The following is a 69,065-nucleotide window of genomic DNA, read 5'->3' on the forward strand; positions in this document are numbered from 1 at the left end:
TAGGAAAGGTAGGTTTTTTTTTTTTTAATGTAAATTCTCCTTGAGAATAATGTCTGAGTTTTATTCCTTTAAATCAGAGCTAGATAAGATTTTAACAACTCTGAGCTATTAGTTAAGTTCTCCCCAAACGAGCTTTATGGGCCGAATGGCCCCCTGTCGTTTGTAAATTTATGTAAGTAGGGTTTTAAATGTATGAATATACAATGTGATATGCAGTGTGGGTTATCGCACATTATACTACGGGACCGTTGAATGCTTGAATCTGATTGGCTGACGAACGTTCTGAGGTGTGCAATTATTTTCAGGGAAACGCACGGCGAACGTAGTTCCAGGCAGCTCTCTTGACCGTATTACAGTTCCATATCACTTCGCATAGTTAACTTTAATAACGGAAATTAGCATACAGTACCTATACAGCACACAGGACTAACAAAAACAACAACATGACAGACGATTTTCCGAAAGTAAATTTTAATATTTACGGTGAATATGAAACTTTCAACAACTGGGCTGCAGCAGTATTAGACAGTCCAGATGAAAAACAACATAAACGGAAGCGGACATCAAAGGCAGCCAGCAACAACAAAAGACATAAAACGATCAGCGAAGAACAGCTAGACATACTCGAGGGAGAAAAACACGAAGAAAACACCAAAAAAACAACAGCTAATGACGTTTTGGAACTAGCAAAAGAGTCGTTGGATGAGATGCGGAAGAAATAATCCTACTCACAATAGCGATTTAAGTAGAAAAACCGGACGAATCCCTTGAAATATATCATCTGATCGATGTCTTGAGGTGTGGCAACCGTAGTATAAGCGGAATAATTGACTCCGGACCGTTGAATTATTAGAAAAATAATGCACACCCGAGGTGTAACGGCCACTCCGCTTCGCGTCGTGGCCGCATTACCACCTCGGGTGTGCATTATTTTTCTAATAATTCAACGGCCCGTCGTCAATTATTCCTTACTTATTTAGGTATTGCACGGTAATAATGATCATGTGATATTGCACAGTATACAGATATTGCACAGTTATCAACACCATTTAGGTAATGGATATTGCCCCAGTTGATAGACGGAAGTCCAGGGATTGGGTGTTGGACTGTGTAGTCTACTGTCCAGTCAGTGCATGTGTACGTTTAGGATGGCTATGGCTTTTGGGGAAAAAACTGTTCTTGAGTCTGTTTGTCCTTGCTGTGATGCACCTGCAGCAGGTCAAACAGATCAGAGCCAGGGTGGGAGCTGTTCTTGATGATGTTTTTTGCTCTGCTGGGGCAGTGGGAGGTGTAAATATCCATCAGGGAGGGGAGAGGGCAGCCGATGATATTCTGTGCTGCCTTTATTACTCTCTGGAGCCTCTCCCTGTCTGCTGTGGTGCAGCTGCGATACCATACTGTGATACCATACTGTGATACAGTACGTCAGCAGGCTCTCGATGGACGAGCGGTAGAAGGTCAGTAGTAGGTTGAAGTCCAAGTTGTGCTTCCTGAGGACCCTCAGGAAGTGTTACCGCTGCTGAGCCTTCTTGGTAACTGCTGTGATGTCTGTCTAGGAGATGTCAGCGGCGATAAGGATGCCGAGAAACTGGAAGGTATGGACCCTCTCCACACACTCGCCGTTGATGTAGAGGGGGGCTAAGTCGGTGCTGTGCCTCCTGAAGTCGACTATGATCTCCTTGGTTTTCTTGGTGTTCCAAGCCAGATTGTTCTTTGAAAACCAGGTTGCCAACTTCAGGACCTCCTCTCTGTAAGCTGCCTCGTCTCCCTTTGAGATGAGTCCGACCAGTGTGGTGTCGTCAGCAAACTTGACTATGAGGTTGTTGCTGTGGGCCGGACTACAGTCGTGGGTATAGAGACAGTTTAGGAGGGGGCTCAGCGCACAGCCTTGTGGGGATCCGGTGTTCAGTGTGCGAATGGAGGAGAGGTAGGGGCCGAGTCTCACAGTCTGGAGCCGGTTGGTAAGAAAGCCTTTTATCCAGGCACATGTGAGAGGGGGGAGGCTGAGAGTGACCAGTTTGGTGATGAGAAAACTGCTATAATCCACAACGAGCATCCGGACATAGCTCTGCTGCCGCTCCAGATGGCTCAGCACAGAGTGGAGAGCTACGGCGATGGCATCTTCTGTGGACCTGTTAGCACGATATGCGAACTGGTAGGGATCGAAGTCTTGGGGGAGATGGTCCTTGATGTGCTGGAGAACCAGTCTCACAAAGCACTTCATAATTACCGGAGTGAGGGCCACAGGGCGATTAATCATTTAGGCCTGACTGCTTCTGGACGGGGCAGGGAGGTCAGTTCTCCTATCCAGTACCAAATGATGAAATGAAACATATCTCCACCCCCACCGCAGAGCCACCAGAAAAGTCACAGCAACTGGCTAGAATCTACCAGGTGCTGGACATGCTCCCTCCAGCCAGCTTCGACATGCTGGAGAGACTCCTTTTCCATTTAGTCAGGTGGGATGGCATCCCTTGCTCACTTCCCAGATATCCTTCACAATGAATTGTATTGTATTGAATTGAATTGCAAAGCTGGACTCCACCTCTGCCTTCCCTGACCTCTGACAATCTTCTCCTTCTCAGGGTGGCCAGTGAGGAAGGCCATAATAGAATGTCCACACATACCAATGGCGGTATGTCTGGAGGACTACCCCATGCATAGTATCACCGGCCTGGTCAGTGAATGGCTCCGGAACCTGCCTGAACCTCTAACGACGTTCAGCCAATACAGTGGCTTCCTGCATGCCATGGGTGAGGCCTGACTGCTTCTGGATGGGGCAGGGAGGTCAGTTCTCCTATCCAGTACCAAATGATGAAATGAAACATATCTCCACCCCCACCGCAGAGCCACCACCTTCCCTGACCTCTGACAATCTTCTCCTTCTCAGGGTGGCCAGTGAGGAAGGCCAAAACCGAATGTCCACACATTCGCTGGCCTTAGTCTTTGCCCCCTCCATCCTTCGCCTTCCAAACAACACAAACCCGCTCGATATTTTGAAGGACATGAGCAAAATCACGATGTGAGTACCTCGCTTACCCTTCAGGCACAGGCCACCAAGGCTTCTGGGCTTGTTCCCCCAAAAGGCTGTAGGCTGCGTCGAACCCCCACCACATAACTGTCTTTCTATGTGCACCGTCTACGCAGGTGTCTGGAGCTCATATTAAATGAGAAAAGGAGACGTTATGAGGAGCTGAAAGAGGGGGAGGAAAATGAAGCAATGGCCAGCTGGATTTCCCTGACGCCCTGCCGGTTATACCGGGCCCATGGACAATATGACCTGGACACTATCAGTTGCATTAAAGCAGGCTGACCAGAACATAGAAATAACATAGACATTGGTAATATTAAACATTACTGGAGCTCATTTTAAATGAGAAGAGGAGACGATATGAGGAGCTGAAAGAGGGGGAGCATGAAATTATGGCGAACTGGATTTCCCTGATGCCCTGCAGGTTATATCACGCACAGGGATGATATGACCTGGATACTGTCTAAGATGAAGTGACCCAGTCCAGCATGAAGCCTGAGACCTTTGTGAATAATGGAATGTATAATATACTAGTTTGTATAACCCAGTCCAGACCAGGACAACATGAAGCCTGAGACCTTTGTAAATAATGGAATGTATAATATACTAGTTTGTATAACCCAGTCCAGACCAGGACAACATGAAGCCTGAGACCTTTGTAAATAATGGAATGTATAATATAATAGTTTGTATGTATAATATAATAGTTTGTATGTATATGTAACCAACCTAGCTGAAAGGCTAGACCAGTGTACTCCAAAAAAAAAAATAAGGCGGCAGAGTTGTGTGTTGGGAGAGAAAAACAGGACATGTTTAAGCAACAGTGCTTCCGTGCAGGATTTTTTCAAGATCCTTCTCACACTCTCCAACTTCTCACTCACATTCTCTTCATCACCTCTTATGTTTACTTCCTCCTGCCCACAATGCATTTCTGGTTGTTCCTCTACCATTTCTTCTACCCCATGGTCTTGAATGAGGTTTTCCTCCCTATCCACAATATTCACCTCTCTTTCTACTTCATCCACTGTACCCTGAGTCCTGTTTTCCCATCCACCTGGCTGTAACAAGGTCTTTGAGGTTCGAGGCTAGTGTCAGCGCTGGTGTAGTGGTAATGACTCTCTCGATGCTCCTAGTCAGAGCTGAGACTTGTGCCGTCAGTTCATGGATGGCTTCATGACTGACTTTGATTTCAGGTTGAGTTTCAGGCCAACTCCCTGTGTCAACCCCTTCTCACGGCTTCACACTGACACTGGCAGTCTTAGCTTTTTGGCAGTCTTAGCTTAGACGTTTAAGTATAGCTATGGGGAGATTTTCTCTAATTACCAGCATCTCTTTGAATACTCCAGGCTTGATAACCTTAAGGACCGTTCTAATAACTTCTGCTTCAGTAAACCTCTCAGCCAACCCCTCATCAATTTGCCTGCGGACATTACCATAACTTAAATCAAGAATCGGAATCAGAAATCATTCCTCCATGTATCCTAAATTCCTGGCGCGGCAACAAAGCGGCTGCCTCTGTTAGGGTCAGTGCGCTGGATACAGAGTCTATTGGTGACTGTGCAAAACTGACAAGTGTTGACTTCCTCTGATGAGCTGCAGCTGCTTCCACAACTGTAACCTCTTGTATCACTGCAGACCCCATGTCATCCTGTATAACAGGATCAGCATCTTTACCTAGTGGTTGCAGATCATTGATGAGATCATGGATGAGATCATGGAAAGCAAGCAGACGGGACAGCCCTTAGTCCTCCAGACTACGCAGTTCCTCACTCCTAAGGAACCCCATAATGTAGTCGAAGAGTTCCACTGTTGCTGCGTCTCTTTCTGGCAATTCCTCCGCCACCTCATCTTTACAGGATGCTGCAAGGCGATAAAGGACCTCCGTGTCTGCAGCATGGATCAACGGGAGCAGTTGACTCTGGATGTCTTGTCACACTTCTTGAAGAGTAGTCATTGTTGTCCGCGAAATCTGTCAGGTGATCGATTCAATAAAAAAATCTGGATCCCACAATTCTTAGGTTAGCATTCGCAGGACCATGCTAATCCCGGACGAGGCCCCAAATTTGTAACCAACCTAGCTGCAAGGCTAGGCCAGTGTACTCCAAAAAGAAATAAGGGGACAGAGTTCTGTGTTGGGAGAGAAAAACAGGACATGTTTAAGCAACAGTGCTTCCGTGCAGGATTTTTTCTAAATCATTTCTCAAACTTAGAAACAGCTTAATACAAAAAAAAGAAAATGCAATATATCTGCACAACAGTATGTAAATATTGAAATACTGTAATAGATGTGGAAGCATTAATCACATTTCAATTATTATGAAAAGATTACAATAACCCTCTGGTACAATCACAATAATCACAATTCAAACGATAAAACATATATATATGTGTGTGTGTATGTATATACACTGACCTAAAGGATTATTAGGAACACCTGTTCAATTTCTCATTAATGCAATTAATTAATCAACCAATCACATGGCAGTTGAATCAATGCATTTAGGGGTGTGGTCCTGGTCAAGACAATCTCCTGAACTCCAAACTGAATGTGAGAATGGGAAAGAAAGGTGATTTAAGCAATTTTGAGCATGGCATGGTTGTTGGTGCCTGACGGGCCGGTCTGAGTATTTCACAATCTGCTCAGTTACTGGGATTTTCACACACAACCATTTCTAGGGTTTACAAAGAATGGTGTGCAAAGGGAAAAACATCCAGTATGCGGCAGTCCTGTGGGCGAAAATGCCTTGTTGATGCTAGAGGTCAGAGGAGAATGGGCCGACTGATTCAAGCTGATAGAAGAGCAACTTTGACTGAAATAACCACTCGTTACAACCGAGGTATGCAGCAAAGCATTTGTGAAGCCACAACACGCACAACCTTGAGGCGGATGGGCTACAACAGCAGAAGACCCCACCGGGTACCACTCATCTCCACTACAAATAGGAAAAAGAGGCTACAATTTGCACGAGCTCACCAAAATTGGACAGTTGAAGACTGGAAAAATGTTGCCTGGTCTGATGAGTCTCGATTTCTGTTGAGACATTCAAATGGTAGAGTCAGAATTTGGCGTAAACAGAATGAGAACATGGATCCATCATGCCTTGTTACCACTGTGCAGGCTGCTGGTGGTGGTGTAATGGTGTGGGGGATGTTTTCTTGGCACACTTTAGGCCCCTTAGTGCCAATTGGGCATCGTTTAAATGCCACGGCCTACCTGAGCATTATTTCTGACCATGTCCATCTCTTTATGACTACCATGTACCCATCCTCTGATGGCTACTTCCAGCAGGATAATGCACCATGTCACAAAGCTTGAATCATTTCAAATTGGTTTCTTGAACATGACAATGAGTTCACTGCACTAAAATGCCCCCCACAGTCACCAGATCTCAACCCAATAGAGCATCTTTGGGATGTGGTGGAACGGGAGCTTCATGCCCTGGATGTGCATCCCACAAATCTCCATCAACTGCAAGATGCTATCCTATCAATATGGGCCAACATTTCTAAAGAATGCTTTCAGCACCTTGTTGAATCAATGCCACGTAGAATTAAGGCAGTTCTGAAGGCGAAAGGGGGTCAAACACCGTATTAGAATGGTGTTCCTAATAATCCTTTAGGTGAGTTTATATACATACATACATACATACATACATACATACATATATATATATATATATATATATATATAGAGAGAGAGAGAGAGAGAGAGAGAGAGAGAGAGACCGAAATGGGGCTGCGTTTCTTTCTCGCACTGACCTATTCACAAAGGATAAAATAAACCTACACTACAGATGGTACAATCAACGAGGCGTACAAAAACACAAATATAAGTTTTCCTATTAAGGAATAAACCCATTTATTTAAAGGCTGCATTGTATCGTGGTCTTTTGTACTTAAAACAAACTCCCGCGCCCAGCTAACCATGCTATATAGAACTAAGCGGATGGCTTGTTACCGCTAACTAGCGTTTAGCATTTCCTGAAGGAAAAGATATATTTCTGGCTTTAAACAACAACTCGGTACAGATTAATAAAACAAAATAAATAGGAATGGTATTTACACCTGATATTGGGCATATATGAGTATTAAACCCAGATATTTCCTAACCTGTGTTGAGAGGGAAAAAAAAACAGCATACGTTTAAACAACAGTGCGGCCGTGCAGGATCTATTCAAGATGAATTTCCCGCCCAGGATTATATATACCCAACACTCGTGGTCCAGCGCCCCCCATCGGTAGGGAGTCTGAACTGAACACGGACGAGAAAAGCAAGGAGAAAGAAAAAATAAATAAATAAATAAATAAAATATAATAGTTTGTATGTATAATGTATAATATAATAGAGTTTGTATATAATAAATCACATAATAAACATTACTTAAACTTTTATTACTTTTTTAGCCCGGTCTGATTTAATGGAAAAAGCGCACATTCGAACGATGTTGTGTAAAATGAGTTAGCACATTAGATTTGTTTACAGAAAAATATCTAAATTCACTATAACAGGGTGAACAGACAGTCTTATTAACTACGCCCTCTCTCTGGTGTTGGCGTAATTTATCGGGAAGCCACAATTAGCTCTGCAGAGCCTCTTTGCGATCGCGAAATTGGGAGAATTCAGTTGCATTAAAGCAGGCTGACCAGAACATACTGTAGAAATAACATAGAAATTGGTAATAACAGGAAGAATGACAAGGGATCTTGACACTTTCCAATAAATCAAATTTATTCACTTCATATGTAAACACACCATTTATAATTATATACATCCATAATGCGCCATATCATGTACATGTATGGTATAATAAATAAATTAACCAATAAGAGAAAATAGATAATGACTAGTTTTTCCATTTCCAATTTTGTGCTCAAATCAAACATGGAAAAAAATCATATAACAAGCAATAACAACATTTCACTTCCTTCTGAAACCTCTTTGAAAAGTTCCCCTGCAGCCCAGCTGTCTGTAAATGACAAATTATTGAGATTAAATAATTAAAATTGAATATGGGTAACCTTATAACATGGTTGTTTATTTTGTAGAATTGGTTGTCAAAGTCACTCAGATCCGTACCCTTGCCTTTTTTTCCTGCTTCCAAAAAATCAATGGTCCACTTGCCTAATACACTGTATAATGGCATGCTTGCGATCCAAGCCAAGCCAACATTTTTATGGGCTGGACATCACTGGTGTCAATTGTATGCACTGCCAGCCAGGTTCTACCCAGATCTGCCTCACTGGTACTAAACACTGTGGCATGCTGATATAACGTCGCCCAAACAGCATGGACCTCAGAGACACTAAGCTGACAGAGTTCAGTACCGGTCCACTGTATCTGGTCCCCCTATGCTGGCTATGGGTAGCTACCCTCCCCACCTCGATATAAGCCACCAGCGAACCCACTTTCATCCCCCCGGTGAAGAATACGGTCCTCTTCTCTCACAATCACCCAAATCCCTCTATTCAGACGACACACCACTCGTGCAATCAGGACATCACACTGACCAACAATTTCCCCACGGGGATCAATAAAGTATCAATTATTATTATTATTACATAGGAGCTGGACAAAATAATGGAAACACCACATAAAATTGACTGACTTTGAAGAAATAGTAAAAATGCACACTTAGTCAGTTGAGTCATATTAGGTGTTTGCTGTGGTGTAAACACTGTAACTAGGGATTATGGTGTCAAGAGATCTAATGATGATCAAGGCATTTTGGAGCCCAGTATCTGGGGGCTGGGAGCTCCAGCATTATAGTGACCCTAAGGATCCCAGGAATGCCAGGACAGGAATCTTTGGACGGCTCTGGAGTGGCCAGTGGAGAGTCCCGGTGTGGATCCTGCAGTGGTGGGAAAACTAGTGATTGTGAGAAGAGTTTAGAGGTGGATATTAAGCTAACTACTAATAATTTAGTTCAAGCTCAGTTTATTTCTGAGGCACAACTGCAATTTCACACAACTGCAGTTGAAACAAAGTGCTATACTATCAAAATACACAAACACAAACACTTAAACATAAACACTTAAAGTGTCTTTTAGTGTTTGAGTTTGTGTATGTTGATGATAGTGAACTGCTATACTGAGATAAAACTCTAAGAATAAAAACAAATTTATTGATACTTTAAATATGGAAAGTGTTGGTGCCTGAGGAATATGCAGGGACAGCTCATTCCACAGCTTTGGAGCTGCAGCTATGAACACCTGATTTCCACTATGCTTTAGCCTGGATTTCCGAACCACAAGGAAATATCAAGCAGATCTTAATATCTTGAACTCTATCCTATAGCGCATTGGAAGCCAGTGTAGAGAGGCAGGTATAGGAGAAATACGATCACACTTACATCATCCTGTTAGTGGTCGAGCTGCTGCATTTTGGACCAGCAGTAGGTGTGCAATGGAAGCTTGGCTGACAGCTATGTACAGAGAGAAATGGGTGCGTGCTAAAATAGAACCTTGAGGAACTCCACACGAGAGAGGTGCTGACGAGGAGATTCCTTCCCATAGGGAACAGGATGGCCAGCAACACCTGCTGGCCAAATGGGGACGAAACATAAGGGACAGGGATGGATGAGGACCGACTATGACATGCTGTCAATCTGCCACTGGAGGCAGTGAGAAGAATTTCATAAAGCCTCATAGGTCAGTTTGGTATTGAATTGTAATATTGTGTTTTTGCTTGAAAGAATAACTCATTATTGGACAATATGCAAAGAGGATGAAAAATCTGCCATTTTCTCCCTCCGTCACTACAATCCTGTTTCACAAGAAGGACCTGGTCAGCTAGTGGGCCATACTTATCTACTTGTTTTTAAGAGTTTTAGGTCTTCAGAACCACTACTGATGAAATTTGCACTTGTCCGCCTGTATTTTGGCATAATGTAGCTATTTCAAAATGATGCTTTTCAGAGGACTGCTTTTGTAGTCGAGACAATAACGACATATCACATTGATCTAAAGTCATCTCACTTTATATAAGGTATATACATAAAAAATCCAAAAAGAATAAGAAAAAAAAATCTGTAAATCACTTTTACAAGCTCCTTCTAATCACAGACTTGAGCTGTATACTCAGAAAAACTGTTCCAGGTCACGTAGCTCCCCCTGTAGGTCTGTCACAAAAATGCAAACATTAAATTTACTTATTGACGCTTTTTTCCAAAGCAATGAACTCATAACAAATCAAGATCAGACAGCTCCTGGAACAGCTGGGGATTAAGGGCCTTGCTCAAGGGCCCAACAGTGAGATCACCTTGCCAACCATACGATTTGAACTTCATCTTTCAATCACAGGCACAGCATCCCAACCCACTGTGCTACACACTGTCCCCATCATTAGGTCATCATTCAAATCATTCATGCCTGAGAATGTCACCATGCTGGTTAAAGTGAACACCTCCCTTATTGGCATTGTTACATGTTGTAATAGCTTCATTTATCATGTATAAAGGCAGCCTCTGGATTATTGTGAGGCACATTTAGAAAAGCTTTTGATAATCAGCGGTGGCCTAATGGTTAGAAAACTGCATTTATAGTTCAATGTTTGCTGGTTCAAATCCCCGACCAGCAAGGCACCATTGAAGTACCCTGAGCAAGGTACCACCCCCAAGATTTACTCCCTGGCTGCTGAATTAGCTGCCCCCTGCTATGTCACATATGGGTTAAATGCAAAAGACATGTTTTGTTGTGGTGTCAGCCCAGTGACCAGAGTTTCCCCAGCCGAGGAGGCTATCGAAAGAACGGGGGTATGCTACCCAGACTTACCGCCTGATCCCGGCTTGGTCCAAGGGGGTCTTTCGGGGTACCCCATCCATTGGTTCCCGAAAGGAACCACCTGCGGTCTCCTCATGGCACTGGTACTGCCCTGTGCTTTTGTTCTGCAGGGTCCACGGTGTGGTCCGGTTCCTGTCCTGCCTGTTAATTTCGTTGACGAAAAATTTTCGTCATAGTTTTAATTAACGACCTTTTTTCTTTGATGAAAACGAGACGATAACTAAATAAAAAAAATATACTCAAAGACTGGAACTATGACGAAAGTTATTGACATTTCTGTAAACGAATAAAAACGAGACTAAAATATTTGCCAAAGACGAGATCCAATCAGAACTACTCTATTTTGTTTAAGCGGGACGACTTGAATAGACATCCAATCAGAACAAACTCCCGAGAGCGGTGATACGCTCAGATGCACATAACTGTAGGCGATTGATAGACGATCATCGTATGTACCTGGTTTGAAACAGGCTGTTTTCATAAAATTAACACGACAATATGTCAGTGCCAGGAAGAAAGCGAAGCGAAGAGAAGACATATGGACACATTTCCAGTTTAATATTAGAGAAAACAAGACGCTTTGTAAGCCATGTGGAGTCACCATCACTGGTAAAAACACAACGCACTTGAAGCGACACTTGCAAGTGAGTCATCCTGAAATCCACGCGAAGGTAAGCTTGCTAAAGTCACGTTAGCACTAAAATTTCTGCAGATTGTAAAAATAAAATCCATGTCATGACTATCTTTGGTCAGGTGCAACAATCAGCAACTCTGGTTAGTTTAACGAGCTGTAGCTTAGTGTGTTCACTGGGTAATTTCTATATATATATATATATATATATATATATATATATATATATATATATATATATATATATATATATATATATATATAAATAAAAATTTATTATTTAAGAATTGTACATGTTCAGACAGAGCATGATCCCTGATGGCATTTTCTTTGCACTTTTTCTTTGAAACTGAGTTTCAACAGTTGAAATACAGATTAAAAATTTATTTCTGGTTTTTCTTATTTCGTTATCTCTAATTTTTGTATTGCTTTAGTTCTGCACTGCTACTTTCATTTGCTATTTCATTTCATAATATGCAGCTGGTTCAAACAGAATGAGTAAAATCTATGCCAATGTGTATTGCACATTTAAACCTTAATACCATTCCATAACAAATTGATAACGTTTTTATTTCATGTTCAGAAATACAAGGGAAACTAAAACATGGATTACTGTTTACACTTTATATTTTAGCTGACTAAAACTATTGTAGATTTAGTCGACTAAAATCCTATGATTTTTAGCCGCCTAAAACTAGACTAAATCAAAGACAATTTAGATGACTAAAACTAATGACATTTTCGTCAAAAGGCTATTACTAAAACTAAATCAAAATTTGCTGTCAAAATTAACACTCCTTAATTGGCGCCCTCCGCCTCTGCCGACCCCTCGCTGTCTACCGATGCCGTTCTTCCCTCGGCTGCCGCAGACGAGAGGAGCTCGTCCTTTCTACAGACCCAGACAGGACTCCGAAGGCCCCCCTGTCCGCGACCCTTCTGCGGCGCCCCTGACCGCGATCATTTTTTGGATAACTGTCATAATCGTTATACACCTAGAAATTGAAATGTTTTAATCACTATTTAATAGTTTTGGCAGTACAGTTTTGGATTTGTGCTAGTATCCTTCTTTCTCGTTCGGTTATTCCCGTTTGATTGGTTCGATCAATGACGTCTTTTCTTCACGCTGCTATTGTTTAGCCGCGCGCCGTCCCGCTCTAGCAGAGTAATCATGGAGGACTTAGTTTCAAAGCTAAACACGACAGCTCTGCAGTTTGCGCATTTAGGTTTCAAGCCAAATGAAAAAGGGGAGCCTGGTAACCTGACTGAAGCGATTTGCCGAATGTGTGGAAGAAAACTGTCGGTCAAAAGCGCCAATACAACAAATCTGCAAAACCACCTCCGGATTTATCATTCCACACACTAGGTAAAACAACCGCAGCTGCGGCTCCTCCGCAACTGGCTATCACTAATGCTTTTGATCGAGTTACTAAATATAAAAATGGCGGAGCCAAATCGCGCTCGTTAGCAGACAGCGTAAGGAGACATATAGCGAAAGAAATGCTGCCGTTCAATACTGTCGAAAAGAAATTACTACCCAGACTGTGGCATAATTAGTGCATATTGATCCTGAACTAACTCGGTACTTGCAGGAACAGGTGTTGAATCCTTCAAGGGCTCCCCTAATGTGGTGACGTGATAACCAAGCAAGGTTCCCTTCGGTTGCAAAGTTAGCTCGGAAGTACCTCTGCATTTGTGCGACAAGTAGTGCCTCTGAGAGAATGTTTAGTACAGCAGGAAACCTTGTGACCCCAGTGAGATGTGGCCTTAAACCAGATAAAGTGAACATGTTAGTGTTTCTTGCACGGAATCTGCCTAGCCAGTAATGAGCATGATCGGTTATGTGTGAAAAGGATATTGACTGTTGTATTGTCATTTTAGTTGGTTACTGATTATTTGTTATGTCTGACTCTCTCCTGCCCTGTACATTTTTTAACAAAACAAAGGCAAACACATTTTTTTTTTTACATTTAAAAGTTTCTGCCTTTTTATATGTTATCACTAGTGGTTTGTTGAAAACATGGGTTTGTCAGCATCATCTTTTCATCTTGCAACTAAGTGCAGCTTTTTCAGGACTCTTCTGAAGAAGCATCCCCATAGAAAAGTCCAGTTGTCAGACCAGGGGAGAAAGGTAAACCGTCTTTATTGTGATCTGCAGGGAGACGTTACCTAGCAGTTATGCCTGCATATGAGTCACACGTTTCACACATGATTGCACTCGCATTTTTGTGTATCGCAGCCCTTGGAGAAGAACATTGACCGGCTACTGGAGCACATAGAGCTGCATGGCCTCCACACTGAGGGCATTTACCGCAAGTCTGGTAGCGTCAACAGCATGAGGGAGCTGCGCCAGCAGGTTGAATGAATGAATGAATGCCTTTTATTGTCACTATACACGTGTATAATGAGATTAAGAGCAGCACCTTCAGTGCAAAGATATACACAAGACAAACAATAAACAAACAGTGCAAAAGTTCTGCAGCGCTATGTACATTTGGAATAAATGACTTTGCACGGCAAAGTGATGGACACTCTTTCATATGGTTTCTTGTAAATAAGCATTTGAGATTTTTGTATGTATATATTTCTATTTAAAAAAGACATTCACTACTTTAATTCTACTTGTTTTTTTGGACAAAATAGGAAAGGTAGGTTTTTTTTTTTTTAATGTAAATTCTCCTTGAGAATAATGTCTGAGTTTTGTTCCTTTAAATCAGAGCTAGATAAGATTTTAACAACTCTGAGCTATTAGTTAAGTTCTCCCCAAACGAGCTTTATGGGCCGAATGGCCCCCTGTCGTTTGTAAATTTATGTAAGTAGGGTTTTAAATGTATGAATTTACAATGTGATATGCAGTGTGGGTTATCGCACATTATTTAGGTATTACACGGTAATAATGATCATGTGATATTGCACAGTATACAGATATTGCACAGTTATCAACACCATTTAGGTAATGGATATTGCCCCAGTTGATAGACGGAAGTCCAGGGATTGGGTGTTGGACTGTGTAGTCTACTGTCCAGTCAATGCATGTGTACGTTTAGGATGGCTATGGCTTTTGGGGAAAAAACTGTTCTTGAGTCTGTTTGTCCTTGCTGTGATGCACCTGCAGCAGGTCAAACAGATCAGAGCCAGGGTGGGAGCTGTTCTTGATGATGTTTTTTGCTCTGCTGGGGCAGCGGGAGGTGTAAATATCCATCAGGGAGGGGAGAGGGCAGCCGATGATATTCTGTGCTGCCTTTACTACTCTCCGGAGCCTCTCCCTGTCTGCTGTGGTGCAGCTGCGATACCATACTGTGATACCATACTGTGATACAGTACGTCAGCAGGCTCTCGATGGACGAGCGGTAGAAGGTCAGTAGTAGGTTGAAGTCCAAGTTGTGCTTCCTGAGGACCCTCAGGAAGTGTTACCGCTGCTGAGCCTTCTTGGTAACTGCTGTGATGTCTGTCTAGGAGATGTCAGCGGCGATAAGGATGCCGAGAAACTGGAAGGTATGGACCCTCTCCACACACTCGCCGTTGATGTAGAGGGGGGCTACGTCGGTGCTGTGCCTCCTGAAGTCGACTATGATCTCCTTGGTTTTCTTGGTGTTCCAAGCCAGATTGTTCTTTGAAAACCAGGTTGCCAACTTCAGGACCTCCTCTCTGTAAGCTGCCTCGTCTCCCTTTGAGATGAGTCCGACCAGTGTGGTGTCGTCAGCAAACTTGACTATGAGGTTGTTGCTGTGGGCCGGACTACAGTCGTGGGTATAGAGACAGTTTAGGAGGGGGCTCAGCGCACAGCCTTGTGGGGATCCGGTGTTCAGTGTGCGAATGGAGGAGAGGTAGGGGCCGAGTCTCACAGTCTGGAGCCGGTTGGTAAGAAAGCCTTTTATCCAGGCACATGTGAGAGGGGGGAGGCTGAGAGTGACCAGTTTGGTGATGAGAAAACTGCTATAATCCACAACGAGCATCCGGACATAGCTCTGCTGCCGCTCCAGATGGCTCAGCACAGAGTGGAGAGCTACGGCGATGGCATCTTCTGTGGACCTGTTAGCACGATATGCGAACTGGTAGGGATCGAAGTCTTGGGGGAGATGGTCCTTGATGTGCTGGAGAACCAGTCTCACAAAGCACTTCATAATTACCGGAGTGAGGGCCACAGGGCGATAATCATTTAGGCCTGACTGCTTCTGGATGGGGCAGGGAGGTCAGTTCTCCTATCCAGTACCAAATGATGAAATGAAACATATCTCCACCCCCACCGCAGAGCCACCAGAAAAGTCACAGCAACTGGCTAGAATCTACCAGGTGCTGGACATGCTCCCTCCAGCCAGCATCGACATGCTGGAGAGACTCCTTTTCCATTTAGTCAGGTGGGATGGCATCCCTTGCTCACTTCCCAGATATCCTTCACAATGAATTGTATTGTATTGAATTGAATTGCAAAGCTGGACTCCACCTCTGCCTTCCCTGACCTCTGACAATCTTCTCCTTCTCAGGGTGGCCAGTGAGGAAGGCCATAATAGAATGTCCACACATACCAATGGCGGTATGTCTGGAGGACTACCCCATGCATAGTATCACCGGCCTGGTCAGTGAATGGCTCCGGAACCTGCCTGAACCACTAATAACGTTCAGCCAATACAGTGGCTTCCTGCATGCCATGGGTGAGGCCTGACTGCTTCTGGATGGGGCAGGGAGGTCAGTTCTCCTATCCAGTACCAAATGATGAAATTAAACATATCTCCACCCCCACCGCAGAGCCACCAGAAAAGTCACAACAACTGGGGAGAATCTACCAGGTGCTGGACATGCTGGAGAGACTCCTCTTCCACTTAGTCAGGTGGGATGGCATCCCTTGCTCACTTCCCAGATATCCTTCACAATGAATTGTATTGTATTGAATTGAATTGAATTGCAAAGCTGGACTCCACCTCTGCCTTCCCTGACCTCTGACAATCTTCTCCTTCTCAGGGTGGCCAGTGAGGAAGGCCAAAACCGAATGTCCACACATACCAATGGCGGTATGTCTGGAGGACTACCCCATCCATAGTATCACCGGCCTGGTCAGTGAATGGCTCCGGAACCTGCCTGAACCTCTAACGACGTTCAGCCAATACAGTGGCTTCCTGCATGCCATGGGTGAGGCCTGACTGCTTCTGGATGGGGCAGGGAGGTCAGTTCTCCTATCCAGTACCAAATGATGAAATGAAACATATCTCCACCCCCACCGCAGAGCCACCACCTTCCCTGACCTCTGACAATCTTCTCCTTCTCAGGGTGGCCAGTGAGGAAGGCCAAAACCGAATGTCCACACATTCGCTGGCCTTAGTCTTTGCCCCCTCCATCCTTCGCCTTCCAAACAACACAAACCCGCTCGATATTTTGAAGGACATGAGCAAAATCACGATGTGAGTACCTCGCTTACCCTTCAGGCACAGGCCACCAAGGCTTCTGGGCTTGTTCCCCCAAAAGGCTGTAGGCTGCGTCGAACCCCCACCACATAACTGTCTTTCTATGTGCACCGTCTACGCAGGTGTCTGGAGCTCATATTAAATGAGAAAAGGAGACGTTATGAGGAGCTGAAAGAGGGGGAGGAAAATGAAGCAATGGCCAGCTGGATTTCCCTGACGCCCTGCCGGTTATACCGGGCCCATGGACAATATGACCTGGACACTATCAGTTGCATTAAAGCAGGCTGACCAGAACATAGAAATAACATAGACATTGGTAATATTAAACATTACTGGAGCTCATTTTAAATGAGAAGAGGAGACGATATGAGGAGCTGAAAGAGGGGGAGCATGAAATTATGGCGAACTGGATTTCCCTGATGCCCTGCAGGTTATATCACGCACAGGGATGATATGACCTGGATACTGTCTAAGATGAAGTGACCCAGTCCAGCATGAAGCCTGAGACCTTTGTGAATAATGGAATGTATAATATACTAGTTTGTATAACCCAGTCCAGACCAGGACAACATGAAGCCTGAGACCTTTGTAAATAATGGAATGTATAATATACTAGTTTGTATAACCCAGTCCAGACCAGGACAACATGAAGCCTGAGACCTTTGTAAATAATGGAATGTATAATATAATAGTTTGTATGTATAATATAATAGTTTGTATGTATATGTAACCAACCTAGCTGAAAGGCTAGACCAGTGTACTCCAAAAAAAAAAATAAGGCGGCAGAGTTGTGTGTTGGGAGAGAAAAACAGGACATGTTTAAGCAACAGTGCTTCCGTGCAGGATTTTTTCAAGATCCTTCTCACACTCTCCAACTTCTCACTCACATTCTCTTCATCACCTCTTATGTTTACTTCCTCCTGCCCACAATGCATTTCTGGTTGTTCCTCTACCATTTCTTCTACCCCATGGTCTTGAATGAGGTTTTCCTCCCTATCCACAATATTCACCTCTCTTTCTACTTCATCCACTGTACCCTGAGTCCTGTTTTCCCATCCACCTGGCTGTAACAAGGTCTTTGAGGTTCGAGGCTAGTGTCAGCGCTGGTGTAGTGGTAATGACTCTCTCGATGCTCCTAGTCAGAGCTGAGACTTGTGCCGTCAGTTCATGGATGGCTTCATGACTGACTTTGATTTCAGGTTGAGTTTCAGGCCAACTCCCTGTGTCAACCCCTTCTCACGGCTTCACACTGACACTGGCAGTCTTAGCTTTTTGGCAGTCTTAGCTTAGACGTTTAAGTATAGCTATGGGGAGATTTTCTCTAATTACCAGCATCTCTTTGAATACTCCAGGCTTGATAACCTTAAGGACCGTTCTAATAACTTCTGCTTCAGTAAACCTCTCAGCCAACCCCTCATCAATTTGCCTGCGGACATTACCATAACTTAAATCAAGAATCGGAATCAGAAATCATTCCTCCATGTATCCTAAATTCCTGGCGCGGCAACAAAGCGGCTGCCTCTGTTAGGGTCAGTGCGCTGGATACAGAGTCTATTGGTGACTGTGCAAAACTGACAAGTGTTGACTTCCTCTGATGAGCTGCAGCTGCTTCCACAACTGTAACCTCTTGTATCACTGCAGACCCCATGTCATCCTGTATAACAGGATCAGCATCTTTACCTAGTGGTTGCAGATCATTGATGAGATCATGGATGAGATCATGGAAAGCAAGCAGACGGGACAGCCCTTAGTCCTCCAGACTACGCAGTTCCTCACTCCTAAGGAACCCCATAATGTAGTCGCAGAGTTCCACTGTTGCTGCGTCTCTTTCTGGCAATTCCTCCGCCACCTCATCTTTACAGGATGCTGCAAGGCGATAAAGGACCTCCGTGTCTGCAGCATGGATCAACGGGAGCAGTTGACTCTGGATGTCTTGTCACACTTCTTGAAGAGTAGTCATTGTTGTCCGCGAAATCTGTCAGGTGATCGATTCAATAAAAAAATCTGGATCCCACAATTCTTAGGTTAGCATTCGCAGGACCATGCTAATCCCGGACGAGGCCCCAAATTTGTAACCAACCTAGCTGCAAGGCTAGGCCAGTGTACTCCAAAAAGAAATAAGGGGACAGAGTTCTGTGTTGGGAGAGAAAAACAGGACATGTTTAAGCAACAGTGCTTCCGTGCAGGATTTTTTCTAAATCATTTCTCAAACTTAGAAACAGCTTAATACAAAAAAAAGAAAATGCAATATATCTGCACAACAGTATGTAAATATTGAAATACTGTAATAGATGTGGAAGCATTAATCACATTTCAATTATTATGAAAAGATTACAATAACCCTCTGGTACAATCACAATAATCACAATTCAAACGATAAAACATATATATATGTGTGTGTGTATGTATATACACTGACCTAAAGGATTATTAGGAACACCTGTTCAATTTCTCATTAATGCAATTAATTAATCAACCAATCACATGGCAGTTGAATCAATGCATTTAGGGGTGTGGTCCTGGTCAAGACAATCTCCTGAACTCCAAACTGAATGTGAGAATGGGAAAGAAAGGTGATTTAAGCAATTTTGAGCATGGCATGGTTGTTGGTGCCTGACGGGCCGGTCTGAGTATTTCACAATCTGCTCAGTTACTGGGATTTTCACACACAACCATTTCTAGGGTTTACAAAGAATGGTGTGCAAAGGGAAAAACATCCAGTATGCGGCAGTCCTGTGGGCGAAAATGCCTTGTTGATGCTAGAGGTCAGAGGAGAATGGGCCGACTGATTCAAGCTGATAGAAGAGCAACTTTGACTGAAATAACCACTCGTTACAACCGAGGTATGCAGCAAAGCATTTGTGAAGCCACAACACGCACAACCTTGAGGCAGATGGGCTACAACAGCAGAAGACCCCACCGGGTACCACTCATCTCCACTACAAATAGGAAAAAGAGGCTACAATTTGCACGAGCTCACCAAAATTGGACAGTTGAAGACTGGAAAAATGTTGCCTGGTCTGATGAGTCTCGATTTCTGTTGAGACATTCAAATGGTAGAGTCAGAATTTGGCGTAAACAGAATGAGAACATGGATCCATCATGCCTTGTTACCACTGTGCAGGCTGCTGGTGGTGGTGTAATGGTGTGGGGGATGTTTTCTTGGCACACTTTAGGCCCCTTAGTGCCAATTGGGCATCGTTTAAATGCCACGGCCTACCTGAGCATTATTTCTGACCATGTCCATCTCTTTATGACTACCATGTACCCATCCTCTGATGGCTACTTCCAGCAGGATAATGCACCATGTCACAAAGCTTGAATCATTTCAAATTGGTTTCTTGAACATGACAATGAGTTCACTGCACTAAAATGCCCCCCACAGTCACCAGATCTCAACCCAATAGAGCATCTTTGGGATGTGGTGGAACGGGAGCTTCATGCATCCCACAAATCTCCATCAACTGCAAGATGCTATCCTATCAATATGGGCCAACATTTCTAAAGAATGCTTTCAGCACCTTGTTGAATCAATGCCACGTAGAATTAAGGCAGTTCTGAAGGCGAAAGGGGGTCAAACACCGTATTAGAATGGTGTTCCTAATAATCCTTTAGGTGAGTTTATATACATACATACATACATACATACATACATACATACATATATACATATATATATATATATATATATATATATATATATATATATATATATATAGAGAGAGAGAGAGAGAGAGAGAGAGAGACCGAAATGGGGCTGCGTTTCTTTCTCGCACTGACCTATTCACAAAGGATAAAATAAACCTACACTACAGATGGTACAATCAACGAGGCGTACAAAAACACAAATATAAGTTTTCCTATTAAGGAATAAACCCATTTATTTAAAGGCTGCATTGTATCGTGGTCTTTTGTACTTAAAACAAACTCCCGCGCCCAGCTAACCATGCTATATAGAACTAAGCGGATGGCTTGTTACCGCTAACTAGCGTTTAGCATTTCCTGAAGGAAAAGATATATTTCTGGCTTTAAACAACAACTCGGTACAGATTAATAAAACAAAATAAATAGGAATGGTATTTACACCTGATATTGGGCATATATGAGTATTAAACCCAGATATTTCCTAACCTGTGTTGGGAGGGAAAAAAAAACAGCATACGTTTAAACAACAGTGCGGCCGTGCAGGATCTATTCAAGATGAATTTCCCGCCCAGGATTATATATACCCAACACTCGTGGTCCAGCGCCCCCCATCGGTAGGGAGTCTGAACTGAACACGGACGAGAAAAGCAAGGAGAAAGAAAAAATAAATAAATAAATAAATAAATAAATAAAAATATAATAGTTTGTATGTATAATGTATAATATAATAGAGTTTGTATATAATAAATCACATAATAAACATTACTTAAACTTTTATTACTTTTTTAGCCCGGTCTGATTTAATGGAAAAAGCGCACATTCGAACGATGTTGTGTAAAATGAGTTAGCACATTAGATTTGTTTACAGAAAAATATCTAAATTCACTATAACAGGGTGAACAGACAGTCTTATTAACTACGCCCTCTCTCTGGTGTTGGCGTAATTTATCGGGAAGCCACAATTAGCTCTGCAGAGCCTCTTTGCGATCGCGAAATTGGGAGAATTCAGTTGCATCAAAGCAGGCTGACCAGAACATACTGTAGAAATAACATAGAAATTGGTAATAACAGGAAGAATGACAAGGGATCTTGACACTTTCCAATAAATCAAATTTATTAACTTCATATGTAAACACACCATTTATAATTATATACATCCATAATGCGCCATATCATGTACATGTATGGTATAATAAATAAATTAACCAATAAGAGAAAATAGATAATGACTAGTTTTTCCATTTCCAATTTTGTGCTCAAATCAAACATGGAAAAAAATCATATAACAAGCAATAACAACATTTCACTTCCTTCTGAAACCTCTTTGAAAAGTTCCCCTGCAGCCCAGCTGTCTGTAAATGACAAATTATTGAGATTAAATAATTAAAATTGAATATGGGTAACCTTATAACATGGTTGTTTTTTTTGCAGAATTGGTTGTCAAAGTCACTCAGATCCGTACCCTTGCCTTTTTTTCCTGCTTCCAAAAAATCAATGGTCCACTTGCCTAATACACTGTATAATGGCATGCTTGAGATCCAAGCCAAGCCAACATTTTTATGGGCTGGGCATCACTGGTGTCAATTGTATGCACTGCCAGCCAGGTTCTACCCAGATCTGCCTCACTGGTACTAAACACTGTGACATGCTGATATAACGTCGCCCAAACAGCATGGACCTCAGAGACACTAAGCTGACAGAGTTCAGTACTGGTCCACTGTATCTGGTCCCCCTATGCTGGCTATGGGTAGCTACCCTCCCCACCTCGATATAAGCCACCAGTGAACCCACTTTCATCTCCCCGGTGAAGAATACGGTCCTCTTCTCTCACAATCACCCAAATCCCTCTATTCAGACGACACACCACTCGTGCAATCAGGACATCACACTGACCAGTTAGTGATGCTGCAGGTTCTAACATACCCCACCAGAGGGCTGTCAGCAATGAAATTCACATGGCGACTTTTTATTTGGCTGGGCAGTGTATTATGCCAACACAGTGGTTATAATTTCAATATTTTGTTGAATGCATCATACATAGGGGCTGGACAAAATAATGGAAACACCACATAAAATTGACTGACTTTGAAGAAATAGTAAAAATGCACACTTAGTCAGTTGAGTCATATTAGGTGTTTGCTGTGGTGTAAACACTGTAACTAGGGATTATGGTGTCAAGAGATCTAATGATGATCAAGGCATTTTGGAGCCCAGTATCTGGGGGCTGGGAGCTCCAGCAGTATAGTGACCCTAAGGATCCCAGGAATGCCAGGACAGGAATCTTTGGACGGCTCTGGAGTGGCCAGTGGAGAGTCCCGGTGTGGATCCTGCAGTGATGGGAAAACTAGTGATTGTGAGAAGAGTTTAAAGGTGGATATTAAGCTAACTACTAATAATTGAGTTCAAGCTCAGTTTATTTCTGAGGCACATTTCACACAACTGCAGTTGAAACAAAGTGCTATACTATCAAAATACACAAACACAACACTTAAAACACTTAAAGACACTTAAACATAAACACTTAAAGTGTTTTCTTGCTTTCCCAGCAGTCCTCTTGGAACCTAAGAAAAATGAGATGCCTGATTAGAAGAAGGAAATGTATGCATTGGCACTATTAGTATTAAGTAATTAATTTAACTTTAGGGCATGTACAAGGGATTCCAATTTTAGAGTCAATTAATATGAAATGTTAAATATGTATAGAGAACCTTCAAGGCTGAACATCCAAACTTCCTGCTTCAAAATGAGGACTGAACAAACATCAGCGAGCTGCTACATAGGGTAAGACTCGGGTCTAATAATGTTACTGCCTTAATTAGGTATTAATTAGGTACTCTGTACCGTGTGACCAGTTCACAGGGCTGTGCATGGCGACGTAGGTTCCAGGTGACACGGAATCCGGAGACTCATAAAGGTTTTCCGGCTGCATTTCTTCAGTCCATTTGAGCCGTGCAGTTGTTGGAACATGGAAAGACAGAATCACATGCATGGTAAACTGAGTCTGGACCACATCTCCATCATAGGTACCTGAACAGCAATACTGAGGCAAGCCTCTTCATCCATTTCCTTCATACTGTCCTAGACAAGTCCCCTTAAAAATGCTAAACTACTAAATAAGTGAGTGAATTAAAAGCAGAGCAGACTCAGCCCCACCCTAAGGTTACCTTTATCATAATCTGCTGTTTGGACTGGAGGCAGTGGGAGGTGGTGATGCAGGTCTGAACCTACACTCAGTGAATCTCAGAGAGAAAAAATAAGACAAGAGAAGATAAAGTATAACGGATATTTAGTAACACTTTACTTGACAGGACACACATAATATAGTATTATGCTATTACTTATGCATCAATTAACACATACTAAGTCTTAGTTACATACTAAACTCATGTTAACTCATCATTAATGAATTGTGACACCTGTTTTATCTCAAGCAGTTATTGTATTTGTTACTTAAAGTGACCAAACGTAATGAAGTATTACAGTTTTTTCAGTCATTATAATACATATCTCAATACCATGTCCACTTTTTCACAACACTTAACACATGCACCATACCATTGGACCATGTGAGCTAAACTATTTATATGTTTGCATGGCTTTGTCACAATATGCATTCAATCACCACTTCCCCCAAATTTCATGAATACTTCTCGCAGTCAGTGTTCGTCACCAGCAAAACTTTGTACAACCACAGCCGATTTTTCAGATGTTTAGATAATCTGTTCAAAACAGGTTAACTTTCAGGTCAAAACCTAATGAAATTTAGAGCACTGTAAATTGAAATATGCTGCATTTTGACAGACAAAGGACACTATGCACTTCTACTAACACAAATAATTATGTTTTTAGCAGAAATTTCGTATTTTTGTTTTTGTTTGCTGCTTTGTTACCATTTATACAAATGAGGCCATGAAGTGTCCCTTTCCTTTTTGCAAGGCAACACAATGTAATCTGTGAAAAAACAGTGGGTATGGCAACACATACAGTACAGGCCAAAAGTTTGGACACACCTTCTCATTCAATGTGTTGTCTTTATTTTCATGACCATTCTCACTGAAGATTCTCACTGAAGGCATCAAAACTATGAATGAACACATGTGGAGTTAAGTACTTAACAAAAAAGGTGGAATAACTGAAAACATGTTTTATATTCTAGTTTCTTCAAAATAGCCACCCTTTGCTCTGATTACTGCTTTACTTTACTAAACACCTCTGGGAACTCCTTCAAGACTGTTGGAAAACCATTTCAGGTGACTACCTCTTGAAGCTCATCGAGAGAATGCCAAGAGTGTGCAAAGCAGTAATCAGAGCAAAGGGTGGCTATTTTGAAGAAACTAGAATATAAAACATGTTTTCAGTTATTTCACCTTTTTTTGTTACAGTTTTTTCCAGTCATTTTAACGCGTGTCTCAATACCATGTCCACTTTTTCAAAACACTTAACCCATGCACCATACCATTGAACCACGTGAGCTAAACTATGTATACGTTTGCATTGCTTTGACACAATATGCATTCAATCACCACTTCCCCCAAATTTCATGAATACTTCTCTCAGTCAGTGTTCGCCACCAGCAAAACTTTGTACAACTACAGCCGATTTTTCAGACGTTTAGATAATCTGTTCAAAACAGTTAACTTTCAGGTCAAAACCTAATGAAATTTAGAGCACTGTCAATTGAAATATGCTGCATTTTCACAGACAAAGGACACTATGCACTTGCACTAACACAAATAATTGTGCTTTTAGCAGAAATTTCCTAATTTTGTTTTTGTTTGCTGCTTCGTTACCATCTACATTATCTATACGAATGAGGCCATGGAGTGTCCCTTTCCTTTTTGCAAGGCAACACAATGTAATCTGTGCAAAAACAGTGGGTATGGCAACACATATATTACAGTACAACATTTACATGTATTTATTTAGCAGGCACTTTTATCCAAAGCGACTTACAGTGACGTACTATATCTACAGAGACAGTCCCCCTGGAGCAAGTTGGGGTCAAGGGCCTTGCTCAGGGGCACAATGATGGCACCTCCTGGGAGTGACCTCACAATCTTCTGGGGTTCCTAATGGGAGCCCAGCCAGATCCCTAACTACTAGACCACCACCATCCCCCTACATCAGAGATCTCCAAGTCCGGTCCTGGAGAGCTACTGTCCAGTAGGTTTTCTATCCTACCTGGCTTCTGATGAGCCACACCTGTTCCTGGTATTTACTTGAGTATAGGTGTGACTCATCAGAAGCCAGGTAGGATAGAAAAACCTACTGGACAGTAGCTCTCCAGGACTGGAGTTGGAGACCCCTGCCCTAGATCACCCCAAGCATTTTACAATGGTTGAAGCTGGAAAGCTGAATGAAAACACACACCAGCCTGAAATTTCAGCTAAGAACCTATCTAGGAATTTGTTTGGTTAGTGCAAATTTGCCATATGTACAAAAGGGCAGGGACGGATTACGGACCGGGCCAGCGGGGCCGCTGCCCTGGGGCCCTTGGGGTGCAGGGGGCCCGTGGGGCCCCTATCCCAAAACAATTTGCAACGCTTATCAACAATGTATTTTCGTTTGTCTATTTTGGAGGGCCTACATTCTTTGATCCTCTGCCTACAAGGGCCCCTGACCCTATAGGGCCTCTGATGGAAACATGGAGGGAGGGCGTTTGGCTGCCAAGGGCCCTTGAATTGTGGTGGTTGTGGTGGTGGTGCTGGTGGTGGGGGGGTTCGGTGCTTTCAGGGGGCCCCCGGCCCTGCTATAGGAACTTTAAAGGGAAATGGGTGCATGGGAGCCTACTTTTAGAAGGCCCTCTTAGGCCCTCCTATTATGGTCCTGGCTTCTGGCTACCAGGGGGTCCTAGGGAGGATGGGGGTTTTGGGGGCTTTTAGAGGGCCCTCTGATTATGAGGGCCCTACTAGGAGGCCCTAGGGAGGAGGGTGTAGTGTACCTTTAGAGGGCCATCTGATTACAAGGGCCCCTATCATGGGGCCCCTGGCTTCTGGGGGGAAGGGAGGGGGGCATGTTACTGTAACAGCCTTACAGAAGGCCCTCTGACTAGGGAGCGGTAGCATGGTGGGATGGAGGTGGTTAACCTGCCTGCTGAGTGGCCCCCAGACCAGTGTAGCAGTGTAAGAGTTTGACCAGTGTAATCATTCCCAGGGCTGTAGTGGAGGCTAAACGCAAGTAAACACGGTTTACCCACCTCTGAAATTTCAGAATTAGAGTTTACCCACTTCTCAATTGATCTAAATGCACATCATAGTATAGTTTATGCACAAAATGTGATCACAGAATTCGTAGTTCACCCACCTCTTATTTTACCACTACACCCCTGATCACTTCGTTCTGTAAGGGGATATGGTACACAGGTGGATTCTGGCATGGTTCAGCTGGACACGGTACACATGTAGTCATTTACGTAGCAACTAGCCATCCCAGACAATGCTGGTGTTTTTTTTTTTTTTTTTGGCGTTTTGCCCAGGGGCCCACACAACCCATAATCCGTCCCTGCAAAAGGGGCCATCTTTGGATTGGTATTTTCTGCTAGGAATGAAATATTTACATACTGCAAAAAAGAAACAGCAACACTTACATGATTTCTAATTAAATATATTGCAGCATTTCAGAATTGGTTGGTATTACAATTTTCATATGCAAAAGTAGCTCTTGTTTATTTTATTTTTACAATGCAACATGACAGTAATTTGTGCCAAACTGGAGGATACAGCCACACTTTATATATGTAATTTGCAATGCTGAAAGTTGTTAGTGTTTTTTAGCCCAATGAACATTGAGTGCCCCAGTAGTGTTGTTGGCTGACAGCATTTGTCATGGTTATGGCAGCATGAGTCACTTTTGGGTGAATTGTGAAACGTTTTGGTGGTTGTAGGGCATTTTGCACCAAAGGTTAAGTGGTGTGCTCAGTTGTGTATTGGTACAGCCCACTGTGTTAAGTGTTTTGAAAAAGTGGACATGGTATTGAGACAAGTGTGAAAATGATTGGGAAAAATTGTAAGTACATAACTCCACATGTGTTCATTCATAGTTTTGATGCCTTCAGTGAGAATCTACCAAAAATAAAGACAACACATTGAATGAGAAGGTGTGTCCAAACCTTTGGCCTGTACTGTATATTACAGTAAAACATTTACATTTATTCATTTAGCAGGCACTTTTATCCAAAGCGACTCACAGTGAAGTACTGTAACTACAGTCCCCCTGGAGCAAGTTGGGGTCAAGGGCCTTGCTCAGGGGAACAATGGTGGCAGCCCCTGGGATTGAACTCCCGCCGCCGTGGAAGAAATGTGATAGGAAGGAGAGCCACCATTGATGCTCCAGGCCAGAGGGGCGCTAACATCACTATGTGTGCAGCAGTATCTGCAGAAGGACCGCACCTGCACAGGGCTGTAATTGGCCCATACAACACAGCCCTCCTGGTTACTTTTCTTGATGAACTGTGGGAAAAACTTACTGCCCCAAGAGATCAAGAAAGGCAAAATTTACCAACATATGCGATTGTATGGGACAGTGTGGCCTTTCACCTCTCGACAGGTCACTGCATGGTTTACAGACCACCCCAGGATGATGCCATTATTCCTGCCACCCTACTCACCTTTCCTCAACCCAATTTAGGAATTGTTTTCTGCATGAAGATGGAAAGTGTATGACCACCGCCCACATGACCATATGTCATAACTAGAGGCAATGGTGGCTGGGTGTATGGACATAACTGCAGAGGACATCCAGGGCTGGATAAGACACTCTAAGAGATTCTTTCCTAGGTGTATGGCAGAGGACAACATCTGATGTGATGTTGACGAAAATCTATAGCCAAATGCTGAGGACAGAATGGATTAGATCAGTCCAGCAGTTCTACGTTCTGAGCCATTGATAAACAGGACTTGTATTTTTTGTTGGTGTAATTGATCGTATTTTTTAATTTTTTTTGGGTGGGTAATACAGTAGATATTGCACTCTGTGGACAAAAAAAAAAGTCCACTGAATTACACTGTTTGCATTTGTGATTCATTTATCTATCATGTATTTATACATTACAGTAAAACATGGCTCCTTGTTTTCTCTTACAGTAAAACACTCAGTACAAACAATAAAGGCCTTAAGAGACAACCTCTTCGAGTTGAGCAGGAAAGATTAAAAAAAATCAGATTGAATATTATTTGTCTTATTATTTGTCAAGTAGAGGAAGCAAGCAAGCAAATGATCTGTCTTCTTCTGCAGTATCAGCACTTAAATGAGAAATGCAGTCTGGGAGAATAGGTGACTGTAGTGACTGTCTTTCTGTGCCATCAATGTGCGCAGGGAGTAAGACCAGAGTACAGAGTGTATATTTCTTGCTTTTGCCAAAAACAAGTACCTCTGCTTCAATGTGAAGGTAATCGTTTAAAGCCAGACAACTCCAGGTTGAAAAATAAATATGTCCAACTCTTGCCTGAGAACCGTTGTGATGTTTATATTTCAAATATAAGCTTAAGTCCATCCATCCATCCATGTAGCTGGTGGTCTAGGCATGACTCAGAGCCTAGGAGGCGAAGCAGAGATCGGTACACAGGAGGACAGGAACACAAGGAGGGGAAACACGCTTACACACTGGATAAACCATGAAGATCTCGCGTCTGGCTCACCCAGAAATAGGAGACTGACAAGGGGAAGATTGAAAACAGATGGGCGGGGCGTGGTTCCAACGCGGAACCACCAGTGTCATCACGGACCTTGATGGACCGGGCTTCCCCGAACAGGCGTGTCCTATCAGTGTGATTTCCCCGGAGGGATGTGGATGTTGAGATGTTGAAGGGGGGTCCCCAGAGTGGTCCGTGATAGGGAGGTCATTGGCCACATACTTCATAGGGATCAATGGGTCGTATTAAGCTGACGTCAAATACATCAAGGCAAGGAAACCAAATAACTACAGGGACGGTGACAGAAAGCTTTGCTAAAAGCCATGTGTTATGTACAGCCCTTAGTTGTTTATACACCTTACCAATAGATGGCGCTGTGACCTCAGGTCCGTTGGAGACATAGCAGATGGAGAAGGGGTAACCCTTCTATCGTCTTCCTTATACCCAGGTTACCTGTCTTTACTAGGCCTACATCCATATCACGGATGGTCCACACCTCCTCAGGCACTTCCCTTTCCATCTCCTGCCAACATTCCTCTGCACTTTATTTCCCTTCACACTGCACTCCTATCATGCTTCACAGCCACAAACCTCTGAATCTCCTGCACTCTCTGCACTCCACTGACTCCTTACCAACTCTTCTCCTGCCGCTGCCTGCACTCCTTCGCCTTCCGTCGGCACCCAAACCACCTGCTTTGCTCGCCCCATCATTTCTCCCAGATCCAGCGTGGGCTGATTAAAAGGCACAGCTAAGTGGGGCTCCACGTCTGGTATGTTGTTCCATTCTCCAACTATTCCCGTCCTCCGAATCTGAATGCCCCCCCCCCACCAGGACACATGCCTGAACCGCCTTTATGTCCCCCATCGCTAGGAGTCGTCCTATAGTTTCCTCCTCAAATACATTCATCCATTTTCCAGCCCCGTCTGCCAGAACTGGGAGTCTGAGGAGCAGTTAACTGAGTTAATTTACCTGGTAAAATAAAGTTTAAATAAATGACATAAATGCTCTAATAGTACACGTAAGTTAGTGGTTTGTTTATTGTTGGTTGCTGTAATATTGCGCTGCTTTATTTGGTTAATCGTCCAGCCTGTGAAGAAGGCATTCAAGTAAGAATTGCATTGTAGTATGACTCATTTCCTGGCGCGTACAATTTATATTAGGTCAGCGTTCACGGTTCGACTTCTGATATTCAGATCGAGTTCTAGGTCAAACTGGTTTGTTCGACTTTCAAGAAGTTTGAGTTCTAGTGAGTTCGAGAACCGAAGTACCACTGTACTGTCCCTGATACTGCGGAGGTCGTAACTCCTCCTGCTCTGTTTACCTTTGACTCCCCCCTGCTTCTCACTCATCACCTTTCTCATCGCTTTCTGCTCTCTTCTCCAGGCCTCTCCCTTTGCCTTAACCTCAGACCCTCCAGGTCCTCACTCCTTTTCTCGTTACGCCTTTCTGTCTTCTTATTAGCCTTATGATACTTTATCAGAGTCTCCATCTCCTCACCCGCCGCCACATCCCTAGATTATTTATTTGTTTACTACTCACTCCCTCTCCTGGGCAAAAGCTAACTTTGATTTTCTATGTTTTATGTGCTCCTGCTCTCTCACACAATGCAGTGTTTCCCCAACCATTATATTAGGGGGCGCCCCCCCCCCCCCCCAACGGCACATCCCGCCCCCCCCTTGAAGGTCAAGTTAATTTTATTTAATTCTATTTTCTATATAGCTCCAGATCACAACAGAAGTCATTTAAGGTTACCTTTCCTATAGAACAGGTCTATACATTGTCCTTTTATTAAACAAACTAAATAGCATTATGTTATTTATCTTATTTACACAACAGCTTGTCATTTTTGTCTCTACATGGTTTACAATTCTACGTGTTTACAATTCTCCTCTGCGCTCTGTATCGCGCATAGCGGAGTTTCGCCCCGATGCGTGTGCACAGACATGTGTGCGTATACACAGGTGAGCACACTCCCACCAGCGGACAGTGAGCGCATCGGAAAATATGTCGCGTGAATCACCTGAAAAGCAGACAAAAATATCTGCTGTGCCATACATCTATGTATGACTCCTCAGATCTCCAGCCCGGTCAAAAGTTTCACTAATAATCTACTTCTTCCCTTGCATGCTTAATCATATACTGTACTCCCCGATCACAACACCTTACCGGTGCTTTAAGGTTAAGATTTGTCCAAATTTTACAGTAACCTACCCACACTTATACTAGAGAGAATGTTTTTGCATCAAAGCTCGCGAATATTACATTTCGATTCCCCAGTTATGGCTTTAGATACCTAGGGATCCTGATATATCACACTTATACAAATCTGATTATGGTAAATTACTATGTGAAATAAAGAATGATCTCCAAAGATGGGAAATCCTCCCTCTATCCTTATTAGGGAGAGTGCAGAGTATTAGAATGAACATACTACCTAGGGATCCTGATATATCACACTTATACAAATCTGATTATGGTAAATTTCTATGTGAAATAAAGAATGATCTCCAAAGATGGGAAATCCTCCCTCTATCCTTATTAGGGAGAGTGCAGAGTATTAGAATGAACATACTACCTAGGCTTCTCTTGATGTTCCACTCCCTGCCCATAGAGGTCCCCATATCCACATTCAAAATGCTCGATAAATGGTTATCCAAATATATCTGGCAAAATTAAAGACCCAGGATTAAACTGAAGAGACTGTTAAACTCAAAAGAGAATGGGGGTCTGCACTTACCTAAATTAAAAATGTATTACTTGGCAGCCCAACTTAGATCAGTAGTGGCATGGATAAGCCAGGGTAGGGAGGCTCAGTGGGTGGGAATGGAGCAGAGTAACTGCCCAAATTTGCCTCTGGACATAGCAATTTTTTAAATCAAAAACATGGAAAGTAAATAAAATCAATAACATTTGGATGAGAAACGCTCTGAAAAATGAGAGAGAGGCTGGGACTCCCTTCATCAATATCAAGAGCAATGAAAATTGCACATAATGTTGATTTTCTACCATCTAAATTGGATACAGGGTTTAAGACATGGGAAGAAAAGGGTTTAAGCAGTTGGATCAGTTGTTTGATGGAGGAGATCTAATGTCCTTTGAACAACTTAGAAACAAATGTGGCATTTTTTTAGATACATATAGCCAACCAATATGGAGAACTTGTTTATATTAACAATTAAAGGATTGGTTAAAATGAACATTTCATCATATATTTATAAAATATTACAAAAAGAGTCAGAGAACAATAGTATTGATATCAATGAGAAATGGGAACTAAAGATGAATACTATCATTAAAGAGCAAGACTGGACTCATTCATGTAAAGAAGGACACAGAATAACAAACAGTCCTACATGGAGGGAATCTGATAGGAAAGTTAAAATGAGATACTTTAAGACTCCTCTTCTCATCTCTATGTTTGGCAACACCTCTAATCAATGTTGGAGGGGTTGTGACCTGGTAGGAGACCACACCTACATTTTTTGGATTGTCCAAAACTGTCAGAGTACTGGCAAAATATACAGGAAAAGATTAAAAGGAGATGATCATCGACTTCAGGAGAAAACAGCCCAGTCATTCACCACTCGTCATTGACAACAATGTCGTGGAGGTGGTCAGCAGCATAAAATTTCTGGGTGTGCAGATGACTGGAAACCTGGACTGGTCACCAAATACAACTTCTCAGGTAAAACGGGCTCAGCAGAGGTTGCATTTCCTGCGCAGGATGAAGAGAGAACACCTTTCCTCTCCCATACTCACCACTTTCTACCGAGGCACCATAGAGAGCGTGCTAACCAGCTGTATCTCCATCTGGTTTGGCAGCTCAAAAGCCTCAGACAGAAAATTGCTGCAGAGAGTGGTGAGGACTGCAGAGAGGATCATCGGGACTTCTCTTCCATCCATCCAGGACATTGCACTTAAACGCTGTCTGAGGAGAGCCCGTGACATCATCGGGGATTCCACCCACCCGCACCACGGTCTGTTCTCCCTGCTGCCTTCGGGGAAGAGGCTTTGCAGTATTAAGACCAGAACAGCCAGATTCTGCAACAGTTTCATTCCTCAAGCCATCAGACTCCTGAACTCATAACAGCCCCTCCCCTACACACCTCTCCCCCACACTCCGTGTCTCTCCATCCATGCACATGTCACTTTTCAAGAACTTGCACTGTGTCTTGCACTGTCTACTGTCTTGCACTATGTCTTGTGGTGATGTACACTGTGTTTTTTGCTGCTAAATTGTGGTACTTGTACTTCTGCTCCTATTTATATATTTATATATACATCTTTTTATATATATTTATTACACACTCTGCCAGGCTGATGTTGAGCAAAATAATGCAACGCAATTTCGTTCTGTTGTGCACTAACCCGTGTATCTCTGAATGACAATAAAGTAACTATTCTATTCTATTCTATTCTATTCTATTCTATTCTAAAAAATGCTTGAACATAAAATTACCATTTGAACCAGCTCATTTCATACTAGGAATTATACCACATAATATAGTGCATGAAAATAAGGTTTTATTACTGAGAGTTTTCTTTTAATTGCCAAGAAGATGATAACGATCTCCTAGCTAAAACCACAGCCCCCCACGATAGTACAATGGAAACAGAGTAAAGAAAGTGTATATCATGGAATTTATAACTGCAAAATTGTTACTGAGAACGGAGTGTTTCTTGACTAAATGACTTCCAGTCTATAATTTTCTTTTTTCAACAGATGTATGACACCTAACAAAGGATAGGGTTGAATTGAGACTCAAATTAAAATGTTCTCCCGCTAATTTCCACCTGTTTAGCAGCCTATGGTCTGATTTCATTGTGTATACAGTACTCTTTGAAAGTTGGCAGGCTTAGTTGATTGACAGTGTTATTCAATTAAAGGTGGCAGCACCCAACCCATTCTGGTTTTATGATTATATGGATGGAATGATGTGCACAGACTGGCCTGTATGTATATTGATGTGTAGATCGCAGACTGCCCAGAGATATATTCTTGTATTTTTGTTGGACATTTGACTGCTAATGTACTGAAAAAAAATCTATGTTAAACTTTAATAAAGTTTAAAAAAAAGCTTGCGAATACTTCTTTCTGCGTCCCTATCAATTCACCTCCTACCAATTTAGACTCCATACAATTTTTATTACTGAAACAACTATTTATGCACATTTAACGCTCAACTTATCTGCTAATTGTACGCACTCTTCCTCTGTCTTGGCCCAAAACCATGTCTGCCCGCTTTCTCCACTGGCTCATAAATTTTCCCCATTAAACTAAACGCGCTCTGGGACCTTTTCCTCCTACAGTATTTTATATAACACAACCAGTCTGCTCCAGCAGACCTTCTTCTCTCCCAAACCCTCAGATTAAACTGTCCCCTCGTCTACAGTGTTATCTCTGGGGCAATATTCACACGTGACCCTTCCGTTGGGGATTTCTCTCACACCACACACACACACTGGGCCCACTGAATTCTACCCAAGTGGTTTTCTCCTCCCCCAGTCAGCAAGTCCCCTTACCAGGAGGTCCTGCCTGGCGTCCTGTGAGACACACCCATCTCCTTTTCCCTGTTCTAGTTCCCTATCTTTTCAGGCAATAATGAAAACCCTTTCTTACCTATCCTTAGGGCGCCCCCTTCAGGGCAGACAGGTATGCTCCGGATCCTCTGCCAGCTGGTCGCCTCCCAGGGTCTCTTCTCTGATCCTGTAACGTTATTGAGGTCAAATTATGTTGTGTTTTTTTCTTCCCCCACCAATCAGGAGTCAGGAACCGCTTGTGTTGATCTTCAGATTAAGTCTTTATTGCAACAGCGGGGTTACAGCCAAGGCTGGACACCCTGCAGGAGTGTGTGCAATACTGTTTTACACTAATGTTTATACATTTTCTTATCATTTAAGCACCATCATTTCTTCAACCATTCACCATCATTGTTTTCTCCCTTGGTCACACCCCTAGGTGACAAGTTTGCCAATCATCTCTTTTACGGTTTGGTCCCTTTTACTTTTGGTGAACTCAGGCGAATCCCTCCCTTCAGTAGCAAACCTTGGCAGCTTCAGCTTGTTGTGCATTGTCTGGCTACAGGGTTAATAATATATTTGTCCTTCAACATATACTGTATAGTGATAAGCTGTAGCACTAATAAAGTACAAATTCATACATCAAAGGCTAACATAAATAATATACAATACAAATAATATAAAATAGGTAACAGATTCTTCTAACAGGTGCTAATTCATACTTGTTTTTCATAACATTGTGCATAGCAGTAATTGCATGGTCTGCATTCTCTGAAGGTCTACATTAGCTTCTTAATAGAGTCCTAATGATTACATTCTCTATGCTAAATAATATCCATCCATCCTTCTGGGTAGCGGGGGGTCCGGAGTCTATCGCGGAAGCTACGGGCACGAGGCGGGGAACGACCCAGGACGATGGGCAGCCCATCACAGGGCACAGTCACACACCATTCACGCCTATGGGCAATTTGGTAACTCCAATGAGCCTCAGCATGTCTTTGAACTGTGGGGGGAAAGCGGAGGAAACCTCACGGGGAAAACATGCAAACTCCCCACACGTAGACTCGAACTCGGGTCCCAGAGGTGTGAGGCAACAGTGCTAACCACCGAACCACCATAGAGCCGTGCTAAACAATATTCCATACAAGTTGAAAAAGTGTAAATAAATATATTTTTCTACCTTAGCGGGAACACTGGCACTGGGAAGATGCAGCTGGGTAAAAACTGACTGCCGTGCTGCTGACTGACTTTTCAGTTCTGGCACTTATCGGCTGCTTGTGGCTGTTTTAGCGGGGAACTCGGTCTCCTAGCTTTTGTGCACCGTTTTGAAACGCCGCTCCAAACTGCCCTTCTTTGGTAAAGCCAGGCTCGCGTTGCATTTAAGACATATGGACTTCGAATTTGAGTAAACAAAAAAAGTATCCTCTACCCACTCTGAATGAAATGATACGTTTTTGATCGTTTGGCTTCTCACATGTTTGCGTGCTAAATGTTTACAGTACACGATTAGCTGCACACTGAAAAAAGGGCGCGCGCGCGCGCACGTGCACGGACGCTTGCCACGCACTTCGCGATCGATTGAGAATTAATCTGCGATCGCGACCGACTGTTTGGGCAGCCCTGCTCTGTGCGATTGACAATTCAGTTGCATTAAAGCAGGCTGACCAGAACATAGAAATAACATAGAAATTGATAACAGGAAGAAGGACAAGTGATCTTGACGGTTTCCAATAAATCAAACATATTAACTTCATATGTAAACACACCATTTAAAATGATACACATCTATAATGCGCCATATCATATACATGTATGGTTTAATAAAGAAGACAAAATGAGTATTTGGAGCGATATTCCAGAATTTTTCACCTTCTCTTTATCCTTTGGCTGGCACCCCCGCCCCCCCATTTGAAAATAGCACTAATGATTGCACCATCCCGAAATAAAACGCATAAAACACCCAAACCAGTTGCGATATATCAAGATATATTGTGGACATTTGCATTTTCTTCGACCAATCAGCAAATGACCTTGTGCTTGAGTACAACCAATGACAAGCCGGTTAGGGGTTCTAGAACGCAGTACATTTTTTTTTTTTTACATTTAAATCTTGTGCAGCTCTGAACAGTTATCACTAGTGGTTTGTTCTTGTTCTATCATGGGTTTGTCAGCATCCTCTTGTCGTTTTGCAACCAAGTGCCGTTTTTTTAGGAAGCTTCTGAAGAAGCGTCCTCGTAAAGATGTCCAGTTGTCAGACCAGGGGAAAAAGGTAAACCGTCTTTATTGTGATCTGCAGGGAGACGTTACCTAGCAGTTATGCCTGCATATGAGTCACATGTTTCACACATATGATTGCACTCGCATCTTTGTGTATTGCAGCCCATGGAGAAGGAGAGCATTCACCGGCTACTGGAGCACATAGAGCTGCATGGCCTCCAAACTGAGGGCATTTACCGCAAGCCTGGTAGCGTCAAGGGCATGAGGGAGCTGCGCCAGCAGCTGGAGAAAGGTGAGTCAGCCGGCACTGCTTCCCCTCCTGGAAAGGCCCTCTCAGAGCTGGGCTGCTCATTTCTGGATCCATAACAATGCTGGTTCTGTGCACCATCCAGACCCAATGGCGGTATGTCTGGAGGACTACCCCATCCATTGTGTCACTGGCCTGGTCAGTGAATGGCTCCGGAACCTGCCTGAACCATTGACAACCTTCAGCCAGTACAGTGGCTTCCTGCATGCCATGGGTAAGGCCTGACTGCTTCTGGATGGGGCAGGGAGGTCAGTTCTCCTATCCAGTACCAAATGATGAAATGAAACATATCTCCACCCCCACCGCAGAGCCACCAGAAAAGTCAGAACAACTGGGGAGAATCTCCCAGGTGCTGGACATGCTCCCTCCAGCCAGCATCGACATGCTGGAGAGACTCTTCTTCCACTTAGTCAGGTGGGATGGCATCCCTTGCTCACTTCCCAGATATCCTTCACAATGAATTGTATTGTATTGAATTGAATTGTAAAGCTGGACTCCACCTCTGCCTTCCCTGACCTCTGACAATCTTCTCCTTCTCAGGGTGGCCAGTGAGGAAGGCCATAATCGCATGTCCACCCATTCGCTGGCCATAGTCTTTGCCCCCTCCATCCTTCGCCCTCCTAACACCACAAACCCGCTTGACATTATGAAGGACATGAGCAAAATCACGATGTGAGTACCTCGCTTACCCTTCAGGCACAGGCCACCAAGGCTTCTGGGCTTGTTCCCCCAAAAGGCTGTAGGCTGCGTCGAACCCCCACCACATAACTGTCTTTCTATGTGCACCGTCTACGCAGGTGTCTGGAGCTCATTTTAAACGAGCAGAAGAGACGCTATGAGGAGCTGAATGAGGGGGAGGAAAATGAAATTATGGCAAACTGTATTTCCCTGACGCCCTGCCGGTTATACCGTGCACAGGGACAGAATGACCTGGACACTATCCCACATTAAGTCACCCAGTCCAGAACATAATGAGACCTTTGTAAATAATATAATATAATATAATAATAATGTAATAGTTTGTGTGTATAATGTATAATATAATAGAGTTTGTATATAATAATTCACATAATAAACATTACTTAAACTTTTGTTACTTTTTTAGTCCGGTCTGATTTTTTCAAAAGCACACATTTGAACGATGTTGTGTAAAATGAGTTGGCACATTAGATGCGTTTCCAGAAAAATATCCAAATTCACTATAACAGGGTGAACAGACAGTCTTATTAACTACGCCCTCTCTCTGGTGTTGGCATAATTTATTGGGAAGCCACGATTAGCACAACGTTTTCCATGCTCTGCAGAGCCTCTTTGCGACCACAAAATTGTGAGAATTGAGTTGCATTAAAGCAGGCTGACCAGAACATAGAAATAACATAGACATTGGTAATAACAGGAAGAATGATAAGGGATCTTGACAGTTTCCAGTAAATCAAATTTATTAACTTCATATGTAAACACACCATTTATAATTATAAACATCCATAATGCGTCATATGATGTACATGTATGATGTAATAAAGGTGAAATAAATGTCAACCAATATAAGAAAATAGATAATGACTAGTTTTTCCATTTCCAATTTTGTGCTCAAATCAAACATTAGCAGCAACAGTACCGGGAATCCTAGACCAATAATATAGATGGCCGCTGCACTTCCGTTGTGGGTTTTGTATTCGTGTTGTGGCTTTGGCATTGTGTGACCCATCTGGACCACCGTAGAATGTAATATAAAGTGACAAATTATTGAGATTAAATAATTAAAATTGAATATGGGTAACCTTATAACATGGTTGTTCAAATCAAACCTTTTTTTGCAGAATTGGTTGTCAAAGTCACTCAGATCCGTACCCTTGCCTTTTTTCCTGTTTCCAAAAAATCATGGTCCACTTGCCTAATACACTGTATGATCGCATGCTTGAGATGTAACTTCAGTGATAATAATGCCAATGACAAACTTGCATAAAAAGTGCATTTTACAAGATGGCATTAATAGCATCTTGACCTATCCATCATTAAAGACACTAACATCAATTAATAATTATCCCATTACATTGTTTTTTTGTTATAAAATTATTTTACAAGAACATAAAATCATGTAACACCAATGACACAATTAAATGAACCATGTAAAAAAAATGTGTTTCCAGAAAACGCTTTTAAAGGTAAATTTGTAACTTATAGAATGAGGTGATACTGACTATGAAGCTCATTTCAACAGTCTCTTTGTCCTGTGGTCTTTGACCTATAGGAAGCACTTATCTACCACTTTTTATACTTTCAAAATGTCAGTTTTACTATCAATGACACCCAGGACATCAAATTAAAGGACACACATTATTTTGCAATAATTTTCTATCTTAATTATTTTATTTAGTTTATTTACGTTTAATAGACGTTTCATATTTATATTAAGTCTGAGAAAATAAAATAAGTAATAAGTAAAGATTTTTTTAACACCTGCAAATTCACTGAAGCAGTATGCATGACGCAGGGGACAAACCCTTATATATAACTGGGCGAAAAGTTGGCTTATAGAATTATGTCAGTTATATGGGCCTTAAAGCATTTACATAACTGAAAATTCAAGGGACATGTTTCTCACTACATTTTGAAAATGACTTAGTAGTAGTAGCTATTTAATTTTATTATATAATAATGTTACTTATTAGGCTATATTATTTATTGCGCTATTAAATTAAATAACAAATAAACTAGCTTTACTGAAAGGTGGAAATGAAAGGAAGGGTCATATATGACCTCATGGGTTCCCCAGGGCTACAAGTCTAGAACTGGCCAAACATTCATAATAAGTCAATTGGCTGATGATACAACCCTCTTCTTAAAATACAAATCTCAAATTAGCATCAAAACCTTCAATTTTTTTCCCCACAGACATCTGGACTACGACTAAATTTAAGTAATTATTTAAAAAAATGATCTGAATAAAGATTGTTTATTATTAAGACTGCGAGAATGCTGGATAATTTTACACCCTTGATTACTTCCCTGGAAAAAAGACTCTCTGGCTTCAGAGGGATCACAGAGGTATGAGGGATCTCTCCATTACAGGTCGAACCTTGTTAGCCAAAGTTGAAGGTTTTTCCAGTTTGATCTATGCATCTATGACTCCTAAGGTATCAGAGGAGTTGTGTGAAAGGATAGATAATATTCTTTAACTTCATATGGAAGAAAATAATTCACTATATTAATAATACTGGTCATGATTAACACATTTTATTCTGCTGGATTCAATGTTTTGGATGTTTCCACCTTAATAATAATAATAATATTAATAATAATAGATTTTATTTGTAACGTACTTTACATTTACTGAGATGATGCAAGTTCCCAATGAACATTCTGCCATAGGGGTAGAAATGTGTTAGTGTAACAGGACTGACCTGGGGATACAAATTATTGATTTACTATAAGGAAATTGTATTTAAAGCATAAATGGGAAATACTGTCACACAGGAATACATATTTCAATTTTTTTTTTATCATATTCCATAATGAAGTATAGCACACCTTTCAGTTTCACTTTCTTTAATAGTGCTCTGCAAACCCTATGGTTTAACTTTTTATCTTGCAGGTTTACTTTATATACAGACTCATACCTAACAGCCTTGTTTTATTTCGTAGCTGTGTAGTGTCTTAAGAACTGTGCCTGGCAAAAAAAAAGGTTTTCATTTGAATTTTTCATTGGACCACCTTTAGCTTTGACTATGGTGCACATTTGTCATGGCATTGTTTCCACAAGCTTATGCAACATCTCATGAACCACTCCTGGACAATTCGAACCCAATGAATCTTGGCATTCTTGTCCTGGAATATGCCCATGCCAACAGGGAAGAAAAAATCCATTTATGATGGATGGAGGTGTAACCTGATTATTCAGTAGATTCAGGTACTCAGCTGACTTTACTTTACTGCTGCATAACGTTGCTGAGCTGTAATAATGATCCAGTCATTGGCTCTTAAGTATTTGCTGAAATTAATTCACATGGCGACTTTTTATTTGGCTGGGCAGTGTATTATGCCAACACAGTGGTTATAATTTCAATATTTTGTTGAATGCATCATACATAGGGGCTGGACAAAATAATGGAAACACCACATAAAATTGACTGACTTTGAAGTCATTTAAAAAAATGCACACTTACTGTAGTCAGTTGAGTCATATTAGGTGTTTGCTATGGTGTAAACACTGTAACTAGGGATTATGGTGTCAAGAGATCTAATGATGATCAAGGCATTTTGGAGCCCAGTATCTGGGGGCTGGGAGCTCCAGCATTATAGTGACCCTAAGGATCCCAGGAATGCCAGGACAGGAATCTTTGGACGGCTCTGGAGTGGCCAGTGGAGAGTCCCGGTGTGGATCCTGCAGTGGTGGGAAAACTAGTGATTGTGAGAAGAGTTTAGAGGTGGATATTAAGCTAACTACTAATAATTTAGTTCAAGCTCAGTTTATTTCTGAGGCACATTTCACACAACTGCAGTTGAAACAAAGTGCTATACTATCAAAATACACAAACACAAACACTTAAACATAAACACTTAAAGTGTCTTTTAGTGTTTGAGTTTGTGTATGTTGATGATAGTGAACTGCTATACTGAGATAAAACTCTAAGAATAAAAACAAATTTATTGATACTTTAAATATGGAAAGTGTTGGTGCCTGAGGAATATGCAGGGACAGCTCATTCCACAGCTTTGGAGCTGCAGCTATGAACACCTGATTTCCACTATGCTTTAGCCTGGATTTCCGAACCACAAGGAAATATCAAGCAGATCTTAATATCTTGAACTCTATCCTATAGCGCATTGGAAGCCAGTGTAGAGAGGCAGGTATAGGAGAAATACGATCACACTTACATCATCCTGTTAGTGGTCGAGCTGCTGCATTTTGGACCAGCAGTAGGTGTGCAATGGAAGCTTGGCTGACAGCTATGTACAGAGAGAAATGGGTGCGTGCTAAAATAGAACCTTGAGGAACTCCACACGAGAGAGGTGCTGACGAGGAGATTCCTTCCCATAGGGAACAGGATGGCCAGCAACACCTGCTGGCCAAATGGGGACGAAACATAAGGGACAGGGATGGATGAGGACCGACTATGACATGCTGTCAATCTGCCACTGGAGGCAGTGAGAAGAATTTCATAAAGCCTCATAGGTCAGTTTGGTATTGAATTGTAATATTGTGTTTTTGCTTGAAAGAATAACTCATTATTGGACAATATGCAAAGAGGATGAAAAATCTGCCATTTTCTCCCTCCGTTACTACAATCCTGTTTCACAAGAAGGACCTGGTCAGCTAGTGGGCCATACTTATCTACTTGTTTTTAAGAGTTTTAGGTCTTCAGAACCACTACTGATGAAATTTGCACTTGTCCGCCTGTATTTTGGCATAATGTAGCTATTTCAAAATGATGCTTTTCAGAGGACTGCTTTTGTAGTCGAGACAATAACGACATATCACATTGATCTAAAGTCATCTCACTTTATATAAGGTATATACATAAAAAATCCAAAAAGAATAAGAAAAAAAAAGCTCCTTCTAATCACAGACTTGAGCTGTATACTCAGAAAAACTGTTCCAGGTCACGTAGCTCCCCCTGTAGGTCTGTCACAAAAATGCAAACATTAAATTTACTTACTGACGCTTTTTTCCAAAGCAATGAACTCATAACAAATCAAGATCAGACAGCTCCTGGAACAGCTGGGGATTAAGGGCCTTGCTCAAGGGCCCAACAGTGAGATCACCTTGCCAACCATACGATTTGAACTTCATCTTTCAATCACAGGCACAGCATCCCAACCCACTGTGCTACACACTGTCCCCATCATTAGGTCATCATTCAAATCATTCATGCCTGAGAATGTCACCATGCTGGTTAAAGTGAACACCTCCCTTATTGGCATTGTTACATGTTGTAATAGCTTCATTTATCATGTATAATTATTATTGGATTATTGTGGATTATTGTGAGGCACATTTAGAAAAGCTTTTGATAATCAGCGGTGGCCTAATGGTTAGAAAACTGCATTTATAGTTCAATGTTTGCTGGTTCAAATCCCCGACCAGCAAGGCACCATTGAAGTACCCTGAGCAAGGTACCACCCCCAAGATTTACTCCCTGGCTGCTGAATTAGCTGCCCCCTGCTATGTCACATATGGGTTAAATGCAAAAGACATGTTTTGTTGTGGTGTCAGCCCAGTGACCAGAGTTTCCCCAGCCGAGGAGGCTATCGAAAGAACGGGGGTATGCTACCCAGACTTACCGCCTGATCCCGGCTTGGTCCAAGGGGGTCTTTCGGGGTACCCCATCCATTGGTTCCCGAAAGGAACCACCTGCGGTCTCCTCATGGCACTGGTACTGCCCTGTGCTTTTGTTCTGCAGGGTCCACGGTGTGGTCCGGTTCCTGTCCTGCCTGTTAATTTCGTTGACGAAAAATTTTCGTCATAGTTTTAATTAACGACCTTTTTTCTTTGATGAAAACGAGACGATAACTAAATAAAAAAAATATACTCAAAGACTGGAACTATGACGAAAGTTATTGACATTGCTGTAAACGAATAAAAACGAGACTAAAATATTTGCCAAAGACGAGATCCAATCAGAACTACTCTATTTTGTTTAAGCGGGACGACTTGAATAGACATCCAATCAGAACAAACTCCCGAGAGCGGTGATACGCTCAGATGCACATAACTGTAGGCGATTGAAAGACGATCATCGTATGTACCTGGTTTGAAACAGGCTGTTTTCATAAAATTAACACGACAATATGTCAGTGCCAGGAAGAAAGCGAAGCGAAGAGAAGACATATGGACACATTTCCAGTTTAATATTACAGAAAACAAGACGCTTTGTAAGCCATGTGGAGTCACCATCACTGGTAAAAACACAACGCACTTGAAGCGACACTTGCAAGTGAGTCATCCTGAAATCCACGCGAAGGTAAGCTTGCTAGTCACGTTAGCACTAAAATTTCTGCAGATTGTAAAAATAAAATCCATGTCATGACTATCTTTGGTCAGGTGCAACAATCAGCAACTCTGGTTAGTTTAACGAGCTGTAGCTTAGTGTGTTCACTGGGTAATTTCTATATATATATATATATATATATAAAATTTTATTATTTAAGAATTGTACATGTTCAGACAGAGCATGATCCCTGATGGCATTTTCTTTGCACTTTTTCTTTGAAACTGAGTTTCAACAGTTGAAATACAGATTAAAAATTTATTTCTGGTTTTTCTTATTTTGTTATCTCTAATTTTTGTATTGCTTTAGTTCTGCACTGCTACTTTCATTTGCTATTTCATTTCATAATATGCAGCTGGTTCAAACAGAATGAGTAAAATCTATGCCAATGTGTATTGCACATTTAAACCTTAATACCATTCCATAACAAATTGATAACGTTTTTATTTCATGTTCAGAAATACAAGGGAAACTAAAACATGGATTACTGTTTACACTTTATATTTTAGCTGACTAAAACTATTGTAGATTTAGTCGACTAAAATCCTATGATTTTTAGCCGCCTAAAACTAGACTAAATCAAAAACAATTTAGATGACTAAATTATGACTAAAACTAATGACATTTTCGTCAAAAGGCTATGACTAAAACTAAATCAAAATTTGCTGTCAAAATTAACACTCCTTAATTGGCGCCCTCCGCCTCTGCCGACCCCTCGCTGTCTACCGATGCCGTTCTTCCCTCGGCTGCCGCAGACGAGAGGAGCTCGTCCTTTCTACAGACCCAGACAGGACTCCGAAGGCCCCCCTGTCCGCGACCCTTCTGCGGCGCCCCTGACCGCGATCATTTTTTGGATAACTGTCATAATCGTTATACACCTAGAAATTGAAATGTTTTAATCACTATTTAATAGTTTTGGCAGTACAGTTTTGGATTTGTGCTAGTATCCTTCTTTCTCGTTCGGTTATTCCCGTTTGATTGGTTCGATCAATGACGTCTTTTCTTCACGCTGCTATTGTTTAGCCGCGCGCCGTCCCGCTCTAGCAGAGTAATCATGGAGGACTTAGTTTCAAAGCTAAACACGACAGCTCTGCGGTTTGCGCATTTAGGTTTCAAGCCAAATGAAAAAGGGGAGCCTGGTAACCTGACTGAAGCGATTTGCCGAATGTGTGGAAGAAAACTGTCGGTCAAAAGCGCCAATACAACAAATCTACAAAACCACCTCCGGATTTATCATCCCACACACTAGGTAAAACAACCTCAGCTGCGGCTCCTCCGCAACTGGCTATCACTAATGCTTTTGATCGAGTTACTAAATATAAAAATGGCGGAGCCAAATCGCGCTCGTTAGCAGACAGCGTAAGGAGACATATAGCGAAAGAAATGCTGCCGTTCAATACTGTCGAAAAGAAATTACTACCCAGACTGTGGCATAATTAGTGCATATTGATCCTGAACTAACTCGGTACTTGCAGGAACAGGTGTTGAATCCTTCAAGGGATCCCCTAATGTGGTGACGTGATAACCAAGCAAGGTTCCCTTCGGTTGCAAAGTTAGCTCGGAAGTACCTCTGCATTTGTGCGACAAGTAGTGCCTCTGAGAGAATGTTTAGTACAGCAGGAAACCTTGTGACCCCAGTGAGATGTGGCCTTAAACCAGATAAAGTGAACATGTTAGTGTTTCTTGCACGGAATCTGCCTAGCCAGTAATGAGCATGATCGGTTATGTGTGAAAAGGATATTGACTGTTGTATTGTCATTTTAGTTGGTTACTGATTATTTGTTATTTATGTCTGACTCTCTCCTGCCCTGTACATTTTTTAACAAAACAAAGGCAAACACATTTTTTTTTTACATTTAAAAGTTTCTGCCTTTTTATATGTTATCACTAGTGGTTTGTTGAAAACATGGGTTTGTCAGCATCATCTTTTCATCTTGCAACTAAGTGCAGCTTTTTCAGGACTCTTCTGAAGAAGCATCCCCATAGAAAAGTCCAGTTGTCAGACCAGGGGAGAAAGGTAAACCGTCTTTATTGTGATCTGCAGGGAGACGTTACCTAGCAGTTATGCCTGCATATGAGTCACACGTTTCACACATGATTGCACTCGCATTTTTGTGTATCGCAGCCCTTGGAGAAGAACATTGACCGGCTACTGGAGCACATAGAGCTGCATGGCCTCCACACTGAGGGCATTTACCGCAAGTCTGGTAGCGTCAACAGCATGAGGGAGCTGCGCCAGCAGGTTGAATGAATGAATGCCTTTTATTGTCACTATACACGTGTATAATGAGATTAAGAGCAGCACCTTCAGTGCAAAGATGTACACAAGACAAACAATAAACAAACAGTGCAAAAGTTCTGCAGCGCTATGTACATTTGGAATAAATGACTTTGCACGGCAAAGTGATGGACACTCTTTCATATGGTTTCTTGTAAATAAGCATTTGAGATTTTTGTATGTATATATTTCTATTTAAAAAAGACATTCACTACTTTAATTCTACTTGTTTTTTTGGACAAAATAGGAAAGGTAGGTTTTTTTTTTTTTTATGTAAATTCTCCTTGAGAATAATGTCTGAGTTTTGTTCCTTTAAATCAGAGCTAGATAAGATTTTAACAACTCTGAGCTATTAGTTAAGTTCTCCCCAAACGAGCTTTATGGGCCGAATGGCCCCCTGTCGTTTGTAAATTTATGTAAGTAGGGTTTTAAATGTATGAATTTACAATGTGATATGCAGTGTGGGTTATCGCACATTATTTAGGTATTACACGGTAATAATGATCATGTGATATTGCACAGTATACAGATATTGCACAGTTATCAACACCATTTAGGTAATGGATATTGCCCCAGTTGATAGACGGAAGTCCAGGGATTGGGTGTTGGACTGTGTAGTCTACTGTCCAGTCAATGCATGTGTACGTTTAGGATGGCTATGGCTTTTGGGGAAAAAACTGTTCTTGAGTCTGTTTGTCCTTGCTGTGATGCACCTGCAGCAGGTCAAACAGATCAGAGCCAGGGTGGGAGCTGTTCTTGATGATGTTTTTTGCTCTGCTGGGGCAGCGGGAGGTGTAAATATCCATCAGGGAGGGGAGAGTTGAAGTCCAAGTTGTGCTTCCTGAGGACCCTCAGGAAGTGTTACCGCTGCTGAGCCTTCTTGGTAACTGCTGTGATGTCTGTCTAGGAGATGTCAGCGGCGATAAGGATGCCGAGAAACTGGAAGGTTTGGACCCTCTCCACACACTCGCCGTTGATGTAGAGGGGGGCTACGTCGGTGCTGTGCCTCCTGAAGTCGACTATGATCTCCTTGGTTTTCTTGGTGTTCCAAGCCAGATTGTTCTTTGAAAACCAGGTTGCCAACTTCAGGACCTCCTCTCTGTAAGCTGCCTCGTCTCCCTTTGAGATGAGTCCGACCAGTGTGGTGTCGTCAGCAAACTTGACTATGAGGTTGTTGCTGTGGGCCGGACTACAGTCGTGGGTATAGAGACAGTTTAGGAGGGGGCTCAGCACACAGCCTTGTGGGGATCCGGTGTTCAGTGTGCGAATGGAGGAGAGGTAGGGGCCGAGTCTCACAGTCTGGAGCCGGTTGGTAAGAAAGCCTTTTATCCAGGCACATGTGAGAGGGGGGAGGCTGAGAGTGACCAGTTTGGTGATGAGAAAACTGCTATAATCCACAACGAGCATCCGGACATAGCTCTGCTGCCGCTCCAGATGGCTCAGCACAGAGTGGAGAGCTACGGCGATGGCATCTTCTGTGGACCTGTTAGCACGATATGCGAACTGGTAGGGATCGAAGTCTTGGGGGAGATGGTCCTTGATGTGCTGGAGAACCAGTCTCACAAAGCACTTCATAATTACCGGAGTGAGGGCCACAGGGCGATAATCATTTAGGCCTGACTGCTTCTGGATGGGGCAGGGAGGTCAGTTCTCCTATCCAGTACCAAATGATGAAATGAAACATATCTCCACCCCCACCGCAGAGCCACCAGAAAAGTCACAGCAACTGGCTAGAATCTACCAGGTGCTGGACATGCTCCCTCCAGCCAGCATCGACATGCTGGAGAGACTCCTTTTCCATTTAGTCAGGTGGGATGGCATCCCTTGCTCACTTCCCAGATATCCTTCACAATGAATTGTATTGTATTGAATTGAATTGCAAAGCTGGACTCCACCTCTGCCTTCCCTGACCTCTGACAATCTTCTCCTTCTCAGGGTGGCCAGTGAGGAAGGCCATAATAGAATGTCCACACATACCAATGGCGGTATGTCTGGAGGACTACCCCATGCATAGTATCACCGGCCTGGTCAGTGAATGGCTCCGGAACCTGCCTGAACCACTAATAACGTTCAGCCAATACAGTGGCTTCCTGCATGCCATGGGTGAGGCCTGACTGCTTCTGGATGGGGCAGGGAGGTCAGTTCTCCTATCCAGTACCAAATGATGAAATGAAACATATCTCCACCCCCACCGCAGAGCCACCAGAAAAGTCACAGCAACTGGCTAGAATCTACCAGGTGCTGGACATGCTCCCTCCAGCCAGCATCGACATGCTGGAGAGACTCCTTTTCCATTTAGTCAGGTGGGATGGCATCCCTTGCTCACTTCCCAGATATCCTTCACAATGAATTGTATTGTATTGAATTGAATTGCAAAGCTGGACTCCACCTCTGCCTTCCCTGACCTCTGACAATCTTCTCCTTCTCAGGGTGGCCAGTGAGGAAGGCCAAAACCGAATGTCCACACATACCAATGGCGGTATGTCTGGAGGACTACCCCATCCATAGTATCACCGGCCTGGTCAGTGAATGGCTCCGGAACCTGCCTGAACCTCTAACGACGTTCAGCCAATACAGTGGCTTCCTGCATGCCATGGGTGAGGCCTGACTGCTTCTGGATGGGGCAGGGAGGTCAGTTCTCCTATCCAGTACCAAATGATGAAATGAATCATATCTCCACCCCCACCGCAGAGCCACCACCTTCCCTGACCTCTGACAATCTTCTCCTTCTCAGGGTGGCCAGTGAGGAAGGCCAAAACCGAATGTCCACACATTCGCTGGCCTTAGTCTTTGCCCCCTCCATCCTTCGCCTTCCAAACAACACAAACCCGCTCGATATTTTGAAGGACATGAGCAAAATCACGATGTGAGTACCTCGCTTACCCTTCAGGCACAGGCCACCAAGGCTTCTGGGCTTGTTCCCCCAAAAGGCTGTAGGCTGCGTCGAACCCCCACCACATAACTGTCTTTCTATGTGCACCGTCTACGCAGGTGTCTGGAGCTCATATTAAATGAGAAAAGGAGACGTTATGAGGAGCTGAAAGAGGGGGAGGAAAATGAAGCAATGGCCAGCTGGATTTCCCTGACGCCCTGCCGGTTATACCGGGCCCATGGACAATATGACCTGGACACTATCCCAGATTAAGTGACCCAGTCCAGACCAGAACATAATGAAGCCTGAGACCTTTGTAAATAATGTAATATATAATATAATATAATAATAATAATGTAATAGTTTGTGTATATAATGTATAATATAATAGTTTGTATATAATAATTCACATAATAAACATTACTTAAACATTACTGGAGCTCATTTTAAATGAGAAGAGGAGACGATATGAGGAGCTGAAAGAGGGGGAGCATGAAATTATGGCGAACTGGATTTCCCTGATGCCCTGCAGGTTATATTACGCACAGGGATGATATGACCTGGATACTGTCTAAGATGAAGTGACCCAGTACAGCATGAAGCCTGAGACCTTTGTGAATAATGGAATGTATAATATACTAGTTTGTATAACCCAGTCCAGACCAGGACAACATGAAGCCTGAGACCTTTGTAAATAATGGAATGTATAATATAATAGTTTGTATGTATAATATAATAGTTTGTATGTATATGTAACCAACCTAGCTGAAAGGCTAGACCAGTGTACTCCAAAAAAAAAAATAAGGCGGCAGAGTTGTGTGTTGGGAGAGAAAAACAGGACATGTTTAAGCAACAGTGCTTCCGTGCAGGATTTTTTCAAGATCCTTCTCACACTCTCCAACTTCTCACTCACATTCTCTTCATCACCTCTTATGTTTACTTCCTCCTGCCCACAATGCATTTCTGGTTGTTCCTCTACCATTTCTTCTACCCCATGGTCTTGAATGAGGTTTTCCTCCCTATCCACAATATTCTCCTCTCTTTCTACTTCATCCACTGTACCCTGAGTCCTGTTTTCCCATCCACCTGGCTGTAACAAGGTCTTTGAGGTTCGAGGCTAGTGTCAGCGCTGGTGTAGTGGTAATGACTCTCTCGATGCTCCTAGTCAGAGCTGAGACTTGTGCCGTCAGTTCATGGATGGCTTCATGACTGACTTTGATTTCAGATGGTACAATCAACGAGGCGTACAAAAACACAAATATAAGTTTTCCTATTAAGGAATAAACCCATTTATTTAAAGGCTGCATTGTATCGTTTTCTTTTGTACTTAAAACAAACTCCCGCGCCCAGCTAACCATGCTATATAGAACTAAGCGGATGGCTTGTTACCGCTAACTAGCGTTTAGCATTTCCTGAAGGAAAAGATATATTTCTGGCTTTAAACAACAACTCGGCACAGATTAATAAAACAAAATAAATAGGAATGGTATTTACACCTGATATTGGGCATATATGAGTATTAAACCCAGACATTTCCTAACCTGTGTTGGGAGGAAAAAAAAACAGCATACGTTTAAACAACAGTGCTGGCGTGCAGGATCTATTCAAGATGAATTTCCCGCCCAGGATTATATATACCCAACACTCGTGGTCCAGCGCCCCCCATCGGTAGGGAGTCTGAACTGAACACGGACGAGAAAAGCAAGGAGAAAGAAAAAATAAATAAATAAATAAATAAATAAAATAAAATATAATAGTGTGGTGAATGGATGAGACTGTCCAGGAGTAATAAGGAGATTAGCCACAGGTGAAATCAATAACTAAGTGGGGGAGGGGCATGTAGCGGAGTGTGGTGATAAGAGGGGAAAGGTTGGAGACAAGGGGGAGGAATGCCGGTCAGTGTTGCGTGAGGGGCTGATTAGTGCTGGTCGCGGTCATTAGGATCGCTGCCGGCGAAGATAGGAAGGGGGTGGAATTTGGGTTGGAGGATGAAGTAAGTAAAGCACAGAGGGAGGATGGTGAGATTAGTGTAATTATTAGTTTAATACAGGTGTTTGGTGTAATCGGGTGTGAATTACGATTTTGCTTGGCTTGCTGTGCTTCTGTGAGGGGGGTGCTGGTGAACCTACTGAGTTGCTGTGTGACACACTCTGGCGGCGGGGTTACAGCCTGTTTATCTGCTCCCTAGCTGGTTGTATTGTGCTGAGGGGTGATGAATTAATTAAATAAAGTATTTGATCCCTAAATTGGTGGTGTGTATCCCTTGGGCTTGCTGGGTGGGTAACCTGTGGGGAGCGGGCTAGGATAGCTAAAGGATAGATCCTTAATACCCACAGAGGATTTATTACAATAGTTTGTATGTATAATGTATAATATAATAGAGTTTGTATATAATAAATCACATAATAAACATTACTTAAACTTTTATTACTTTTTTAGCCCGGTCTGATTTAATGGAAAAAGCGCACATTCGAACGATGTTGTGTAAAATGAGTTAGCACGTTAGATTTGTTTACAGAAAAATATCTAAATTCACTATAACAGGGTGAACAGACAGTCTTAACTACGCCCTCTCTCTGGTGTTGGCGTAATTTATCGGGAAGCCACAATTAGCTCTGCAGAGCCTCTTTGCGACCGCGAAATTGGGAGAATTCAGTTGCATTAAAGCAGGCTGACCAGAACATACTGTAGAAATAACATAGAAATTGGTAATAACAGGAAGAATGACAAGGGATCTTGACACTTTCCAATAAATCAAATTTATTCACTTCATATGTAAACACACCATTTATAATTATATACATCCATAATGCGCCATATCATGTACATGTATGGTATAATAAATAAATTAACCAATAAGAGAAAATAGATAATGACTAGTTTTTCCATTTCCAATTTTGTGCTCAAATCAAACATGGAAAAAAATCATATAACAAGCAATAACAACATTTCACTTCCTTCTGAAACCTCTTTGAAAAGTTCCCCTGCAGCCCAGCTGTCTGTAAATGACAAATTATTGAGATTAAATAATTAAAATTGAATATGGGTAACCTTATAACATGGTTGTTTATTTTGTAGAATTGGTTGTCAAAGTCACTCAGATCCGTACCCTTGCCTTTTTTTCCTGCTTCCAAAAAATCAATGGTCCACTTGCCTAATACACTGTATAATGGCATGCTTGAGATCCAAGCCAAGCCAACATTTTTATGGGCTGGACATCACTGGTGTCAATTGTATGCACTGCCAGCCAGGTTCTACCCAGATCTGCCTCACTGGTACTAAACACTGTGGCATGCTGATATAACGTCGCCCAAACAGCATGGACCTCAGAGACACTAAGCTGACAGAGTTCAGTACCGGTCCACTGTATCTGGTCCCCCTATGCTGGCTATGGGTAGCTACCCTCCCCACCTCGATATAAGCCACCAGCGAACCCACTTTCATCCCCCCGGTGAAGAATACGGTCCACTTCTCTCACAATCACCCAAATCCCTCTATTCAGACGACACACCACTCGTGCAATCAGGACATCACACTGACCAACAATTTCCCCACGGGGATCAATAAAGTATCAATTATTATTATTATTACATAGGAGCTGGACAAAATAATGGAAACACCACATAAAATTGACTGACTTTGAAGAAATAGTAAAAATGCACACTTAGTCAGTTGAGTCATATTAGGTGTTTGCTGTGGTGTAAACACTGTAACTAGGGATTATGGTGTCAAGAGATCTAATGATGATCAAGGCATTTTGGAGCCCAGTATCTGGGGGCTGGGAGCTCCAGCATTATAGTGACCCTAAGGATCCCAGGAATGCCAGGACAGGAATCTTTGGACGGCTCTGGAGTGGCCAGTGGAGAGTCCCGGTGTGGATCCTGCAGTGATGGGAAAACTAGTGATTGTGAGAAGAGTTTAGAGGTGGATATTAAGCTAACTACTAATAATTGAGTTCAAGCTCAGTTTATTTCTGAGGCACATTTCACACAACTGCAGTTGAAACAAAGTGCTATACTATCAAAATACACAAACACAAACACTTAAACATAAACACTTAAAGTGTCTTTTAGTGTTTGAGTTTGTGTATGTTGATGATAGAGAACTGCTATACTGAGTTAAAACTCTAAGAATAAAAACAAATTTATTGATACTTTAAATATGGAAAGTGTTGGTGCCTGAGGAATATGTAGGGACAGCTCATTCCACAGCTTTGGAGCTGCAGCTATGAACACCTGATTTCCACTATGCTTTAGCCTGGATTTCCGAACCACAAGGAAATATCAAGCAGATCTTAATATCTTGAACTCTATCCTATAGCGCATTGGAAGCCAGTGCAGAGAGGCAGGTATAGGAGAAATACGATCACACTTACATCATCCTGTTAGTGGTCGAGCTGCTGCATTTTGGACCAGCAGTAGGCGTGCAATGGAAGCTTGGCTGACAGCTATGTACAGAGAGAAATGGGTGCGTGCTAAAATAGAACCTTGAGGAACTCCACACGAGAGAGGTGCTGACGAGGAGATTCCTTCCCATAGGGAACAGGATGGCCAGCAACACCTGCTGGCCAAATGGGGACTAAACATAAGGGACAGGGATGGATGAGGACCGACCATGACATGCTGTCAATCTGCCACTGGAGGCAGTGAGAAGAATTTCATAAAGCCTCATAGGTCAGTTTGGTATTGAATTGTAATATTGTGATTTTGCTTGAAAGAATAACTCATTATTGGACAATATGCAAAGAGGATGAAAAATCTGCCATTTTCTCCCTCCGTTACTACAATCCTGTTTCACAAGAAGGACCCGGTCAGCTAGTGGGCCATACTTATCTACTTGTTTTTAAGAGTTTTAGGTCTTCAGAACCACTACTGATGAAATTTGCACTTGTCCGCCTGTATTTTGGCATAATGTAGCTATTTCAAAATGATGCTTTTCAGAGGACTGCTTTTGTAGTCGAGACAATAACGACATATCACATTGATCTAAAGTCATCTCACTTTATATAAGGTATATACATAAAAAATCCAAAAAGAATAAGAAAAAAAAATCTGTAAATCACTTTTACAAGCTCCTTCTAATCACAGACTTGAGCTGTATACTCAGAAAAACTGTTCCAGGTCACGTAGCTCCCCCTGTAGGTCTGTCACAAAAATGCAAACATTAAATTTACTTATTGACGCTTTTTTCCAAAGCAATGAACTCATAACAAATCAAGATCAGACAGCTCCTGGAACAGCTGGGGATTAAGGGCCTTGCTCAAGGGCCCAACAGTGAGATCACCTTGCCAACCATACGATTTGAACTTCATCTTTCAATCACAGGCACAGCATCCCAACCCACTGTGCTACACACTGTCCCCATCATTAGGTCATCATTCAAATCATTCATGCCTGAGAATGTCACCATGCTGGTTAAAGTGAACACCTCCCTTATTGGCATTGTTACATGTTGTAATAGCTTCATTTATCATGTATAATTATTATTGGATTATTGTGGATTATTGTGAGGCACATTTAGAAAAGCTTTTGATAATCAGCGGTGGCCTAATGGTTAGAAAACTGCATTTATAGTTCAATGTTTGCTGGTTCAAATCCCCGACCAGCAAGGCACCATTGAAGTACCCTGAGCAAGGTACCACCCCCAAGATTTACTCCCTGGCTGCTGAATTAGCTGCCCCCTGCTATGTCACATATGGGTTAAATGCAAAAGACATGTTTTGTTGTGGTGTCAGCCCAGTGACCAGAGTTTCCCCAGCCGAGGAGGCTATCGAAAGAACGGGGGTATGCTACCCAGACTTACCGCCTGATCCCGGCTTGGTCCAAGGGGGTCTTTCGGGGTACCCCATCCATTGGTTCCCGAAAGGAACCACCTGCGGTCTCCTCATGGCACTGGTACTGCCCTGTGCTTTTGTTCTGCAGGGTCCACGGTGTGGTCCGGTTCCTGTCCTGCCTGTTAATTTCGTTGACGAAAAATTTTCGTCATAGTTTTAATTAACGACCTTTTTTCTTTGATGAAAACGAGACGATAACTAAATAAAAAAAATATACTCAAAGACTGGAACTATGACGAAAGTTATTGACATTTCTGTAAACGAATAAAAACGAGACTAAAATATTTGCCAAAGACGAGATCCAATCAGAACTACTCTATTTTGTTTAAGCGGGACGACTTGAATAGACATCCAATCAGGTGGATTGGGGAATTTTTATGCTGAGGGACCGATAGAATATCGCGAGAGACCGGCGGCGGACAGAGCTCGGCCGTGGGGAAGTTGGGTTCGCCGGAAGCGGTCGAGAGGCGGGATATTGGAATCCAAACACGTTTACGATTTGAAGGCGAACTTAGAATAAACAACTTACAGAGAGCACAACTAATGTCAGAAAAGAGGACGGAGTTTAGGACTCGTGCTTGGAGGACGGCGGCGGCTGGCATAACCCGGTTTGTGACTGAATCAGGATGGCGGCTCAGGTTGTGGAGGATGATGATGAAGTAGGTAGTGACATGGATGTGGGTAGCTGGACGACGGTTACTAGGCGCCGGGGAAGCGGGAAAGGTAATGATCGTCAGACAGGTGAAGGTTCCGTGACTTTAAGTAATAAAAGATATTTGGAGGAAAATAGTTCGGATGATGGGAATAATGGCGTGCGTAAAAGGCTTATGCAAGAGAAAATTAAGATCATACTAGAATTCAAGCCGGAAGATGACCACATTACTCGGAGCCCAATAACATTATCCAGGGAGCTGAAGAAGAAAATAGGGGATGTCGAGATGGCGAAAACTTTGCGAGATGGGAAGTTATTGATAGTTTGCAAATCGGAGGAACAAAAACATAAAGCTGTGCACATTGAGAGTATTTGTAAGAAAAGGGTGGGAAATAGAAGAGTCTTGGGGGACAACAAGGTAGCTCGAGGGGTTATTTCTGGCATTCCGCTTAATGAAGATCTGGACAAGTTGAAACGTGGTATTAATAATGTAGCAGTGAGTGGAGTTAAAAGATTGCAGAGAACGGTAAACAACGAAAGAATTGACAGCTTATCGGTACTTATGGTATTCGATGCTCCAGCTGTCCCAAACAAAGTTATGATAGGATGTTTAAGTTATCCAGTTCGGCCTTATGTTCCTCCTCCGCTTCGGTGCTTCAAGTGTCAGAGGTATGGCCATATTGCTGCGGTGTGTAAGGGCAAGCAGAGATGTTTAAAATGTGGAGGGGAGCACAAGATACAAGATTGTGGAGATGAAGTTCAGGAAAAATGCTGTAATTGTGGTGGGCAACACAGAGCGACGTATGGAGGGTGTGAGTTCAGGAAGAGAGCGGTCGAGGTCCAAAAAGTAAAATCGACAAACAATTTCAGCTATGCTGAGGCGGTGAAGACAGTTCAAGAACAACAAAAGACGCAAGGGGGTAACATCGTACTGAGTCGAGAACCAGAGCGGATTGGTAGGACCGGTGATCTGATAGAGTTTGACAAACTAATTTTGTTTATTGCTTTTGTCATTAACTGCACTGACCAGGTTAAACATAAAACTGAGAAGCTTAAGATCATTGTAAAGGGGGCCGAAAAATTCTTAGGAATGAGGAATGTGTCTTGGGAGCAAATCAAGGACAAACTGGAAGCGGATGGCAAACAACAGGGTGCAGGTGACAATGCAACATGATCCTGTTACAATGGAATGCAAGAAGTCTGATAGCAAATGGTCAGGAGTTGAAAGGGTTTCTACAAAAACTTATAATAAAACCTGAACTTATATGCATTCAAGAAACATGGTTGAAACCGTCGTTAGATTTTGTTATTAATGGCTATTGCGGCCTTCGGAGGGATAGGGAAGAAGGTAGTGGAGGTGGGTGTGTGGTTTTTGTAAAGCAAGGTCTGCAATATAGATGTATAGGTAAAGGGAGATCACTGGAGTACGTAGTGGTTGAAATATGGACGGAGGAAGGGAAATTTAACGTAATTAACTTTTACAATCCTTGTACAAAGTTATCGCTTGCACTATTGGAGGAGGTCGTAATGTATTTAGATGGAAGGGTGATATGGTGTGGCGATTTTAATGCCCACAATACAATATGGGATAGTAGGACTGATGGGAATGGGTTGGTTATTGAAGAGTTAATGGAGTCTAAAAATCTGGTCTGCATTAATACGGGAGAAGGGACAAGATTGGATGTTAGGACAGGTACAGAGACAGCCATTGACCTTACATTAGTCTCTGAGTCCTTGGCGGGGCTATGTTCTTGGATCGTTACAAAAGATACGACTATTGGAAGTGACCATTATCCAATAATGGTTGAAGTCGGAATGAATAAGCAAGAGGAAGATACTGGAGGGAGGCATACTTGGTCCTTTAGCAGAGCTGACTGGGAGAGATATGAGATGGAAAGTGAACGAAGACTTAGGGAAATAGATATGAACTGTGGTATTGATGAATTAAATCTCGTTTTTTGCTCCTCTATTATAGCAGCTGTTCAGATATCAATTCCGAGGAAAGAAGGGAAAAGCAAGAAGAAGATCGTGCCGTGGTGGACAAAAGAATGTGACCAGGTTATAAAATCTCGAAATAAAGCTTATAAAAAGTTAAAAAGAAGTCTGAGTTTTCAGAATTTGGTTGAGTATAAAAAACTGCAAGCCATGGTTAGAAAGATTATACGATGTACAAAACGAGACTATTGGAGGAAATTCTGTGACTCTTTAGGAAGAGTCACAGATATAGGACAAGTATGGAAGATGATCAAACGAATGAATGGCATGAGAAGGGATTATGATTACCCTGTGTTAGTTAATGAGGGAACAACGGCAGTGACCAGTGAAGAGAAAGCAATAATGTTGGCACGAGCATTTACTGAGATACATAGTTCAAATAATATTAGTGAAGAGTGGAGGAAGGGTAGGGCAGCAACCATACTACACAACGGGGAGATAACACATCAAGAAGGAAGTGATAGTATGAATATGCCTTTCTCCATAGCTGAATTAAGACGAGCCCTGAGGTACACCAAACTGTCAACTCCGGGAAATGATCAGATCAGTTATGTAATGATAAGTAAACTTAGTGAGTGTTCAAAATTGGTATTATTAGACTTATATAACAAAGTATGGGACTGTGGGAAATTACCCAAAAGTTGGAAGGAGGCTATAGTGGTACCAATACCGAAACCAGGAAAGGATTCCGCAAACCCTGGAAATTATAGGCCAATTGCATTGACATCATGTCTGTGCAAAATTATGGAGAAAATGATAAATGAACGACTGACATATTTTGTTGAAACCGAGGGATACCTGTCTAAGTATCAGAGTGGATTTAGGAGGGGAAGAAACACTATGGACCCTGCACTGTGTTTGCAGCATGAAATAAAAAAAGCTCAAGTTAACAAAGAAAGTGTGTTAGCTGTTTTTCTAGACATAGAAAAGGCATATGATATGATGTGGGGAGAAGGACTAATGATTAAACTAAGGAAAATGGGTATTGGTGGCAGAATGTATCACTGGTTGGAAAACTTTCTAGGCGATAGAGTAATACAGGTGAGGATTGGGAAGTCTGTATCGGGAAAATATGGCATTGACAATGGCACACCACAAGGCAGTATAGTGAGTCCTTTACTGTTTTCAATTATGATAAATGATGCATTTAAGGAGATAGAGGACGACTTGGGCTGCTCACTTTTTGCAGACGATGGAGCTATATGGACGCGTGGTAGGAATGTTAAATTTCTCATTAAAAAGGTACAGGATGCAGTCTCTAAAATTGAGCAATGGTCATATAAATGGAGTTTTAAGTTTTCTGTTGATAAAACAACCGTAATGCTTTTTACAAAGAAAAGAAATCAAGAGGTTAAACTGAAATTGTACAACCAGGAGCTGGAGAGAGTGAAGCAGTTTAAATTCCTAGGGATATGGTTTGATGACAAGGTAACCTGGACAGTGCATATTCAGAAGATTATTGAAAAATGTAAAAAAGTATTGAATGTCATGAGGTGTTTAGTCGGGTGTGAATGGGGGGCAGACAGACAGTCTTTGAAAACGGTTTATATAAACCTTATACGATCTACAGTTGATTATGGTTGTATAGTTTATGGAGCAGCCTCCGACACGGTTCTTAGGAAATTAGATGCTATTCAATATCAAGCTCTGCGGTTAATCACGGGTGCAATGAAAACAACTCCTACGTCAGCTTTACAGGTAGAGGTGGGTGAAATGCCTCTAGCATTGAGAAGACTTCAGTTGTCGTTAAATTACTGGGTTAGCCTGCAGGGCCATAGTCAAAACCATCCTACACAGGCAATTTTACGATCCTGCTGGGAGAAGGAAAAAGCTGTTTGTAAAACGTTTGGGTGGACGGTTGAACAGGAAGCTGCAGAAGTCGGGATAAATAATTTAGACATAAGCCCAGTAGTGCCATTGCCCGTCATACCGCCTTGGATTTTACCTGATGCCGTGGTGGATTTAACTCTACTTGGAAAAAAGACTACAGATGAGAATTTCATTTGTAATTCATTAACGGTTCAGGAGTATATAGAGGGTTTTTGTGACTATATAAAAGTTTACACTGATGCGTCCCGGAGTCCGTCGGGTCAGACGGGAGTAGCAGTCGTAATCCCAGAATTCAAAATTAAAATAGGAAGGAAACTAAATGAAGGGCTATCTGTCTACACAGCAGAAATGATTGCATTGCTACTTGCGGTAGAATGGATTGAGGAGACTAGACCATTACGAACCGTAGTGTGCTCAGATTCCAGTTCATCCTTAGCTAGTTTACTAGGAAATCATTCAGACAGCCGTCCTGATATTGTACTAGAACTTCAACAGGTACTATATCACATTCAGATGATGGGATTGGTAGTTGTGTTTCTCTGGGTACCTGCACATGTAGGGGTGGAAGGAAATGAAATGGCAGATGTAAAGGCCAAAGAAACAGCAAAACAGAATAACATTGACATGATAGTATCCTATAGTAAATCAGAGGTTAAAAGTATTATCAAAAAGAAAGTTAAAGAAAGTTGGCAAAAACAGTGGGACGGTGATGTGAAAGGTAGATGGTTCTACGGCATTCAAAGGAAGGTGGGAGAAGCTGGACGGAGTACTGGAAGAAGTAGACTACACGAAAGGATAATAACTAGACTACGGCTGGGACACTCGGGACTTAATGCTACACTACGCATAATGGGGAAACATGACACAGGACAGTGTGAATTCTGTGGGGACAGTGAAACAGTGGAACATGTAATGCTTCATTGTAGGAGGTACCATACCGAAAGGACGGAATTAATACGGAGTCTTGAACGGGAAAAAGTGCAGTACTCACTTGTGGATTTATTACGGAACAGCCCTGCCGATGTGTGGTTTAAGTATATTTTTCAGTATTTAAGGGTAACTGGGCTGGATAAAAGAATTTAAGGTTTTTTTTTTTTTTTTTTTTTTTTTGAGTTTGAGTTTGACTGTCTGATTCACACTCCCTACCGGTTGGTGGCGGTAATGCACCACAAAGTTGTTTGCCAGCCGCCATAAAACAGCAAGCAGAAGAAGAAGAAGACATCCAATCAGAACAAACTCCCGAGAGCGGTGATACGCTCAGATGCACATAACTGTAGGCGATTGATAGACGATCATCGTATGTACCTGGTTTGAAACAGGCTGTTTTCATAAAATTAACACGACAATATGTCAGTGCCAGGAAGAAAGCGAAGCGAAGAGAAGACATATGGACACATTTCCAGTTTAATATTACAGAAAACAAGACGCTTTGTAAGCCATGTGGAGTCACCATCACTGGTAAAAACACAACGCACTTGAAGCGACACTTGCAAGTGAGTCATCCTGAAATCCACGCGAAGGTAAGCTTGCTAAAGTCACGTTAGCACTAAAATTTCTGCAGATTGTAAAAATAAAATCCATGTCATGACTATCTTTGGTCAGGTGCAACAATCAGCAACTCTGGTTAGTTTAACGAGCTGTAGCTTAGTGTGTTCACTGGGTAATTTCTATATATATATATATATATATATATATATATATATATATATATATAATTTTATTATTTAAGAATTGTACATGTTCAGACAGAGCATGATCCCTGATGGCATTTTCTTTGCACTTTTTCTTTGAAACTGAGTTTCAACAGTTGAAATACAGATTAAAAATTTATTTCTGGTTTTTCTTATTTTGTTATCTCTAATTTTTGTATTGCTTTAGTTCTGCACTGCTACTTTCATTTGCTATTTCATTTCATAATATGCAGCTGGTTCAAACAGAATGAGTAAAATCTATGCCAATGTGTATTGCACATTTAAACCTTAATACCATTCCATAACAAATTGATAACGTTTTTATTTCATGTTCAGAAATACAAGGGAAACTAAAACATGGATTACTGTTTACACTTTATATTTTAGCTGACTAAAACTATTGTAGATTTAGTCGACTAAAATCCTATGATTTTTTGCCGCCTAAAACTAGACTAAATCAAAAACAATTTATATGACTAAATTATGACTAAAACTAATGACATTTTCGTCAAAAGGCTATGACTAAAACTAAATCAAAATTTGCTGTCAAAATTAACACTCCTTAATTGGCGCCCTCCGCCTCTGCCGACCCCTCGCTGTCTACCGATGCCGTTCTTCCCTCGGCTGCCGCAGACGAGAGGAGCTCGTCCTTTCTACAGACCCAGACAGGACTCCGAAGGCCCCCCTGTCCGCGACCCTTCTGCGGCGCCCCTGACCGCGATCATTTTTTGGATAACTGTCATAATCGTTATACACCTAGAAATTGAAATGTTTTAATCACTATTTAATAGTTTTGGCAGTACAGTTTTGGATTTGTGCTAGTATCCTTCTTTCTCGTTCGGTTATTCCCGTTTGATTGGTTCGATCAATGACGTCTTTTCTTCACGCTGCTATTGTTTAGCCGCGCGCCGTCCCGCTCTAGCAGAGTAATCATGGAGGACTTAGTTTCAAAGCTAAACACGACAGCTCTGCGTTTTGCGCATTTAGGTTTCAAGCCAAATGAAAAAGGGGAGCCTGGTAACCTGACTGAAGCGATTTGCCGAATGTGTGGAAGAAAACTGTCGGTCAAAAGCGCCAATACAACAAATCTACAAAACCACCTCCGGATTTATCATCCCACACACTAGGTAAAACAACCTCAGCTGCGGCTCCTCCGCAACTGGCTATCACTAATGCTTTTGATCGAGTTACTAAATATAAAAATGGCGGAGCCAAATCGCGCTCGTTAGCAGACAGCGTAAGGAGACATATAGCGAAAGAAATGCTGCCGTTCAATACTGTCGAAAAGAAATTACTACCCAGACTGTGGCATAATTAGTGCATATTGATCCTGAACTAACTCGGTACTTGCAGGAACAGGTGTTGAATCCTTCAAGGGGTCCCCTAATGTGGTGACGTGATAACCAAGCAAGGTTCCCTTCGGTTGCAAAGTTAGCTCGGAAGTACCTCTGCATTTGTGCGACAAGTAGTGCCTCTGAGAGAATGTTTAGTACAGCAGGAAACCTTGTGACCCCAGTGAGATGTGGCCTTAAACCAGATAAAGTGAACATGTTAGTGTTTCTTGCACGGAATCTGCCTAGCCAGTAATGAGCATGATCGGTTATGTGTGAAAAGGATATTGACTGTTGTATTGTCATTTTAGTTGGTTACTGATTATTTGTTATTTATGTCTGACTCTCTCCTGCCCTGTACATTTTTTAACAAAACAAAGGCAAACACATTTTTTTTTTACATTTAAAAGTTTCTGCCTTTTTATATGTTATCACTAGTGGTTTGTTGAAAACATGGGTTTGTCAGCATCATCTTTTCATCTTGCAACTAAGTGAAGCTTTTTCAGGACTCTTCTGAAGAAGCATCCCCATAGAAAAGTCCAGTTGTCAGACCAGGGGAGAAAGGTAAACCGTCTTTATTGTGATCTGCAGGGAGACGTTACCTAGCAGTTATGCCTGCATATGAGTCACACGTTTCACACATGATTGCACTCGCATTTTTGTGTATTGCAGCCCTTGGAGAAGAACATTGACCGGCTACTGGAGCACATAGAGCTGCATGGCCTCCACACTGAGGGCATTTACCGCAAGTCTGGTAGCGTCAACAGCATGAGGGAGCTGCGCCAGCAGGTTGAATGAATGAATGCCTTTTATTGTCACTATACACGTGTATAATGAGATTAAGAGCAGCACCTTCAGTGCAAAGATGTACACAAGACAAACAATAAACAAACAGTGCAAAAGTTCTGCAGCGCTATGTACATTTGGAATAAATGACTTTGCACGGCAAAGTGATGGACACTCTTTCATATGGTTTCTTGTAAATAAGCATTTGAGATTTTTGTATGTATATATTTCTATTTAAAAAAGACATTCACTACTTTAATTCTACTTGTTTTTTTGGACAAAATAGGAAAGGTAGGTTTTTTTTTTTTTTATGTAAATTCTCCTTGAGAATAATGTCTGAGTTTTGTTCCTTTAAATCAGAGCTAGATAAGATTTTAACAACTCTGAGCTATTAGTTAAGTTCTCCCCAAACGAGCTTTATGGGCCGAATGGCCCCCTGTCGTTTGTAAATTTATGTAAGTAGGGTTTTAAATGTATGAATTTACAATGTGATATGCAGTGTGGGTTATCGCACATTATTTAGGTATTACACGGTAATAATGATCATGTGATATTGCACAGTATACAGATATTGCACAGTTATCAACACCATTTAGGTAATGGATATTGCCCCAGTTGATAGACGGAAGTCCAGGGATTGGGTGTTGGACTGTGTAGTCTACTGTCCAGTCAGTGCATGTGTACGTTTAGGATGGCTATGGCTTTTGGGGAAAAAACTGTTCTTGAGTCTGTTTGTCCTTGCTGTGATGCACCTGCAGCAGGTCAAACAGATCAGAGCCAGGGTGGGAGCTGTTCTTGATGATGTTTTTTGCTCTGCTGGGGCAGCGGGAGGTGTAAATATCCATCAGGGAGGGGAGAGGGCAGCCGATGATATTCTGTGCTGCCTTTACTACTCTCCGGAGCCTCTCCCTGTCTGCTGTGGTGCAGCTGCGATACCATACTGTGATACCATACTGTGATACAGTACGTCAGCAGGCTCTCGATGGACGAGCGGTAGAAGGTCAGTAGTAGGTTGAAGTCCAAGTTGTGCTTCCTGAGGACCCTCAGGAAGTGTTACCGCTGCTGAGCCTTCTTGGTAACTGCTGTGATGTCTGTCTAGGAGATGTCAGCGGCGATAAGGATGCCGAGAAACTGGAAGGTATGGACCCTCTCCACACACTCGCCGTTGATGTAGAGGGGGGCTAAGTCGGTGCTGTGCCTCCTGAAGTCGACTATGATCTCCTTGGTTTTCTTGGTGTTCCAAGCCAGATTGTTCTTTGAAAACCAGGTTGCCAACTTCAGGACCTCCTCTCTGTAAGCTGCCTCGTCTCCCTTTGAGATGAGTCCGACCAGTGTGGTGTCGTCAGCAAACTTGACTATGAGGTTGTTGCTGTGGGCCGGACTACAGTCGTGGGTATAGAGACAGTTTAGGAGGGGGCTCAGCACACAGCCTTGTGGGGATCCGGTGTTCAGTGTGCGAATGGAGGAGAGGTAGGGGCCGAGTCTCACAGTCTGGAGCCGGTTGGTAAGAAAGCCTTTTATCCAGGCACATGTGAGAGGGGGGAGGCTGAGAGTGACCAGTTTGGTGATGAGAAAACTGCTATAATCCACAACGAGCATCCGGACATAGCTCTGCTGCCGCTCCAGATGGCTCAGCACAGAGTGGAGAGCTACGGCGATGGCATCTTCTGTGGACCTGTTAGCACGATATGCGAACTGGTAGGGATCGAAGTCTTGGGGGAGATGGTCCTTGATGTGCTGGAGAACCAGTCTCACAAAGCACTTCATAATTACCGGAGTGAGGGCCACAGGGCGATAATCATTTAGGCCTGACTGCTTCTGGATGGGGCAGGGAGGTCAGTTCTCCTATCCAGTACCAAATGATGAAATGAAACATATCTCCACCCCCACCGCAGAGCCACCAGAAAAGTCACAGCAACTGGCTAGAATCTACCAGGTGCTGGACATGCTCCCTCCAGCCAGCATCGACATGCTGGAGAGACTCCTTTTCCATTTAGTCAGGTGGGATGGCATCCCTTGCTCACTTCCCAGATATCCTTCACAATGAATTGTATTTTATTGAATTGAATTGCAAAGCTGGACTCCACCTCTGCCTTCCCTGACCTCTGACAATCTTCTCCTTCTCAGGGTGGCCAGTGAGGAAGGCCATAATAGAATGTCCACACATACCAATGGCGGTATGTCTGGAGGACTACCCCATGCATAGTATCACCGGCCTGGTCAGTGAATGGCTCCGGAACCTGCCTGAACCTCTAATAACGTTCAGCCAATACAGTGGCTTCCTGCATGCCATGGGTGAGGCCTGACTGCTTCTGGATGGGGCAGGGAGGTCAGTTCTCCTATCCAGTACCAAATGATGAAATTAAACATATCTCCACCCCCACCGCAGAGCCACCACCTTCCCTGACCTCTGACAATCTTCTCCTTCTCAGGGTGGCCAGTGAGGAAGGCCAAAACCGAATGTCCACACATTCGCTGGCCTTAGTCTTTGCCCCCTCCATCCTTCGCCTTCCAAACAACACAAACCCGCTCGATATTTTGAAGGACATGAGCAAAACCACGATGTGAGTACCTCGCTTACCCTTCAGGCACAGGCCACCAAGGCTTCTGGGCTTGTTCCCCCAAAAGGCTGTAGGCTGCGTCGAACCCCCACCACATAACTGTCTTTCTATGTGCACCGTCTACGCAGGTGTCTGGAGCTCATATTAAATGAGAAAAGGAGACGTTATGAGGAGCTGAAAGAGGGGGAGGAAAATGAAGCAATGGCCAGCTGTATTTCCCTGACGCCCTGCCGGTTATACCGGGCCCATGGACAATATGACCTGGACACTATCCCAGATTAAGTGACCCAGTCCAGACCAGAACATAATGAAGCCTGAGACCTTTGTAAATAATGTAATATATAATATAATATAATAATAATAATGTAATGGTTTGTGTATATAATGTATAATATAATAGTTTGTATATAATAATTCACATAATAAACATTACTTAAACATTACTGGAGCTCATTTTAAATGAGAAGAGGAGACGATATGAGGAGCTGAAAGAGGGGGAGCATGAAATTATGGCGAACTGGATTTCCCTGATGCCCTGCAGGTTATATCACGCACAGGGATGATATGACCTGGATACTGTCTAAGATGAAGTGACCCAGTCCAGCATGAAGCCTGAGACCTTTGTGAATAATGGAATGTATAATATAATAGTTTGTATGTATAATATAATAGTTTGTATGTATATGTAACCAGCCTAGCTGAAAGGCTAGACCAGTGTACTCCAAAAAAAAAAATAAGGCGGCAGAGTTGTGTGTTGGGAGAGAAAAACAGGACATGTTTAAGCAACAGTGCTTCCGTGCAGGATTTTTTCAAGATCCTTCTCACACTCTCCAACTTCTCACTCACATTCTCTTCATCACCTCTTATATTTACTTCCTCCTGCCCACAATGCATTTCTGGTTGTTCCTCTACCATTTCTTCTACCCCATGGTCTTGAATGAGGTTTTCCTCCCTATCCACAATATTCTCCTCTCTTTCTACTTCATCCACTGTACCCTGAGTCCTGTTTTCCCATCCACCTGGCTGTAACAAGGTCTTTGAGGTTCGAGGCTAGTGTCAGCACTGGTGTAGTGGTAATGACTCTCTCGATGCTCCTAGTCAGAGCTGAGACTTGTGCCGTCAGTTCATGGATGGCTTCATGACTGACTTTGATTTCAGGTTGAGTTTCAGGCCAACTCCCTGTGTCAACCCCTTCTCATGGCTTCACACTGACACTGGCAGTCTTAGCTTTTTGTGCGTGGCCTAGGTGTTTCTACCGCTCTGATTTTTCACTAATTGTGTTACTAGGTCTAGTATAAAGTCATCAGTGATTGTTAAATTCCAAACATGGGGTCTCATTTCTCGCCTAACATAGGCATATTTGTCACCAAGACCCTGATAAAGCGAATGGAGAAAAACTCCCTGTACCAAATTACTGTCATATTGAAACTCAGATCTACTCTGTTGTGAAGCAAATAGTACTCGCTGCTTTAATCCAACCAGTCTATAGCCAAACTGTTGTGGGGTTTCCTTGTCATTTTGCTTAGCACTGCTGAGTTCCTGGAACAACTCAGTACTACCTTTGTCCCTAAGGTTGACTCGTAAGAGACGTTTAAGTATAGCTATGGGGAGATTTTCTCTAATTACCAGCATCTCTTTGAATACTCCAGGCTTGATAACCTTAAGGACCGTTCTAATAACTTCTGCTTCAGTAAACCTCTTAGCCAACCCCTCATCAATTTGCCTGCGGACATTACCATAACTTAAATCAAGAATCGGAATCAGAAATCATTCCTCCATGTATCCTAAATTCCTGGCGCGGCAACAAAGCAGCTGCCTCTGTTAGGGTCAGTGCGCTGGATACAGAGTCTATTGGTGACTGTGCAAAACTGACAAGTGTTGACTTCCTCTGATGAGCTGCAGCTGCTTCCACAACTGTAACCTCTTGTATCACTGCAGACCCCATGTCATCCTGTATAACAGGATCAGCATCTTTACCTAGTGGTTGCAGATCATTGATGAGATCATGGATGAGATCATGGAAAGCAAGCAGACGGGACAGCCCTTAGTCCTCCAGACTACGCAGTTCCTCACTCCTAAGGAACCCCATAATGTAGTCGAAGAGTTCCACTGTTGCTGCGTCTCTTTCTGGCAATTCCTCCGCCACCTCATCTTTACAGGATGCTGCAAGGCGATAAAGGACCTCCGTGTCTGCAGCATGGATCAACGGGAGCAGTTGACTCTGGATGTCTTGTCACACTTCTTGAAGAGTAGTCATTGTTGTCCGCGAAATCTGTCAGGTGATCGATTCAATAAAAAAATCTGGATCCCACAATTCTTAGGTTAGCATTCGCAGGACCATGCTAATCCCGGACGAGCCCCCAAATTTGTAACCAACCTAGCTGCAAGGCTAGGCCAGTGTACTCCAAAAAGAAATAAGGGGACAGAGTTCTGTGTTGGGAGAGAAAAACAGGACATGTTTAAGCAACAGTGCTTCCGTGCAGGATTTTTTCTAAATCATTTCTCAAACTTAGAAACAGCTTAATACAAAAAAAAGAAAATGCAATATATCTGCACAACAGTATGTAAATATTGAAATACTGTAATAGATGTGTAAGCATTAATCACATTTCAATTATTATGAAAAGATTACAATAACCCTCTGGTACAATCACAATAATCACAATTCAAACGATAAAACATATATATATATGTGTGTGTGTATGTATATACACTGACCTAAAGGATTATTAGGAACACCTGTTCAATTTCTCATTAATGCAATTATTTAATCAACCAATCACATGGCAGTTGAATCAATGCATTTAGGGGTGTGGTCCTGGTCAAGACAATCTCCTGAACTCCAAACTGAATGTGAGAATGGGAAAGAAAGGTGATTTAAGCAATTTTGAGCATGGCATGGTTGTTGGTGCCTGACGGGCCGGTCTGAGTATTTCACAATCTGCTCAGTTACTGGGATTTTCACACACAACCATTTCTAGGGTTTACAAAGAATGGTGTGCAAAGGGAAAAACATCCAGTATGCGGCAGTCCTGTGGGCGAAAATGCCTTGTTGATGCTAGAGGTCAGAGGAGAATGGGCCGACTG

At 42.5% G+C, this 69,065-nt stretch overlaps 1 protein-coding gene and 1 long non-coding RNA gene across 3 annotated transcripts; one reads left to right on the forward strand and one right to left on the reverse strand.

The window, feature by feature from the left end:
- Positions 1 to 11,845: 11,845 nt before the first annotated feature.
- Positions 11,846 to 38,219, forward strand: LOC140593637 (unconventional myosin-IXb-like). Of its 2 annotated transcripts, none has more exons than XM_072718676.1 (6): positions 11,846 to 13,569; positions 37,013 to 37,142; positions 37,243 to 37,371; positions 37,466 to 37,571; positions 37,698 to 37,829; positions 37,955 to 38,219. In XM_072718676.1, the coding sequence occupies exons 1-6, from the start codon at positions 13,459 to 13,461 to the stop codon at positions 38,106 to 38,108; spliced, it is 762 nt and encodes a 253-aa protein (XP_072574777.1). In that variant the 5' UTR covers positions 11,846 to 13,458; the 3' UTR covers positions 38,109 to 38,219. The 2 variants fall into 2 exon arrangements, with proteins under 2 accessions (XP_072574777.1, XP_072574776.1); XM_072718675.1 differs by lacking the exon at positions 11,846 to 13,569 and adding an exon at positions 36,730 to 36,902.
- Positions 22,879 to 36,155, reverse strand: LOC140593636 (uncharacterized). Its single transcript, XR_011994053.1, has 5 exons — positions 35,814 to 36,155; positions 34,734 to 34,820; positions 23,647 to 23,721; positions 23,324 to 23,413; positions 22,879 to 23,043 (listed from the first exon to the last, which is right to left on the reverse strand). It is a non-coding gene; the product is annotated as an uncharacterized lncRNA (long non-coding RNA).
- Positions 38,220 to 69,065: the final 30,846 nt, after the last annotated feature.

This window comes from Paramormyrops kingsleyae, chromosome 12 (assembly GCF_048594095.1).
Source record: "Paramormyrops kingsleyae isolate MSU_618 chromosome 12, PKINGS_0.4, whole genome shotgun sequence".
Lineage (NCBI taxonomy): Eukaryota > Metazoa > Chordata > Actinopteri > Osteoglossiformes > Mormyridae > Paramormyrops > Paramormyrops kingsleyae.

Excerpts from the sequence above, each read along its gene's own strand:
- LOC140593637 (XM_072718676.1), top strand. The coding sequence starts at position 13,459 with ATGGGTTTGTCAGCATCATCTTTTCATCTTGCAACTAAGTGCAGCTTT. Across the intron at positions 37,572-37,697 it reads CTCTTCTTCCACTTAGTCAG|GGTGGCCAGTGAGGAAGGCC; the intron begins GTGGGATGGCAT and ends TCTCCTTCTCAG. Across the intron at positions 37,830-37,954 it reads GACATGAGCAAAATCACGAT|GTGTCTGGAGCTCATTTTAA; the intron begins GTGAGTACCTCG and ends CCGTCTACGCAG.